Consider the following 72,089-nt stretch of genomic DNA (forward strand, 5'->3'; position numbering starts at 1 on the left):
AGTTATCCCCACACAGTGTGTTATAGACACTGTGGAAAATGTGGCTATGGCCTCAAATAGGATCGTGTCTATGGCATACCTCGTTGACATCAAAGATGCGACTACTTAGGACTATGGAGATGAGATCATCGGATGCTTTATCTCTTATTAAAGCGCATAGGATGGTCGGATAGTCTCCAAAGCATGTGACAGCATGGTGGGCCGACATGGACATGAATTTGAACAAGATCCTGGAACTGCCGGATCAGGTAAAGCCTCAACCAAGGATTATTGCGCTGACAGAAAAAAAAATGCTTTATCCCATTTATCTACTCTAGTTGTGACAGTCGTTGGCTGGAGTAGGGGTTACTAGTATTATCTATTTGTGAGAGTAGTTGATATCAGCCTTGAGTATACCATGTTTCTATTATTAGACATACTTTGAGGTAATATACCTAAACATAGCACCCTTTTAATTTCCCTTGATAATCGTTTAAACCGTCGGGCTCTGGACAGCGGAGTACTCTCGTTTATAGACGTTCAGGTAGATTCGTTAGTGTATACTGACACTTTTTATTCGGCTGTGCTGCTTCCAGCCAATTATCATTGATACTTTATATTGGTCGACAAAAAGTAGATACAACTCTCACAAAGAATCTTCTTCACTAATTATAGATTTGTTAGTCAAGGCAATTTAAACAACGCAGACTCAACTACCTATTCCCAAGCATCCAATAACGCTGCCTAAAAAGTTTCAGTTCGCGGAACATGCCTGTAGACATTTGCAGACACTCTCAAAGAGTTGACGTTCTTCCATTTGATTTATCGCTGCTTCAGCGCCTGATAGCGTGCATAGCGTGTGCTTCACGGCCGACCATTTGGTGGTTGGTGGAATTGCAAGGCAAAGTGTGTCTGGGATGTTCTTCCACGGTCGCCAATGTGACAGGCTGTGACATATACTTTCGATTCGCGTAAATGGTGTCTGTTGGCGACGGTCGGGTGGCACGCAATGAATGAAAGAGCTCAACGAGTTGCGCATCTCTGTTAACCGCTTCTGACACCATCTGTTATAATAAGCACTTTAACGTGGACTATCAGGCATCCGTCGCCCTGGTCACCTTAATTATGATCGGTTTCTGAAATTAGAACCGACAGCAACGCAACAAATGCATAGCTGCGAGGCCTGGCATTGCGAGGACGACGACAAATGGACCAGCATAGAAAAGCAATCTTCTATTACTCATATGGCATGAGTGGACACGCGCCTTCTCTAGCTCGGGGTAAGCGCGAACTGATTCCAGTTTAGGTGTGACAAGTCTAGAGACTTACCAATAAATGGGATAGGATCACCCTAATCATCTGAGGCTTAGCTGATGCAGTTGAAATAACATTTCGTTTCAGTACGAAACGGTAACGAATTCGGGTTAGCCCGTGAGTAAATGTTTTTACAACGACGAGGCAGACATTGTTAATGCGCCCTCGCTATCACTTTTTCCCTCGCTATCACTTTTTCCTTAGCTATACGATGAATAGCTTACGCTCACGCGCTCCAAAGGGCGTATGAACCTTTTCTTTTCACAAGATATATTTTGTGTCGCATCTCGCTCTTCAAAGAAAACCAGCTCAAATCCATGAAGTTCCTGATCGACGGAACAATTGCTTTCAGTCTCAGAGCCACATGGAGACTGTGACCTATTGACATTGCTCGATGCGTACGCAGCAGTAGATTCACCTCGAAGGCGAATGCCAAATTCAACACCATCCTAGACCACACTTTCTGAGCTCTTCACAACCGCTCCTTCTCATAGAAATTGTTTTGGCTCAGCCTTGAAGAACGAGGGAAGTACGATGTCACCGACAACAAGCTCCGGGAAAACGCGCAGCACACGCACTCATCAGAGTGCAAAAAGAAAGGTGCAAATGACGTTATTTGTGTAGAGATCCTATCAAAATTAGATACATTGTTTAAAGGTCAGTCATCAACAGCGTTTGCTGCCCAAAAGCCATATCGCCGAGCACACCTACTTCGCCGCTTTCCTGTGAGTTTAATTGATGTCCATCGTTTGTGGTAGCGCTTGGTATGTGCGCTGCCCAATGTGCCCTCTCTTATAAGCCGCCCGACTTGTATTGATTATCTTCGAACACATGTACATATTCCTTAAATTCTTCTCCCGATACGCTAAAAAGGGAGTTTATGCAAAATGTAAGTATATGGTAGAGCGGTGTTATGTCTCAGCATGAGGCAAGGACCGCAAGCTCAGTATTATCTGATTATATATGTTTCGCCTGGCGAGTCAAATAGATGTTTATGTCGACCGAAAGCAGATAATGGAATGACTGCTGGTTACGGACGTAATCATGAGTCTTGTCCTCAGACCAGTAGGTGATTTCGCACTCAAACATGATACCGTAAAATCGCTGTCAGGATTCGTTGCATTCGTCCATATCACTTATATACCCCCATCGATGCATGTTGCTTGCACTCATTGTCCATAATGGTATCTCATATACACATTTACACTTCCCTATACCCAATACCTACCTACGTCTGTAAAGTCTGGCTCACTACTCTAATATTACAGCCCTTCCTATACCGTACCAACCCAACAAAAGCTCCCAGAGTCTACGAAGAGCGATACTGCTCCGTGACGTTGTATTTGTGGTGCAAAGTAGGACCAAACCCGCAGTGGATTTGGGGTCAGACGTGATCTTCTGCAATCAATGCTGCAAAAGGTGATGGCGCTAGGAGCTGAATTACCCTTTTACATCTTTCTTTAAACTTTGATTGGAAATAAAATAGTTTTTATCGCCACATAAATTGTCCGTGAAAATATCGATAATACTTTAATAAATAGTGTCTAGCCAAATCTAAACAAAAATATCAAAATCATTTATAACTGCACAAATTGCTAGATATTCAGGATTTAAATACGTTATTGCTTCATTTAAATATTTCCTTAATATGTTACAATTAGCGGCTATAAAATCATTCCGGTTTCTAAATTTAAATGTAAATGATACTTACTATTTCCATGATATTTCATCTTGATCAGGAAAGGTAATATTTGCATCTAATCAATCTCACCTTCTTATCTAATGCCATTTGGATCACTTTGGAATATTCTGCATAAGCTTCAGCTCTCAAATGGTTGAACCAATCGATCGAAATGTTTTTAAATATCAAAGCCCACAGATAAGAACATCAGATGAGATAAATATATGTTACATATAATAGAGTCTCTACACTAAAGAGACTTGATTCTTCAAATGCTTCGATGATTCTTGCGATTGGCGGAATAATGCTACTGCCAAAGAACCTCAAAGCAATAATTACGTTTGTGGTGTAGAATGACGAGATCGGCAACGTTCTTTCACACGTTGAGTGGATCTTGTAATTCACAAGGTCCTAAACAAGTTCCAGTAGCTAGCATATTCTCTCAAACAAACCTTTGCCCTTGGTTGATTACAGATTCCACATTATCATATTAGCGACAAATGGTTGACTGTGAGTAGATTTATATCATTTCCCAATTATTCTGTGTTCTCTAGGACATGTTGAAAAGTGAATAATGGATATGGCCAAAAGCATAATTTAAACACTGGCAATTTTTCATCCAAGAATAATCCCAAACGCTAACTTCGCAATTCCCAAAACTGCTCAGAAATATATCTCTTTCAAAAATTAGTTAGTTACTGTGATTAACCGTACATTTAACGGTGGTCTTATTAATTTTCGCATAGACGAGGGACTTAAAATGATTTTGATGCCGGTAATATGATAAAGATAACAGGTTCAATTGGCAATGACCTTCATAGATTTCGTGGCGTCTTAAACATGCTTGAGTGTAAGAAAATCACCATCTAATGTTTAATTAAACATAATATCAGAATGTCACAATGTCAAAATACCCGTTTCAGGTATCAAATTTGACATGTTCTAAAAACTTGCACCTGTTTAACAAGTGTATAATTCTACCTAGTTTTAAGCGAGATATAACACTTTCTGTGATGTCGTTATTGCCTTTCTGGTTACATGATACTGCTTTATGTGTATTATATGCATATGCACTCCACGATGTGTTCTGTTAGAAACCACAACCACCACCTTCGTCTTCGCTACAAATTAAAATATGACGAAATTTTTTTAATACTGTTCATATCATTCTCAATAATAATACATACATACATACATACATACATACATACATACATACATACATACATACATACATACATACATGCATACATACATACATACATAACTGCTTGACTGCATACATACGTGCATACCGATAACGTGAAAAAGACGTGTGTATATCTGTATGTACAAGCGTAATTTTCAGCGCACTCGCTCACACTAAACCAGTCACGCAATGAGATATACAGCCTTGATGCGTATGTGCATACATACACCAACAGTTCACGTTTTTGAAAGAAATATTGTCTAAACATTTATTTTAAGAATCAATTAACAGCTAATTTATATGTGGTCTTCTCTAATACCTGTTTTAGAGGCGATACAACGACACAGATTAAATCTCTATAAATACAAAAGTATTGAAATTCAATCTTATCTTGCCACTAAGTAAGTCATCAAGTCGGGATGGTTTTAAATCGTATTTAATCAGAAATGATTGCCTTCTGCTTGTGTTCCAGTAGGAAAAAGGACTCGGGTTTACAGACTTAATTCATTATTGTAGTAGCTTTAATTCATCTAGACCTTTCGCTTTACAGTTTACAACATCGAGATGTAGGCTCGGCACAAGTACCTGTCTTTACTGATAATGTTCGAATAAAAAAAAATATTTAAAAACAAACTTTAGTGGTTATGTAATTTAATTCGTGTACAATATATGATTGACATAGATGCTGCCAATTTTATCTGAAATCTTAATGTTCATGTGTTTTTATTAAAATACAGTTAAATTTGTGATTTTGTTGCATCCATCTTATCTTTTAAAGTGACTCTATGTGTTAAATCTATCTGAAGAAAACGAGAGAGTAAGCATACGCTTGGTTTTATTACATTCCATCAATATATATGCTTGCATAAAATAAATTATATTTTTAAAACTCCTATTTACAAAAGGAAATTCAAAACCGGTTGATTTTGGAGGAGGGGACAGGCGAAGGTGGGAGTGGGGTAGACAGAAAATTAGTACTATTCATTTAATGCTAATTCGAATATGATAATGAATATCACACACACAATATATATGCATATTATATTAGTGTGTGATAGTGTGATATATAGTGATATATGTATATTATGTTGGTGTATGATACTGTGATATATAGTGATATATATGTAGATTATGTTAGTGTGTGATACTGTGATATATAGTGATATATGTATATTATGTTAGTGTGTGATAGTGTGGTATATAGTGATATATATGTATGTCATGTTAGTGTGTGATAGTGTGGTATATAGTGATATAAATGTATATTATGTTAGTGTATGATAGTGTGATATATAGTGATATATGTATATTATGTTAGTGTATGATAGTGTGATACATAGTGATATATGTATATTATGTTAGTGTGTGATAGTGTGATATATAGTGATATATATATATATATATATATATATATATATATATATATATATATATATATATATATATATATATATATATATATATATATATATATATATATATGTATATTATGTTAGTGTGTGATAGTGTGGTATATAGTGATATATATGTATATTATGTTAGTGTATGATAGTGTGATATATATGATATATGTATATTATGTTAGTGTATGATAGTGTGATACATAGTGATATATGTATATTATGTTAGTGTGTGATAGTGTGATATATAGTGATATAGATATATATGTATATTATGTTAGTGTGTGATAGTGTGGTATATAGTGATGTATATGTATATTATGTTAGTGTATGACAGTGTGATATATAGTGATATATGTATATTATGTTAGTGTGTGATAGTGTGATATATATATATATATATATATATATATATATATATATATATATATATATATATATATATATATATATATATGTATATGTATATTATGTTAGTGTGTATATTATGTCAGTGTGTGATAGTGTGGTATATAGTGATATATATGTGTATTAAGTTCGTGTATGATAGTGTGATATATAGTGATATATATGTATATTATGTTAGTGTATGATAGTGTGATATATAGTGATATATGTATATTATGTTAGTGTGTGATAGTGTGATATATAGTGATATATATATGTATATTATGTTAGTGTGTGATAGTGTGGTGTATAGTGATATATATGTATATTATGTTAGTGTGTGATAGTGTGGTATATAGTGATATATATGTATATTATGTTAGTGTATGATAGTGTGATATATAGTGATATATGTATATCATGTTAGCGTGTGATAGTATGGTGTATAGTGATATATATATATATATATATATATATATATATATATATATATATATATATATATATATATATATATATTATGTTAGTGTGTGATAGTGTGATATATAGTGATATATATGATATTATGTTAGTGTGTGATAGTGTGATATATAGTGATATATATGTATATTATGTTAGTGTGTGATAGTGTGATATATAGTGATATACATATATATTATGTTAGTGTGTGATACTGTGATATAGAGTGATATATATGTATATTATGTTAGTGTGTTATATATAGTGATATATATGTATATTGTGTTAGTGTGTGATACTGTGATATATAGTGATATATATGCAGACCAACATGTTTTGTAAAACTAAACAAACAATTTAAGTATCAATGATATGAACTGAATATTTAAGAGTGAACTTACAGTATTATGAAATGAGTCCAAATTAACGCTGACAAGGTTCTATTAAAGTCCAAAAGAATGAAATGTTCAGAGCTAAGAATAAACTTCTCCTCCAACAGTCATGACGTTTAAAAATGGCATTCTCGTGAATTGTTTTGAATAATTCACAACAGTTCCTAAATAAAACTATAGTAAATGAGCACTTTCTATTTCCACTAAACAATCCAAATACATGTTTGTTCCTCTCAAACAATATCTAAATACAACATAAACTAAGTCTGTAAACGTGATGTTACAAAAAGAACACAAGGTTTAAAGAATAAAAAAACTGCACGGGTGTAAAGTTACAATTGGCATAACGTAACTGCTGCTACGTGGCAAATCGCAAATTTTCAGCATCGTAAAAGAACCTTACCTGATTTAACCCATCTAATGGAAATTAACCTAATTCTTCTAACATACCACCTGACATGTCCAACGTGAATAAGCCCAGACCTTGTAGACAAATTTACGAATAATAATATTAGTATTAACTGTCAACACGCATGTAAGCAATCATTTACAGATCTGGACCTAATCAAATATCACGTTTACTGTGTACCTGTCCAGGGGTATATTTGTCCATGTTTCTGGATTATTCATACCATTATTAATATCAATTTATCCATCGTCTTGATTCTGATTCAAGATATTTCTAGGTTTGAGGTTTCCACTAAGTGACACAGATTTTCAAACAATGGTATTTGAGACCTAGGGCAAGTAGAGGGGTTCATCTAAAAATCACTCATTTTTGCATGAAAATCTTGAAGCATAATCAGTCTTATCGTTGTGTCCAGTTTTACATTGGGGATTACAAAGTGCTCATCAATAATATTCTTAGACAGAAACATTAATTTTTCATTATACCAAAGTCAGACAGGGGCATTTTTGGATTATATTAGTGTGATACATCAAAAGACTGTTGGAACATCATTACAATCCAGGTCACTGGCACGCTAATATATTCGAGAATTCAACTGAGACTTCATACATGTGGACTTATGTTACTACTTTTAGGACTATTTGGAATTAATTAACGAACAATGTAAGTTTTCTTTTCAATTTTCATTTTGTATAATAGGGAAAATATCATAATTACTGAATGTTACAAACCTGTTGATTTTCGCTCTTTTCTGTTACTTGGTTTAAGACTATAAACATATGATAGGGTGATCGCGTAGGGGAAACAAATGTCTCTAAAATATTTCAGAAACTTCCGTTCTCGAAATTTCAGTTCACTTTGATCAGGAATTGTTTAAGTCAAGGTACTTTACTTTTACTGATTTGAGAAAGCTATTGTGAAACCAATAGGTTTTTACTATATCATCTAAAGTGGAAATCTTTATTTTAATTCATATCCAGAGGTGGTTAGTGTCACTGAAAAAAGAACGTGTGTGTGTGTGTGTTCTTTTTTGTTGTTTCCGAACTAGGTTTGGAATATATTGTACGTATCACCTTAAAACTGAATCGAGAGAGCTCATGCTCGAAACAAAACAAATGATGCAAGTACATAGAAAAAAAAACCGAAGAGTTACGGTAAACTTTCCAAATGCTTCTGGTCAGACTGACGAATATTCCTTGACTCACACAGTTTCATTGTTCATTAAGTCTTTCACTCATCAGTTTACTTGCTAAACGCCAATTCAATCTCATACGAGTATTTCCAGAGCACGATCTGGCACAAATTTAGGAATCAAGTTCCTGATAGGACTGATCAGAAATCCTTATCTCTTCCTACGTGTACCTATTGCAAAATCAAAGGACATGCTATTTCTGATTATTAGAGATTGAAACATAAGTAAAACAATCAAGATAGAGCTATTACAAATAATTTTATATCTAAGAGGTTATGGTCACGGTTATGCATTCAAAAGAATACACTTGTTGGGTCAAAGAAACCTCGTTATCGTTGTATTTTGTAGAAATATGAATCATTATTGTCGGATTAGCGAATCTACCAATCATATCCCTATTAAAATTTAAAGGAACAATGAGCCTAAGGGTCTTTTATTATCAGGCGCTTTGAGTAAATTTCTTATTAGACGTAGTTTCAGGACCAGTGACGTTTGGAATAGTAATGTCTTTACCCATCGAGAGTATTCTTTTATTGCTAATAAATGACCTTGCTGAAGATAAGGTTGTGGTTAATCAATTTGTAAGTGACATGTCCTGTTTGGATCCAAACGTTTAACGCAGCAAAACTGAAATCCCTGATTTAAACCCCGCTTATGCAGTTATTTGAGCTATGGCAAAGAATACTCTTGAGAATGATCTTGACCTGGAAACTACTCCCTCAGCTGACGCATGTATTGATCAGGTTGTTCTTGAGGTAAACTGTGCTACTGGTATGACCATCATCATCATTGGCGACTCGGTCTCGAAAGACCATGCGAATAGCGCCCTTGGGGTGTTGCCTGTCTCTGTTGGCAACGTCTGCTGTGGCTGTGCAGGCCTATACGTGAGTGACAGTCCCTACTGCAGTTGGTGCAGACATACTGGGAAGTCTGCATTACTGTGGTTGCTGTTGCGTTCTTCTTTCTCTTACGTTTCTCTGCCACCAACTGGCCTCTCCTCGCATCAGCGACTGATATGCCATTGTTTACCATCAGTCTCCAGGTGCCTCGGTCCTCAGCCAGCTCTTCCCAGCCATCGGGTGAAATGTTGCATGCCTTCATGTCCCTCTTGCACACATCTTTGAAACGGAGTGAGGGGCGTCCGACTCTTCTCATGCCAGTGGCCAGCTGTCCATATAAGATGTCCTTTGGCAGCCTTCCATCCTCCATGCGTCGGACGTGACCCAGCCATCGAAGGCGGCGTTTAATTAGCAGGGAGTACATGCTGGGGGTACTTGCACGCTGCAGGATCTCGCTGTGTGGAACACGGTCTTGCCAGCTGATTTTCAGGATGCGTTTTAGGCACCGTATATGGAATAAGTTGAGCCGGCGTTCTTGCCTCATGTAGGTACTCCACGTCTCACTTCCATATAGAAGGGTGCTGAGAACGCAGGCCTGGTAGACTCGGACCTTGGTGTGCTCTGTCAGCGCGTTGTTTTCCCAAACCCTCTTTGTTAATCGAGCCATGATGGTGTTTGCCTTTCCAAGCCTTCTGTCCAGCTCCATATCAATCGAGAGAGTGTTGCTGATGGTTGACCCTAGGTAGGTAAAGTTGTTGACTGCTTCCAGGGTGACACCGTTGATTTTGATTGAAGGGGCAATGGTGGTATCTTGCACGCTGACATTTGTTTTTTCCAAGCTGATTGTGAGACCAAAGTGCGTGCAGGCAACAGCAAAACGGTCTCCCAGTCTCTGGAGGGCTTCCTCGGTGTGGGCCACAAGAGCTGCATCATCTGCAAAAAGCATCTCCCTGATGAGCACAGCTCTCACTTTGGTCTTTGAGCGCAGTCGTGCCAGGTTGAACAGGCTCCCATCAGACCTGGTGTGTAGATATATGCCATCCGTGGACGTGTCGAAGGCGTAGGACAGGAGCAGGGAGAAGAAGATCCCAAAAAGTGTTGGTGCCAGCACGCAGCCCTGCTTCACACCACTGTTAATTGGGAAGGACGTTGAGGATGATCCATCATACAGGACTGTTCCCTTCATATCTGCATGGAAAGAGATTATCATGCTGAGGAGTTTTGGGGGGCAACCGATCTTACTCAGAAGTTCAAAAAGGCCCTTCCTGCTGACCAAGTCAAAGGCCTTGGTGAGGTCGATGAACATCATGTAGAGTGGTTGACCTTGCTCTCTGCTCTTCTCTTGGAGTTGTCGTAGGGAGAAGATCATGTCTGTCGTCGACCTGCCTGTTCTGAAGCCGCACTGTGATTCCGGGTACACACGGTCTGCCAGCAACTGCAGCCTGTTGAGTATGATGCGGGCGTACACTTTACCAACAATACTCAAGAGCGAGATCCCTCTGTAATTGTTACAGTCACTGCGGTCGCCCTTGTTTTTGTAAAGGGTCACAATTGTGGCATCACGCATGTCTTGGGGGACTACTCCTTCCTCCCAGCAGCGGCAAAGTAGCTCGTGCAGTGGTTTAATCAATGCTGGTTTTCCACGTTTGATAGCTTCGGGCGGGATGCTGTCACTACCTGGTGCTTTGTCGTTTGGAAGGCAGTCGATTGCTTTGCTGAGCTCCACTAAGGTTGGCACTTTGTCGAGCTCTTCCATGGTGGGCAGATTCTTTATGCTGCTGAGGGCTGCATCAGTGACTTTCGTTTCTCTGGAGTATAGTTCTGAGTAGTGCTCCACCCATCTGGCCATCTGTTGCCCACGGTCTGTGATCTTCTCTCCCGTCAGGGATTTCAGGGGAGCGACCCCTTTCACTGTAGGGCCTAGAGCCTTCTTGATGCCACTGTACATGCCTTGGATGTGTCCGGACTCGGCACTGCGCTGGATCCCTTCACACAGTTGTTGCCAGTACTCATTCGCACACTGTCTAGCAATGCGTTGGGTGTTACTTCGGGCACTTCTGAGAGCAGCAAGCGTCCGTTCATTAGGGCATTTTTTGTAAGCTATGAAGGCTTTTCGTTTCTCCTCGATTTGTGGTTCCATCCTTGATAGGTGTGCATTGAACCAGTCCTGGCTGGGTCGTTCCTTCTTGCCAAACGTTGACATAGCTGTACTGTAGATGGCACCCTTCATGGCGTTCCACTTGGCTGTAGCGTCGTACTCAGGCAGGTCCTGGAGAGCCTTGTTCAGGGCAGACACATACTCCTCCACCTTGGCAGGGACTGACATCTGTGCAGTGTTTATGCGAGGACATCCTTTTGGTTTTGTGCGGTGTAGCACGTGTGGGTGTAGTCGCACTCTGCTGCTCACAAGGGCATGGTCGGAGTCACAGTCTGCACTGTGGTAGGTTCTGGTGGAGAGGACGCTGTTAAGGGCAGATCGCCTGGTGATGACCAAGTCGAGTTGGTGCCAGTGATGAGATCTGGGGTGTTTCCATGACACTTTGTGTTGTGGCTTACACTTGAAGAAGGTGTTTGTGATGCACAGGCCATGGTAGGTACATAGCTCCAGCAGTCTCTGGCCGTTTTCGTTGGTCTTTCCAGTGCCATGATATCCGAGGCAGGTAGGCCAGGACTCGTGGTCCGCACCTACTCTGGCATTAAAGTCGCCGAGGAGGAATAGTGGTTCATTTTTGGGGCATCCTTTGATCTGTTCGTCCAGCTGCCCATAGAACTGATCCTTCACGTCTTCTGATGACGTGAGAGTTGGGGCGTAGACACTGATGATGTTGACAGGACCTGAAGTAGTGGTGAGGCGGATGGACAAGAGACGCTCAGTGCCCCCTGTTGGAGGTTCAACCGAGGCCAGGAGATTGTTTTTGATGGCAAAGCCCACTCCGTGCTGACGGGGCTCCTCAGGTTCTCGACCCTTCCAGAAGAAGGTGTAGTTTTCCTCTCTGAGGGAGCCACTAGAGGCAAGCCTGGTTTCCTGGAGGGCAGCTATGCTGATATTTAGTCTGGTGAGTTCTCTATCGATGATGGCCGTCTTTCTGGTGTCGTCCACTTCTCTGAGGTCGTCGGAGATGCCTGTACACATGGTGCGCACATTCCAGCTTGCAAATCGAAGAGCTGGAGTCTTCTTTATTTGTTTTCTGGTATGGATCAATCGAAATGTACTGATTGCACTGGTTCTTTATTTACGAGTCATTCTCTTTATTCTAATCATGGTGACAAACGATAATCTCGAACAAAGCAAAGGTCACGAGATCTACTGTGTGTTTCAGAGGGCTGTTTGTTAAAATGGGGTCTTTGTGAAAAATTAGAGACCATCTGAGGTACCTACAGGTGACACATGGTCAGTGAGCTATGAAAGTGTTGTTCTATTTCGTGTAGAGAGTAAATTCATAGCCTAGAAATTGAAGCTCCTTAGGCTGGACAACTAGTGGAACTTATCACAAAATCTTGAATAATATTTATTGGCCGTAAATTAAATGTGATGTTTATAAATAATGTAGATCATGTCACACTTGTCAAATTGCAGAAGATTTCTAACGTTCGTCTGCAACCTACTCCTGAATTAGACGAACCATTTAGTAGAATAATGGTAGGTTGTGACGGTCGCTTACCTAAGACCAAGTCAAACAACTAATACTTATAGATCATAATGTGTGAGTAAATAAGATTCACAGCGGCAATTCCATCGATAAATATTAAAACTAAATGATAGTAAAAGCTTTGATAAATACTTGTTTTTAAACATAATTTGCCCTTCCCAAATCCATCCAATCTGATCAGGCGTCAAATTTTATTCAGCAATATAATTAATCTCTCTATCACTTTCAATGTCAAATGGCTTTAGAAACAATTCATCAAATTTTTAAAAATAAAGTTCGGTCATATTGCTTTGATACCGGAAAAGATTGGAAGGAAGGTGTTCATTGACTGTTGTTTGCTGTTGGGAATCAGTTCGGTAATCATTAAGAGTTAGTCCTTATAAACTAGGTTTTGGACATACCTTCCATGGACCATTGACGTTATTAACAGATGAACTTCTTTCAACTGATGATTCGAATACGTTTCTTATTTTAAATATAATTTGTCAAAGGACTGAAAATTCGCAAGAACTAATCATCACTCTGCTCAAACAAAACCGAAATTAAGGTATGACAGAACAACACGGGAAAGGAGTTTTCAACCTTGAGATAGAGTTCTTGCTCTCTTTCGAATATGCCAAGATCATTTTTGGTTTAATATTATGCTCCTTATACAGTTTAAAGGAAAGTAAGTGACTTAAATACTGTCATGGGAAGTGAAAACAAAAACAACTTTGCCATATAAATATGTTAAAGTAGAAAGGATTCTGGCTAATTCCACTGACGGAAATTCCATATTCTTAAACCAAAAGGAAGTAATGCCGTTTGGGATGAAAGGTTCTCTTGTACTTTTCAATGTTTAATGAACATGATTACATCTGCTCTAGAGAAATGTGGCTCATACGCAGATGGCATCATCAGCCACAAATACGCCTGCAAATATCATTTGGTGAGCATTCGGAAATTCGTAGTTAGAATATGTGATAAAGGAATGACAATTATTCCTGGCAAAATATTGAAAAGATAATATCAACTGGATTAAACTCCTAAGATACTTTTCAACAATTCTGGATTTGCTGATGTTTGTAAGTTTTTCAATTGTCTAAACTGCTCCATGTTTTTTCCACGTTTTGAACACAGGGTTACGTGTGCTTTTCTATCAGACAGTAGCAATAAATTAACGAATTCTGATAAACTCACGACTGAATATTTCATATTCTAGTGTAACCTCAAATTTCAGCTTTGACAACACTCCTTGGCGCCTTTTCATAATTTACAACTTGAAAGTGAGAGATAAACAAGTAATAAATATGTAAACGTGAATAATAGTATGTGCTTTTTAACATCCACTTTGTGTGATACTAATGGATTAACGTTAAAGATGCTGTGCACTTTGCCTCATTCATTACGTGTGTGAAATAAATGGATAGATGTAAAAGATAGTGTGTGCTTTGTGACATCCATGATGTGTAATATTAATGTATAGACGGAAAAGACAGTGCTTGCTTTGTGCAAGGTTGCAACTTTTTTAAAGATAATTTCGCTATATATTATATGGGGTCAGCGTGACACGTAAACATTGAGTTTGACATATGGGTTAGACTAGACGTAACTGGATGACTGCTAGGGATGGAATTTTTTCTGATTAGGGTATTGATTTTAATTTTAATTAGGACCCGCTCCATTTACGTGTTTAGAGCTAGACAGAGTGCGGTTTTAACGCAAGGTCTATAGCGGTAAACGATAAAAGTTTGAGACGAAACATGAAAAAGTGTTAGGAAGTTGGGGCCCTTTGAAATAAATGTAATTAAATAATATTTTCCAGAATAGGAATTAATAAAGTCGGACTAGATCATTCCAATTTCGATGGGAGTGATTAAAATTTTGGCGGTTACAATATTAATCTTGATTGGATAAGCTAAACGATGGGGTGGTGTTCTCACATTGAACTCAGTGTTTAAAAAAATATATTTTTGATATTAGCCATTACAAGATTTTCTGCCGAGGGGAAAGTCTGAGGGATTGAGGAAAATTAATAAGTAATTTATTTCGTTAAACAAATCGTTCAAGGGATATGGAGGCCTGGACATTTGTGAGACCCAAAGCCAGAGAAGAGATAGAGGGAATTCTCTCATAATAAGCGAACAAGGACTCGAAACTAAGTAAGGTTAGTTTCAATTACATACAATGTGTTCATCGATGTAAGCTTTTTATATCATTGTTGAATTTATCCATTTTAAATTCATAATTCAATTATTTCTTCAGCTCAGAAAAAATCGTGTATGTTATATGATTCATGTATTGTAAGACTGTCATACAATATTTCATTATATGAATGAGTTCGGATTAAGTTGTTTGTATGCAAAATAAATCATGAAGTGTAAGAATGTACGTATGTCTTATGACACAAATAGTTTGAGTTATGTAGGTTATCTGTCTTAAATTATTTGTATAATTTATGCCGAGGATTGATTTTCTATGTCTGAAATCTATCTGAATGACTCGGTAATTAGAAAAGTAACGTAGTTATGACATGGAGTGAAGTCCACTAATTCGCGAATAATTAAGTTGCGGATTTCTTTCAAGTGAGAATCGATTGTGTGATGTATATCGACTGATAGATCATCTGATTACTTTATAGCAACAGCGAGGCATTAATACTCTCTAAGAAATTTAAGTATGTCATGGTTTCAGCAATATTTCCAGAACAACTAGACAAGACATAACTTTACTTGATTATAGTAATGAGTGTGTTAGATGAGAAATGACCATAGTTAGTTCTGTTGAATTTCGATAGACGATATATGACACAGAATAGTTGAAATATTTGTTGATTCCAGAGGAAAACAAAAACCTGACGTTTATTGAGGTCGGGTACTTTCTTTTGTACGTAAAGGAAATCGCTCCATAGCTGTACTGCACAGTTGGAAAAGAGCACAATCTACAACCAGGAGGCTGAAGACCCAATGAGGCAAAAAGAGAAAGGTTGAAGGAAATAAATACGGAAACTGCGACGTATCACCAGCAGTGATGTGCAAAAGATCGGAAGGATCAAGTGAAGCTGTCATGAGTTCTTAAATTTGTTCTTTCAGTATAGCAGAACGGTTAATTGAATTTCGCATAAATTTTGTCGGCTAGCGTGGGTAAGTGGGAAAGCCTGCCAGTAGCTTCTCGTGGGTCGGTGGTTCTTCCCTGGGTTTTCCAGGGTTCTTCCTCCACCAGTTATACTGGCCGCCATGTATAGCCTATCTTGTGCTGAAAAATGGCGTTAAACCCTAGAACAACAACAACAACAACAACATAAATTTTGTAACTCTGTTTCTGAGAGAAAGCTAATCACTCAGAGCTTATCTTCGATTTCATTTGAATTATGTAATTGATTAAATTGTTGTAGTTTGCATACGGAGCCTCATGTTATTCTATTCTATATCTTTGCTCAGATCTGTATTATTCCATCCGTTAATTTCATTTTAAATTGTTATTGTTTACTCCTCCATCTGGACAATAACACTGTGGTTGATCATCTCCTTGATTACGATACCCAAAACCATAAGGTGTGGGAGAGATCACACATCACCACCACCTTCACACTCATTGTGACATCCATGATGTGTGTGATAGAAATGAATGGACGAGTACGGTAGTGTTTTTTTTTGTGAAATGATGTTGTATGTAATATAAATTGATAGACGTAAAATATGTTGTGTGCTTTGTGATTTTCAAGATGTGTGTGATATCAATGGATGAACGAGTACGGTACTGTGTGTGTGTGTGCCTAATGACATCCATGATGAGTACGGAAGTGTGTGTTTGTTTTTTGACATCCATGATGTGTGTAATATAAATTGATGGACTACTACGGTAGTGTGTGTTTTGGGACATCCATGATGTATGTTTGTGATATAAATGGATAGACGAAACATATAGTGTGAGAGTACTTTGTGACATCCATGACGTTTGTGATATAAATAGATAGACGTAAAATATAGTGTGCGTGTGCTTTGTGCCATTCGTGATGTGTGTGGTATAAACGGATAGACGTAAATTAGTGTGTGTGTATGTGTGTCCTTTGTGACATTCATGATGTGTGTGATCTAAATGAATAAACGTAAATTATAGTGTGTGTGTGCTTTATGACATCCATGGTGCGTGTGATATAAATGGTTGGGCGAGTACGGTAGTGTGTGTGTGCTGTTTGATATTGATGATGTGTGTGATATAAATGGATGGACGAGTGCGGTAGTTTGTCTGTGTGTACTTTGTGGCATTCAGGTTGAGTGTGATATAAATGGATAGACTTAAATATAGGGTGTGCTTTGTGACTTTCATGGTGTGTGTGATACGAAAGGACGGACAGTGTCTAGTATACGTTAATGTAAGGGAACAAAATTCAGAAGTACTTCTGGAACAATCCGCATATGTACAACTGCACTCAAATGTTAGCTTCTAGCAATAAGAAAACAATATATTAACTGAAATGGCAAATTAAACCCATTACAGTAAGCGCTTTTATTATTAATGTTAGTAGTGTAGTAGTATCAGTAGTATTATTAGTATAATTTTTTCTAATACAATCATATTCTCCTTTCTATGTAAAGTTGTATTTTAGTAGTGCACTACGATCGTGTACATGTTTATATTTATTGAATTGAATTATATGTCCTGTTGCATACAATGGTAAAAGCTTTTACACTGAACTTTATCGTAAATTCCCTTCTTTTCCTCAAAATCAAATTATTCAATATTCAATAAACGCTTAAATAAGATGTAAATATGACAAAATAGGTACATTTAATAAATTATGATAGATCAATTAGAGATGTCAATATGACAAAATATGTACATTTAATAAATTATGATAGATCAATTAGAGATGTCAATATGACAAAATAGGTACTTTTATGAATTATGATAGATCAATTAGAGATGTCAATATGACAAAATAGGTACCTTTAATAAATTATGATAGATCAATTAGAGATGTCAATATGACAAAATAGGTACATTTAATAAATTATGATAGATCAATTAGAGACGTCAATATGACGAAATAGGTACTTTTTATGAATTATGATAGATCAATTAGAGATGTAAATATGACAAAATAGGTACCTTTAATAAATTATGATAAATAAGTTAGAGATTACTCCTATCCTAACAAGTCGAGGCATAGGGTGGTAGCTCACACTACTTACAGATAATGTACAAATGCAATTCAATTAAAGTAGAGCAAATATGAGAACCATGCAAATGCCATCATGTAAGGACAGCGGACAGGTCAGGTTTGTGCAAATGAATGAATATTTAATACCTGTGCAGGGTTGAGAAAAATTAAGAAGACTTTTTATGTCATGAAAAATTTTATTTTATAAAATATAATACAATAGATCAGATATCAGAAATGTATGATCAACAACAAGAAAATTACGCACATATCTTTTTCAAATTTATGTCATCATTCTGTTACAATATATACCATTTCAAACCGTTTCATGATGTAACTTCCTTCCTAAAACCTTTCAGAATAATGCAAAGGACACATACATCGGGGCAAAATTCTATAACAATGTTTAAATACAAATTTTGTAAACATGCTCTTAAAATAGCAAACAAATGTCTAGTTTCATTTTGTATATAATGAATTACTATAACGGTCCTATTCTTACCAGTAATAAATCTAACCATTATTGAGATAATTTCCCTTCTAATGAATTATAAAATTAAAGATAATAGCAACTTTGAAAAAGTTTGTGACATTCTTTGCAAAAAATATCTTTCGTAAATGCAGTTAATATTAAAGGATTAGGTAATTTTTTGTCACTTTTCCATTTATCAAAATGTAAAGGTTTTTATTGTATCAACTAGGTTCTTCATTAATTGGTTTGTGGTGTGTCAGCACTTTTCTTAAAATCAGGGTATGTACAGTTTGGCTCCAGCTCTCCAAATACATATATACAATACTAATTGACCATTATTTTGAGTTTGTCATAATTAAATAAGCAGGATTTAAACCAACTCTATTTTATAAAAGAAAAACAGTCTTTCGGACAAGTGCATGTAATTACTGGTAAGGAGGATATATATAATTTGTCCCCTATAGCGGTTTAACTAGCTATAGACATAAGAATCGAGTAAGCGCGGAAAACCATCCTTTTTAACACATTGCATTCTATTTCATTTCTTGAAACCAATTATAGAAATTATCATGCTTAAGAAAGACATTCATCGTATATTTTTTTAAAGTTAATTCATCAAATGTTAATGTCATCGAATTTGCAGCAATTCAATATATTTGCAGTCTGAAATCGCATTTACAAATAAGGTTATTTCAGTTATGGCAAATCAAAAATTAAAGAGTCAAACGATTGAGCATCATGTTCTATACGTAACATAGAAACGATAAAAGACCGAGTTTGTATTATATCCACAAGAGAAAGAAGTAAATGAGTGTTTTAATGGCAAGTCTTGTTATTGAAATATTATTTTTAAGTTCTAATTATAAACTCTGCTGTATTTTATGTGAATTAGTGGCACGTGACTGAGTGGAGTTAACTTCGACGTTTTTCCTGCATATCTTATAATTTTCCTTTCTTTTTCCCGGTTCCCCGAGAGTATACTGAGAAATTTATCAACAATTTATCAACAGAAAAAAAAATAGAATAGTTCTAACACTGTCATTATTATTGCGAAGACATTTTGGGAAATACATGCGTGGATTAGCGGTGTTATTGCCATTCGCCAAGTTGTCCACTGGTTCTAATCATCATACTAAGTGTACAACATAGTGTAAAACCAAATTTAAAGACTTAGCATTCTCCAGAATGATTTTGACACTTGTACATGCTACCAGATTTTCTAATACTTTGCACAACTTTATTAATTAGGTATTTATATCCTACACAATATAAGCTACTTAAAAGAATTATATTATTATATTCTGGACACATTTTATAAACATCATGATTAAATTATTGAGTCCATTCTATGGAATAACTTTAAATTCATCTTTAAATAAATAAACATAAATTAGCACAATAAATTATTTCTCTATCTTAACGATTTTCAAAGAGGTTTAGTATGTACATTCTAATTCTAGTTATAAATAAATAAATATTTATACAAATGTTGACACCAAGGACAAACACGCAACAGTGGATCATTTACATAAGCAAACGATTCAATCCCTAACTTAAAAAGGGAATTTATTGTTTGAATTCAGTAGTATGCAATACTATTTTGCTGGATCTGTAAATATCCATCCGAGCTTAGAATTCGGGATAACTCTTGACAACATGTTATTTTATGAATAAATGCTTATGGCGTGTCATAAACTGGACTTCATGAAAAAATTATTTTTCTCAAATTATATTATTCCCCAAAAGTTGAATTTTCCTAGAATTTCTGGACCAGAAATGGCACAATAGAAAGGGAAACATCAAGAGAAGTTATGAACGAAACTTCGCGTGAACGGATGCTACTTTTATAAACATAGGTATTTCTGAAAATTAGACACTTTAAAAATGGACAGTCTCATGTCTGGTCAGTTAGAATTTCAATTTAAAATCTGTATTTGCAGATATGTCAAGCTACAGTAAAACGAATCAAATATAATTCACACAAAATAAATCAAAGAAATTGGTATTTACAAAGCTTTTCGAATAAATAACGTAAAATTAATTCAGGAATGTGTTATGCAAATTAAGCTAATTTGCTCTGAACGATGGGAATTAAATCTAGTATGACTTGAAAGCACATCAATCCACAGTGCAATTTAAACTGCATAATAACAACCATAAGTCAAAAATATCTTGCTATATTAAAACGTTATTTGATAAGAAAAGTTAATCATAAAAAATAATGACATCAGTTTACAGAGAAATAACGAAAACAATATGAAATACTTACAAATTCAAGGTTACGTATTCACACACTTACACACACACACACACACACACACACACACACCCACACACACACAAACACACACACACACACACACATACATATATATATATATATATATATATATATATATATATATATATATATATATATATATATAGAGAGAGAGAGAGAGAGAGAGAGAGAGAGAGAGAGAGAGAGAGAGAGATAGATAGATAGATAGATAGATAGATAGATAGAGCGATGAGGTAGAGAGAGATATCAAACTATCAGACACTTTGGAGAGTTTTAGTTTATTCAAATCGGTATTCGACCCAGCGCCGTGAATAACGTCACTGATCATGTGTACCTGCGCTCCAAGTCTCTTTGTCATGCGCTAGTCCCCAAAAAAGGATAGAAGAAAATTGAAAGAATGAGCTGGAAGTACACGGAAACCAACTCGCCTGGTAAGCGGCAATTCACACACACACACACATGTACACACAGATAGATAGATAGATAGATAGATAGATAGATACATACATACATACATACATACATACATACATACATACATACATACATACATACATACATGCATACATACATGTCTTCTAAAATGGAATCGTGAATGTTTAACAAAGTAAGCATTTCATTCAAGGTTTACACAACAAACTTGTCACTGTTTAATAAACACATACTCGAGCAGTTTCCAAAATCATCATTAATATAATATTTTTCATTAAATGTGAATAAAATAAAAAAGTTCTCAACTGTATATAGAATATAAACTTGAAAAAAATGTAAAACTCACCTGTATATTGAAAATAAACTTAAAGAAACAAAATGTAAATTTGGACACACTCCAACATTATACGCAGAAACATGATATCAATAATAAACACAATGCATTCCATTTGCGGTACTGAACAACTTATACAAGTATATAAAAAAACAAATGCGGTAAAAATTTGAACACATCGGTAATTTCTTATGCAAATTATAAAAAGCATCTCTTAGCATTTGTGGACTTCAGAAATCGTCCCTTTATAAAGCCTGCCTTGGAGATTTGAAATGTTCATTTTGTTGCTGGTTTATTTTATTTTTTTAAATAAACGTAAGCTTTAAAAATATTTGAGGTATAATCAAATGCAAAACCATAGCCAAAAATGAAATAATATTAATGAAATGTTATTGATTATTATTTTTCTCAAGACCAATTCTTAATTTCAACTGCTAGGTGTTACAAAATAAAATATACTGCCTATGTAAATGAAATACTATAAATCATTAATTCGTACAAAATATAATTTGAAAACAATATTTATTTCATTTTGCATTGGCTATATACCACATACCTATGTTTTAACCTCGCTGACCAAATATTTTATACTGTTTTATGCACTTCATGTATTAATATTAACTTTCTGAATACCAGAAATAAGAAATATATGTATGACAATAAGATCCTAAAAGTTTCTTTATTTACACTTTTCCAGTATAGAAAATGTTCAAAAGTGACTACCATCTTTCAACATAACATATCTGGCTTTACCCCTAAACCATCTTTCAACATAACATATCTGGCTTTACCCCATAACGCTTACTAAATGATGTTAAAGTCAAATTTGTAGCTATGCGTCACAAGATCCTAGGGACTCATATCGTTGTTTCGTAATTTGTGCGGCTAATGCGAGATTTTTTTTTTGGGGGGGGGACAGAGGGGTAAATCTATGAATTCTTCTTTTGCAGAGCACTAGTAATTATGCCAAAGTTGCTAAACTTCTTCAATTATCCTCCTGTAGACAGTTACGTCATCGTTTAAGTTATGAAAGACGCAAAAGGTCAAACCCATTCCCACGGTCCTTTCGTTATCTACAGTTTAAAGTATTTTGCCATTAACAATTTTTCTAACAACATTTACTAACGCACCAAACAATAAATACCCTATTCATATTTGTAACCCAGTATACTTTAATTAGCGTAATGTGGATCAGAACTGAATAACACTAGCTATTACGTCTTTTACTGGGATTTATTGACTTAAATCTCTCGTATGTAGAGCTATGGTGGCCTTATCTAGTGCTATTCAAGCTTTCTCTATTTTCTATATGGCATCCTGAAGAGCATTTGATTTTACCTTCCAATACTTGGTGTTCCAATGTAGAATGTACTAATTCAACACTTATTTCGCTGTGCAGTGTCCAGCTATCTGACCTATAATTCGCACTCAGTTAATGACACGTTTATTTATTTTGAAAGTGAAGATTGTATAGTATATTTTTCAACTTTAAACCAAACCTGGGCAAAATATCCTAAAGGAAAACCGACTTTATATATTGCACCTGACTAAACGATGAAGACCGTCTGGTCCCAGAAATCTCTTTCATGAGGCTGCGATGAGCAACAACTTTCTTGATAATTATGTCAAGTTTTCCGTGCTGGTCACAAAAGTATTTGTTTTAATGAGATTGACGACAACAAATAAATTATAATGAAATAACATATTTCGTTCAATCAAAATACATTGTTTCGTACCTAGGCAAGCACGGAGTGTTGTTATATGGAATTTGTTATTACAATGATGATTGTGTAACGAGAACTAGCAATTATAGAACACCGGGAATGATAATACATTTAAAGATTAAAATGGACGGAGATACAGTCTAGTTATACATAGAAAAATAATATAATCTCCTCGATTTTGTATTTTGTTTCAGTTGATGCCTAATCATATGATGTAAATGACAAACATTCCTAAAGGTATTTCAAAGAAATACAATACTGAACAGTCATTTATGGAACCTCTGTTTCCAAGCCTAGGAAAAAATCAATTTTATTACTGAATATATTAATAAATGGTACAAGTGCTGAATACATACTTAAATCGTAAATCTAATGAAATATACGTGTTTGATCTAATTAATTGTGATTGACGAGCTTTTGCTATTTTGTAGTATTGGGACGGAAAAATCGATGTAAAGCTCGTTGATATAAAAAAAAGAAAAATACTGACTATACGCTCCATATAACTACTGTCATGCATGTACTCTGCTGTCATACAATTATCTTCTACTGCTGTCATACAATTATCTTCTACTGTTGTCATACAGTTATCTTCTACTGCTGTTATACAATTATCTTCTACTGTTGTCATACAGTTATCTTCTACTCTTGTCATACAATTATCTTCTACTGCTGTCATACAATTATCTTCTACTGTTGTCATACAGTTATCTTCTACTGCTGTTATACAATTATCTTCTACTGTTGTCATACAGTTATCTTCTACTCTTGTCATACAATTATCTTCTACTGCTGTCATACAATTATCTTCTACTGTTGTCATAGAGTTATCTTCTACTGTTGTCATACAATTATCTTCTACTGCTGTCATACAATTATCTTCTACTGCTGTCATACAATTATCTTCTACTGCTGTCATACAATTATCTTCTAATGTTGTCATACAAAAGTCGTCGATTACTGAAACGTAGATTTAAAAACAAAGCGTTGTATAAAGAAGACGAGAGACATCATAATTAGTTTTCAAATAGTTGTAGGTTTTATGCTAATGCAAGTTAATGATCGATACAATTAAAGTAAGCGTTGCTGTGTAAGGGCAGATAAGCCTTACAAAATTTTTTTTTTGTGGAAAGGCTGAAATGGTCTACGCATGCCAATATTCACTTTTTCTTCTTTGTTGTTATTCAAAGGAATCTGGGCTCAAATATACAACTGTTTCGATTTTAATTGTAGCTTTATAAATCCAGTGGCATCCTTCATTTTCTAAGTGGAAATAAAGACCATATTCGTAACTACACTTGGTCTTTTAACCCAAAGCTCTTGATAACCGCCATAAAAGTCAAGTATTTGATCTTTTTCTCAATATAATGGACAGCACGGCTTTCATTTTTTCCTACATTTCCCCCTTCATCTGTATAATTACCACCTGGGCGACTTAATAGGGCTTTCTAATTCGGGATGAAAGTTCTCGTGCTCCCATGGTGGTTTGAATCCAAACGTTTTTCTTTTTGGAGAGGCTTTTGGGGACTTCGACTTCTCATCTGTCCAGAACACGTTATCCAGGAAAGACTTCTTGGTCGGAGAGCATGGAAAATCTTTTCCGACGTTACTAATAAAGGTAAGAAACAGCAATATTTTTAGGATATAAATGTTAGTATTAACTAGAACAAAATAATACAAAAAAAAAAAACAAGAAATGTTGTACGTTTCCACAAATGTCACGATTACGTATAAACAAAGCTGGAGTGACTTGAGTATACATCAATGCATAGAGATGTTTGACAAAGTGCAAAATATTTACGTTATACATGAAAATATACAGTACGTGTATGATATATCTGAAAGTATACAAATATATGTACAGCAGACATGAAAATGTACAAAACGTGCGCAGAAAACATGACAAGGATATGATGCACAATTTGAGATAAAGCACTGAAAGCAACAAAAATACCTGTTTATGAAAAGAGTTTAACGCACCGCGTGTAACATATGCATGACGTTTGAATGAAATTCAGGAAAATAATAAGTTTGTGCACAAGACAATTTATTTTATATTAATTTGCATTTGTATAAATACATTGTTTGAAGATATATCATACAATTTTCCCAGCTTTGCATCATGCTGATTTATAAACGATGAGCGATATCCCTATAATTCTATGACTTCAGGAATATGTTGTGGGTTTTTCCTAGAGGCCAACCTAATATGTATGTAGGTTTCGTTCTACTTTTTCAAAATAAATCAACTTAACATTTCATTTGGCTACGTTAAAATAATATTTAAAAAAACATATTCTATTACGCGCGATCTCATAAAGCATACTTGATATGGTTTCAGGAAAAGACTTATCAATGTTTATTCATATTTATCAAATAAAGTCTTCGTCAACTTACATCTCTTGGAACGCCCTTCTGGGAGATTGCTCTATGGAAGAGTCAGAAAATTTTCTCTCTCTCGAAAGAGGAGATAGAAGATCTAATGGCGTCGACGGTCGTGAGCCTGTAACTGGAGCAGAACGACTCCTGACGTGAACTACATTCAAATGGGGTGATTGTGTTTCTGCCAAGGGCTTCTTTGGAGTAGACAATTCCAGCTAGGAGAAGAGAATGGCATATAATTTAGAAAAATATTTTTAAAACATGCAATAACAGCAAATATTTGTTTTCAATGTATTGTTGACATAGGCAGATCTTTAGTAAACATTTGAACTACAGTGTTTGGAAAGAAGTAATATATATTGCTAAAAGGTATGGATAAATACACCCTTCTTATATTCTAAAAGTGACAATATCTCATAGTATTTCTACAAGTTTTATGATACTATTTACGTAAAATGAACCGTTCTCCCATAACTTACACATGTACAGGCATGTGTTGTTTACAGTTTAGAAAACAAGTACAGTTTGTAAAATGTACTTGTTAATTTTTACCTCTTGTACGTCCGTGTCACCTTCTTTACTTCTCATTGCTTCTCTGTGTCCTGGAAGATGAAAATATTGTAATAAACACTATGTAATAAGCAAAGACTTTATCAAATCTTGAACCATCATCAGTAACACTGCATACTAAAAGTCCTTTCAATAGCGGGGTAAATTAGAATGAAATCTTACTGAGATATCAGCCTATGTTTCATTCTTGACAGCAAGTTTAAAATCACCTCCATAGATGTTACAAATGTTTTTGTAACTTATTTTTAGTTCATTTTTATTTATAGTTAATATTTCATCCTGAATCTTCTATTACGTTATTAACACAATAATAATCAGCTCTTACTTTGCATTTACTGTTTATGGTGCTACTACTACTATTCCTGTTGCAGATGAATATACAATAACTGAGTTAGTATTTCCAGCTGAGTAATAGCAGGTCGGACCTTTTCCACAAGCTACATACCTAACTCATATTTGCATTTAGTGTAATCGTCTTCGGATATGGAGATCGTAAGTTTAATTGAGTCCGCACTGAATTTATGTTTGAGTTCATCTGTGACAAATGCTTCCTCGAAATCTTTCAACAAAGTACCGGAACGGTATGTTGTCCAAAGGTCTTCCAAAGCTTCCAGATTTGGGCAGTTCAATCTGAATATGACACTCCCTGGCAGGATGTCCTCCAGAGATCGCCCGTATTTGCACAATGACTTCATACCAGCCAAAATTTTGAGAGACTGATACACAGTATCGTTGGTTTCCTGTAGTTCTTTACTGAATTGCTGGAAGGACGGTTTGCTGTCATCTTGACGCCTGATTTTCGCGAAGGCATCCCTAGCCATAGTAAGAATTTCTTCCTCTACTTTGGAGCAATCACACTTCTTGTCATCGTGTTGTAATTCCTTTAGAATTTCCTTGATTTGTCTGGTTTTCTCTGTTATGCTTTCGCACGTCAGACGCACATCAATATCACCTAAAAGAAACCCGCAAAATGTATTACTTCTGATTTAATCAAGAAAGGTGCGTGCCCATACCCGTTCGTGCAGCAGCGTATTTTGTTATGCAAACAACACACACACACACACACACACACACACACGCACGCACACACACACACACACACACATGTATTATATAGGACCTCGAAAAAGAGCATTACATTTGTATTTTGTAAATCGGGTCCTATTCAAAGATCATAATATTTATATGGTATGTTAGTCTCAAGTAATACATTAAAATAAACAGTAGTGTATCATTTATCAAAGCATTGTGAAACTTCAAATGACAATAAGGTTAGATTTTGAAACTACCTTTTATGATCGAATTCTGGTCACATTTCCTCTCAGTCAATTGATGTCATCGGATAATCGTTTACTCATATATGCAGTTTCCGAAACGATGAGTTCATTGGACGATCAAATTAAATAACTCATTAAACATATATACTACTTCATCTGCCTTATCAAGATCTTAAAACTGTATCACACAAAAGCACAAAGACCATCAGCTGATAAGCATGAAATGGGATAATACATAAATCTAACCTCTGCGTCGCAAGCGGTGTCTCGACGAGCCCCAAGGACATGATGATGTGGGATATTTGACTGAAGGATGAAATCCTCTGTCTACCCTGTAACGCCTTATCCCCGCATGAGAGGTAGAGAACGGCCTAGCATCATCTTCTTCGTGGATTTCCTGACAGCAGTAGGGAGACGTAGCTCTATAGCTATCAAAACGTTTACCAGATGGATGGTATCCATCGTCTTCGTTCAGGAAGACACTTCTGTTGAAGGGATCATTCGGAATGGGTTTGCTTCTTTGAAAAATCTCCCTCAAGTTTTGAAGGTCTTCTGGATGAAAGTTTCGAGAGTGGAAGAATCTCGCAACATCCTCAGGTATTCCAAAGCTCCCCGAAAGTGGATCTTTATCGTCATAGCTGGTGCCTGCTAATACAGAGCATGTCTTGAACTCAAATATGATTTTGGAATCACTAATCTTTATCAAATGTCTTTATAAATAAAACCGAGAATCATTATTAGTTTTAGGGATATGATTTTTCTTAAGCAGTAACGTGTGTGTGTAAAAACCACCAGAAAGCATCCGACATATTATCTGACGGTATAGGTGGTAGATGTATGCCAAAACATATTGCTTAAAAGTGTAAAGAAATGTTTGAGACCAAATGCCATGTAAGATCTGATACTTTTAATACATAACAATCCACGCAAATAATATAAAGGTGTCATCCGTCATAACTTAAATTATCATATAAACAATACAAGCATAGCAATAACTTAAAAAAAGAAAACCTCAACAAATGTATTAAATATACAAGTATTATATTCCATCTTCCATCACAAATTGTGAAATTACTAAATTTAGTAAGTAAATATCCAGTTTGTTAAAGGAATAACTCTTACTGCTTATAGAATACAAGTCCTCAGGAACAGTACCGAAAAGCTTCCTTCTAACGTCAGATGCCCATGGATCGCGTCGCTTCTCGTGAATAGACCTCATCAGTACCTGCAATTTATGTAGTACAGAATCCTTAAAGAAGTCATATTATCAATGTCAGACTTCATCCAATAATATATCTATTCATTACGTTTTAACTTTAACAGATATACATGATCTGCGCATAAGGCAATTTTGAAATGATTAAACACAGAGATAATCATTTAACATCTATTTATAGCTACGGCCAATAAAATGTTAAAAATAATATTTTCTATATTTAACAACTGAATCAATACTTTTGTACGTAAAAAAAATAGTTCACGTTATTGTACGTACTGCACAAAGCGCCAATAAAACTGTAGCTCTAAGCTTCAGCTTTGTCACTAATTAACAACAACTTACGTCTCTAAAAAGCAGTCCAACACGGCATTTTCACCATGAAGAACTACATCCTGAGCTGTACAAACTCTAGCCTTTCTTTTCCTAAATGGAATATTATTATCAATCAGTTTCTTTTTCCTCCTCCAAAGACTGTCGATTGAATTAATCTCAAGATTTTTAAACTCTCCATGACTAATGGAAGCCAAATTACTTACATTTCCAATTCGTTTCGGAGCATAGTCATCTTCAACCATATCGCAAAAAATGTCATCATTAGGATCCATGTTGAATGGGTTTCTGTTCTGAGCAATGCCACCAACACGCTGTTGTCGAGGGTCAAAAGTTGGATCCGACCAGGATCTGTCATACTTTCTGTCTGTTTCCCTTCTCATATCTCTGATTTCTTTTTCTGATGGCGACCTTTCTATGTCACTGATACTTCTTTTCGTCCAGCTTCTTCTGAGAATTTCATTGATTTCCCTGGATGAAGGCGACAGTTGAGGATTATCATTTCCCATTGTTGATCTTGCATATAGGTCATTGGTTTTAAGTATAAATTCATCTTCATCGTGATCGCGTCTTATCATGGCTGGATAGTCTCCTGTCTTGGATAAATTTGAAGCGGTAGATGTAGCCAGTTTTAGAAGAGAGTTGCTGTTGCATGTTTCAGATTTTGATGTCATAGGATACTTCGGCTGTGCATGGCCAGATACGATTCTTGGACTGAACAAAATTGGTTGGGTATTATTTGCATTTTCTGGCCAGAAAAAACCTGTTTTGGAGACATGCTGACGTGCGGGATCAGAATCTTCCGCGTACATAATATCTCTATTCGAAAAATCATTTGCTAACCCCTTGATGTCTTTCCTGCGATTTCCATTCTCCTTTATTTTACATGATTCCTCTGAAAATTTCTGATCATTATTTGAATCTAAATGCTTTGTTGTGGTAACATCCGGAAAGATGAATACATTGCCATTGCCGTCTTGTCGTCCACTGTTAGAAAGAAAAGGGGACGTCAAGGCAATATCCTTCAAGTTGAAGTGCTGAGTGTCTGGGCTTTCAGGGACAGGATGTTCGTAGAGGTATTTAGCATTCCCGACATTTTCAGCACTGACTCGCCAGGCAGAAAAACGTTCTTCTGGTACAAGGTCAATTTCTCGCACCTTTATTCCTTTCTCGTGATTCGTAGACATAGAGGCGGGTATATTTGCTACATTGTCACTAGGCTTTTTAGAGTCGACAGTATTTATCCCTATTATATTACATGAAGGCAAGTCGTCATCAGCGGACTCTTCCTCGTTTTCCCTCGTTGATACACGCTTATGACCTCTGAAATTCCCTCTCTCTTCATAAGAGTCTCTCGAAAGTTGCCGTTTTAAATTTGGTCTCGGTGAATCTTGTAACGAAGTATCACCGGTCGTCGACATCGTCGAAATGTCTCTTGCTGGCCCTGCTGATAGAATATGATTTTACAAAATTTTCCAATTAACCATTTTTTATTATATGATGATAATTAAAGATTATAATTGTATCGCCACTTAACTTTTCCAGCATTGCAATGTCGATACAAAGCGCTATGTTTTGATATGTCATGCATTGGTATGCTACAGAAAGAAAATATATATTGTTATTTATATTTAATTTGTATTGTGTGATTGACCTTTGTCCATAATTTGAAGGAGTGTCAGTCTACCTGAAAAGTGTCTTTTCTTGGTAAACAACATAATACATAACTAATTTTATATATATAATTGTGAGTTTTATTTTAAGACTATTTTTTCAGGTAAATATGTTTACTTGCTTTTAAGTTCAGGACAATGGCTTTCCCCCACAGACATTCATGGTGTACCTGATATTTGCCATATTCTTTATTTAACCATTAGTAAAAGACCTGATTTTGTTGACAACTTAGAATGTTCTAGAAACCAATTTTTTCCTAGTAAAATATGATTATTCGATAATACTTACCCACTCATAATACTTGAGGTGAACTGCTACTATCTAGGTTAACATAATTTAGCTAAAAAGCTGGAAGTTACATGCCTACCTACGTGGCAGTTAGATAGAGTAATCTCCCCTTGATACAGGAATTCGACCAAATACCGTGAATTTGTCACTTAATACTGGAAGGTACGCTCGTTGTATAGATGCAATTGCGGGGAGTCTGGGTGGGTGTGTGTATATAATGACTGGGTAAGTATTGTCGAAGAAACACATTTTATTAGAAAAAATTGTTTCTTCTTCAAATGTTTTCCCCAATCTTAATACATCAGGAGAATTAATAAGAGGTTAATACATATCCATATATCAGAGAGACCATCCTCGGTCTCCTACAGTATGTGAGATAACCAGACTGGAAAATAGACTATAGGTCGGGAAGCAGTTTGGAAGGGTAAAACGTTTCCATTCCTCAATTCAGCCGAAGTCGTGAAGCCGCATATATATGAAGCCGTCGAACGACCTGGAAAGTATCCATTTTGCGCCATTGCTAAAGGTTCCTCCATATCGAATTGTGCCTTTTAGGACGGAAGGTTTCTGATACAAACTGGAGACGTGAACTTGGATCTGTATCACAAGCATGGATAAATACAGTTATAGAACAGTTTTGCTTATGTGCAATGTCTGTGGCGACTGTCCAAATTTCGTCAGCCGATATGCAAAGCAAATTCATTGATGTGGGTTTATTCCGATATGCAAAACAGACAGCCCACTTTATTTATGACGAAAATGTCCTTCCGTTCTTTGAAGGCAAGTGAGTCGTGATCTTCCTCAATAAGACGGCTCGGTCTTCTTGAAATATCACTCGCACTGGATCCTGTAGATGACCTTGAGATTAAGTGTCAAGGGTAAATAGTAGTTATTACCATTAACTGATTACCCACGAACGGTAGCCTGTTGCTGGCAATGAAAGGTGGAGTCTTCGTGAGCGATACTGATGTACCTTGTATGATCTACATGTAGATGGACTCACCAAAACGAAATGACGTTGCCTGTCGATCTCCAAAGCACTGAGGAGGCAAGGTTTGCATGGAAGGTGAACTAATTATGCTCTTGAGAGCAGTTCAAAAATGGTGTTTTGTTCATCAAGGTTAAGATGATAAATTCCACCCGGGTAAGATTCCAGTGTCATCGAACAGGTGAAATCGCAAATGAACACAAGATGGAAGAGATCTTTGGTTTTTCCGATATCTTCCATGATAAAACAGTGTCCTGGTGATCGTAGAACGGTATATTTAATTGCGATTAGTTCTTATTGTGTCTCATTGAGGAGTTATAAAACGTTAGCTATTGTGGCAATAATAATAATAATAATAATAATAATAATAATAATAATAATAATAATAATAATGATGACTTTGTATAGCGCCTAATCGTTAGAAGCTCTAAGCGCTTTACAACGTTATACAACACCTACAAGATAAACAACTTTTATAATGATATGATTACAAACATAAACACCATGACATTAGAAAACATAGAAAAAAACATGCTGAGAATATTTAATGTAGGAAACATTATTAGGTCTTTAAGTTTGGTCTTGCAGTCGAAATAAGCGAATTTTGAGAGCACTCTTGAATGTGATCACTGTGTCTTTCTGTCTACGTTCAGTGGGCAATTCATTCCACGCTGCTGGGCACTAGTATGCTAAAGAACGCTGTCCATATGACTTTGTTTTCATAGTGGGAATAATGAGTCTACGATTGTCAGAAGAGAAGCGTAAATATCTTGCTGTTGTGTACACATGGGTGAGGTAGGATAGGTATGTTGGACTAGAGTCCGACAGTGAAATGTAGCACAGAGAACAAACTTTGTGTTTGATTCTGGATCGAATGGATAGCCAGTGTAGGGTGCAGAGCAGTGGGGAGGTGTGCTCTGATCGTGGTACTCTAAGATCCGAGCGGCTGTGTTTTGAACCTTATGAAGTTTCTGGAGCAGATATTGAGATGACCCAGACAGAACTGAGTTACGATAGTCCAGTCTTGAAAGTACTAATGACAACATAAGTGTTTTAGTGGCATCAACTGAAAGATATTTGCGAACTGAGCTGATGCGTCTCAGCTCAATATATGCAGCTTTGCATATGTTCATGACATGTTGGTGCAATCTGAGAGTACTGTCCAGAGTAACACCTAGGTTTCGTACTGATTGGGTGAATTTAATTTTGGTGTTGCTAATATTTATTGTTTGAGGTAAAGGATGTGAATGAGAAAGTCTTTGTGTTGTGATCAGAATGGCCTCAGTTTTATCATCATTCATCTGCAGCTTGTTACATGTCATCCATGATTTCACATCCGAAATGCACCTCTCTACCCCTTGGATGATAGCATCAACTTCGGTTGCGTGGCTAGATTTATATATTTGGGTGTCATCAGCATACAGTTGGTGAGACCCTGTATGATGATCTGTGACACTTGAGAGCGGCTGAGTGTACAGAATGAAGATAACAGGTCCAAGAACAGACCCCTGTGGAACACCACAACATAGATCAACTGGGCTCGAGTGTATTCCATTTGCAGACACAATTTGTGTCCTGTTGACCAAGTAAGACTTGAACCACAGTAAGGCTGTATCATGAATGCCACATACATGCTGGAAACGGTGAAGTAATATATCATGGTCTATTGTGTCAAATGCTGCAGACAAATCAATGAGGATGGGGACTGTAATCTTTCCGCTATCCAAAGCAGAGAGAATGCCATTAAATACTTTCAGAAGAGTAGTTTCAGTACTGTGGCAAGGGCGATACTCAGACTGTACATTGCTAAAAAGAATGTTTGAATTCAGATGAGATACAAGCTGGGATATAACAACCTGTTCTAAGATCTTTTTATATGAATGGGAGATTATAAACTGGGCGGTAGTTCTTTAAATCGTTCTGGTCTAGTGTTGGTTTCTTCAGCACAGGCCTTATAATAGCAGTTTTGAAAAATGATGGGAATTCCCCTGATGAGACAAAGGTATTAATAACATCAGTTAGTGAAGGCAATACTGGATCTAAGCACTCAAGCAGCAGTGATGTTGGATTGGATCAAGTTCACATGACTTTTGTGCATCTTCATCAGGATTGATACAACGTGCTCTTGTACGCTATATTGCCTTTGTACGCCACTAATGCGGATGGCCATATCAATTGAGGAATTTTCCATCACTTGTGGGAACTGTTGTTCTTAAGGGTGTATTTTAATAAGATCCAGACTTGAAGGTGCATTAACTCACGGTTGGCATGTAATATCTGTCATAGTGGTTTGCTGGCTATTCTGTTGAGAGACTGATACAAATAATCCAAGATTCCCATTCAAGTGGAGCAATACGATATGAAAAAGTGCGATTCTTTTCATTCCTTCATCACCTTCATAACCCGACGAGAACTTTATACGTTTGGCTATGCCAGTCCGCAGAAAAAGCATCGATTATCCATGCCTTTGTTATCCTGGTCTGGTAAGAAAAAGGTCAGAATTTTGCCATTCCACATTGTCTCTAATAGGTCCATCATATGTCGGTCCCATATCGAGCTTCTTTTGAGTGAAAATAAAGGAATGAAGAGACCATTCCGTTTATATTAGTTCCTTCTTGCAGTTCACTGAGCCCGCCAGTACATTAGCCAGCCTTGTATATATGAGCTTGTACATGAATTTGTCGTTGAGGACGCCACTTCAGAAAACCCCAAACAAAAATAAAAAAGTCTGGCGACTTGATTTCGCTTTGCTGTTCAGATTATTCATCAAAGTGGAGTTGTCGGCCAAAATTCAGAACTCCGTTCTCGTGAAGATTTTACAGCCACCAACGAAATGATTTCAAAATGATTTTTGTCTCGAGAGTGTTATTATGTATAATGTTCCTGGGTGAGCAAAACTCATATGACATCCTCAAAAAGTAAGAGACTTGCTTTCCCAGTCCTCTTTATTAGCATCCGTACCGATCGTGACTGCCGGATGTTTTACTTGCAGAGGTATCCCCGACGAGAGTCCAAAGTAGTTTCCATGCCTTCCAGCTGAATCCTCATATTGTACAGATTGTGACAGTTGATCCAATGATCCGAGTCCATCTTCCAATTGGATCAAAGGATCATCGGTATGGGAGCCCAAGAAAGCGACCTAGGATTAAGAGGTATTTTGTCTCATTGCGCAAAATTCGACAGGCCATAGGATTCTCGGGATTGCTCCGTATATACAAAGAATCTATCATTACATTAATTTTATTTTCTTTCCTGTGGGAAACATATTCTTAACTGAATATTGATTTCAGACCCAGTCAACCAAAACCTTGGAAGGTTCAAGGTCAGATGTGTCCTTCTTGACAAGCAGACTGAGAAGGAAACGTAGGGTACAAAATTAAATTATGTCATTTTCCAGAGTATAACTATCCTGATGTTTCTTTGCATGTTGTTGGCAAATCACAAGACCTATGAACCCTGTGTGAGTGGGGGCTTACAGCCACGCCTCTTGCAAGTCCACACTGATTGCCTAGTCTCTTCAATAGACGGTATTAGAACCCTTTGGTGCATCCAGTCATAAACCCATGAGCGTAAAAGAGTTGATTGAAGGAGATTAGGATGACGACCAAGTCATGAGTGCTGCGTTTTAGCTGGAAGAACTCTTGGAAAAGACTTAAGAGGTGTGGTCATACCGAGTCTACACGAAACCATTTGTCAGTTCCACGTTTCATGGTAAATTTTCTCCAGTTGGCAACAAAAGATTGAAACCTTCTTTCTACAGGAATATGTGATATGGTGGGATGGGGCACTAATATATGTCATTTGACATAGGGAGGGTCTGGCGGAACACTGGCGAAAACGTTCGACCTACGACTTATTTCTGGAGAACTGTGGTTTTCAATGGTTGCCAATTCAGTAGGATTGCTTTTGTTGGCTACCTTTGTAAATCCCTTCGCTAGCTCAGAGAGTAAGGGATGGAAGGAATGTATCATTAGTTACTGGTTGAGAATTATGTCAACCTGATCATTAAAGAGGAGATTATATGAAGGTTGCGAGTGTAGCTTGGTCTATGATGGTCTTTAATAAAGATGGAGATAGAGAGCGTTGCATCTCGTTCCACCTGTTATAAGTTTATAGCTTCTTTTACGGTCATGGCCATGGTATGTTGGGCTTCTGTGTTACAAATTAGGTCACGTATTTCCGTTGAGATTCGGGGTTGGAGAATGGAATCTGTTTTCTGCATATTGAAGATCGCCATAAATACTAGATGCAACTGTCACGACGTTACGAATCGACTTATAGTGAATCTCAATTCTGACATCCTACACAGGCAAAATCAGAGACGCGTCACTTACAGTAGCTACATGTGCGAAGTGGGAGCCGAATACTCAATTCTAGTAACAACTTACCCATAGAAGCCAAATTTTTCAATGTCTATACAAGTAAAATCACTGTTTAGTTGCTTATATTAATTATACACATAAGCTGGACGCTGTTGAGAAAACAATGTATAGAAAAGGTACCTGTATTCATCCGATTATGGCGGAAGTTATACAGTAAAATAAACGAGTTTTCTGTATTACACACAAAACCTGCACATAAACGGGAACTGAAGCGTCATTATTGATACTTACGAAGTAGAAACTACAATATCCTTTATGAGACAATGTTACCTGAAGGAAAGACCCAATGAGTTTTTTTTTTTTTTTTTTTTTTACAGATAAAAGCTGTAAACCGTGACATGCACAACAATTAAAGACGCTAAGACAAGATAATATATACAGTTTAACTGTACCTATCCTGGCTAAGATGAAATTAAACAGAATAATACATTAGCTTCCTATATCACGCACCAGGCATGCATTTATTAATACAGTTATAGCAATCTGAGGGGACGCAATCACGACCCATGCAGGTACCAAAAGCACCTAAGTGACTGTGAAGACTACAAAGTGATAATATCTTAAAAATTGGGAAATTTTGTCCTCGGCGACCGAAAGTACAAGAAAGCCTGAAATCTATACAGGGTGTATACTCCCGATCGAAGGTGAAACTCCTCTAACTTGTTTTGAGGTAGAAAACCCCAATACAGCTTTAGTGGATTTGGCGAGACTCTGTCTGTAGAGAGTGTGCCACTCGACACAAATGTAAATAATAACTGACGAATTCACGCGACAATCGGAAATTATTCTATCGAACTGCTACCTAGGTGGGCAGAACATTTTCGCTATTGAGCTAAAACGCCATAACCTGGGAGGTCTACACTTGGGAGGTAGCAGTAGTTTTCCTATGGTGATTTAGTAATGTATTTGAAGAAGAAATAAACTTTTTACCCTCATCCTGATCCTCGTATTGTGTCGTCGGTTCTTTTTTTTTTATAAATTTTATATGATAATTACTCGTTACTTCTTTAACATCTAACAGCTGAATCGGTTTTTAGCAGTGTTCAGTTTTACTGAGAGGATTTATTTACTGAAAATTATTCAGTGGAATAACGGAGTGCTCCTCGACGTTATGACTAAATCACTATTTTGTGAATATTGTGAAGTCATTTAGAAATATTATAAATTATATGATTGTGATATATCAAGACCATTACATATCAACACTATTCCAGGCTATTGGTACATAAGCACATTCAGTATAGAAAGACATTTGTAGCACCACTGGAATTAATTGGGAATACTCTATTCTTTTGGACCTGTGATATAATGTTAGGACTATTTTGGATTTTATGCACAATACTGTAAGTTACTTTTAAATTTTCACTTTGTATTCTGGTAAAATAAATTATTTGCTGAATTTTACTTAACTTAAGACCATAGCGTTGTAGCAAGATGACAAATGGACAAAATTGTTACTTGGTGATTCAAATATTTACATCATGTTTATTAAACAAAGTGAAATTCTACCTATTATTCAAATGTACTTTGACTCTGAGTTTCAGATTTTATGTACACGCCTAACTTCCACTGACAGGAGATTTAAAATAATGCCCTTTTATCTCTGAAATGATGTCACCATGTAGTCAGTATTTTGACAGAATACCTCTATTTTTCATGGCACTCTCCAGCACTCTGAGACAGTATTCCCTATGCTCTTCATTCATCTCCTTCAGAGACTGTATAATATCATGTTTCTGCAAGTCTGACAAGCTTCTGTCAAACTTGGTTGGACTTTGAGTTTCATTTTCTACACTGTCGTCGACGACGATGGATATAGGGGATGGAAATGACGCTTTATTTCGTGCTGACTGTCTCGCCAGGTAGCCTCCTTCTGCTTTGCCACCACTGTCGCAACCACTCTGTTCAAAGAAGGCAGAAAAAAAAAAAAGATTCATGAGGAGTAGCTTACTTAAAAATGAAAAATCTCCAATAAAGTACATCGTCTGAATCTTTTGGGAAACTATTTACCGACTATAGTAAATTAGTATACATTAGTATAAGAGTTCAAAGCCACAAGGCTAAATAAATTATAATAAGAAGAATCATAAGAAGAAGAAAGTTTCCTAATAAAAACAAAAAGAAGAGAAATTCTTGGTAGTTTCATCCAGTGATTCCGGTTTTTACTATATAGGCACTACAAAACAAATAAATATAGAATAAATGTAAAATTATGTTTCTTTCCTGTAAATTCTTATTTCACCGACTTTTCTCGCTCGTCAACATAACAAACAGGCCAAAATTGCATTAAGATAATTTTAACTTACCCTCATAACATAATCTGCCTGAATTGTCTTAATTTTGTCTTTACCTTTCTGATTTACTCTCACATTTACAGGACTCCGCAAGAAGCCGGCATGCAGATGTCAATATGAATTAAAAAGACTGGCTAATGCTATCAAAGCAGTTTCATACCAACCATTCTTATTATACCAACCATTCTTATTATACTAACCTTAATACTGTCAAGAACGGATGAGGTCATCGTCTGGTTTTTCTGAGGTGTGGGCGGAGGGGTGGGAATAATATATGACGCTTCCTGAGGGGCTCTCTTATCTTGTTGATGCAAGTCAAATGACAGCCTTTCCGGACACTGTATCAAAATAAATACGCTATTACAAAAACAATTAAGTTTGCCATATCACAAAATTAATTCCCAGTATTTTAATTTTTTTAAAAATTGCATACTTAAACAATTAGGAAAAAATAACTGCATATATATCTTCTATGTTATTAAATAAATGACATGCTTTATTTAGGGGAAAATGGCAATTTTGTCCGCTAGCATAGGAAAACTATGTGGGAGATATAAAAATTAATAATGCAGATAGGAAATAAAATGAACAACTATGTGTATGCCTGATTTATACAGATGGTTAATTACGACAGTGGAATAAGACACCGAGAAGCAAATTTTGTACTGTAACACAGTAGATCTTTCTGTTCATTTACCTCTTTTGATGGATCGAGTTCACAATAGTGCCTGAAACTGAAACTACTACACCTAAGTGTCTTAATGTCGTGTGTGTGTGTGTGTGTGTGTGTGTGTTTGATTTTGAAAGCTATACATCAATAGTCAAATTAAAACTCTGTCCACCTTGTTCACCGACTCCAAATTTTATTGAAACATTACAAGAATGCAATTTTGAAAAAAAATGTTCAAGTTTCAAAATCTGTCTGTACATAAAGAATAACAGAAGATCTCGTTTTCCCGCCCATAATTTGTAGCTTAAAAGAAGACGATAGCATTTATCATTTTATACTTTTCTCTTGTAACGTCACAATTTTAAATTCAAAAGAATTTGCCTTAGAAATCCAATAAACCACTTCATACTCAGATAAAGAACTGACCTGAGAGTTACTGGGTTCAACCATTTCCGGCAGGGTTTGCGGTGTCTTCTGTTCCCCAACACCTGTCGCGTGCCTGTTGTCTTGGCGACTAGATTTAAGTTTGTCCTGCCATTGTTCAGGAGTGTCGTTACTAAAGTCAAGTGATTTGTTCATATTTCCTCTTCTAGATAAGATCCCAGTATTATGTGAGTCTGTCATTGTGTGAAGCTCTTCTACATTGTTTGGATCTGTGTTCTCAGTATAGTTTTGCATATTCCTTGGATAACTAAAGTCAGTTCTGGGCCTAACGAGAGTGTGTTTGTGTTAAAATATCCTCACTCTTCAGCAAGCGAAATATACAAAAGGAGCGCAAAGTCTATGTCAATGAATCAACGAAATCACTCTCTTTAAAATACAGGTTTGTTTTTAATAAAAAAAACCAAATTCAGTGTGGATCTATACAACTGTATTATGGAAATATTTTTGTAGTTATTAATCTGCATATAAACCACTGTATGGGAAATAGTTTACCACTACAAATCAAGAGTACTCAATAATTTATGACGGAGATATATGATTTATGACGGAGATATAGTATTCGGCCAATATACGCTTTGTGTTTTCAAATTGGAGAATTCCTGGAATTACAGAATTCAAACCTGGAAAGGAAAGAATATATATATATATATATATATATATATATATATATATATATATATATATATATATATATATATATATATCAGGATGTACACTATTTTTATTGTGTTCAACAGTTAAAATTAATGAAAGTATGTATAAATCACACTGCAAAATTTACAGAAGTGCGTTAATGATATTTACTACATTACCGTAGCCTCATGGCGTCAACTTATGAAACTTTTACGTCGCACTTTAGTATAAAAGTCAGCTATGTTATAGGGAGACGGTTATTTAACAATGTCGTTTACATTATTGGGGTAAATACAACCTCAAAATAGAGCTCAATTGACATGAAATTCACGAATTTAAATTTCGCGTAAAATCCAGTGTTTAGTCTTTTGTATACAGTGGTATGAGTGACACATCCCGTCCACATACCAGCGTATACAGCGGTGAGAGTGACACGTCTATAGCACGTCAGTGTATACAGCAGTATGAGTGAAACATCCCGAGTATATTCCAGTCTATTCAGTGGCAATAGTAAAACATCCCGAGTACATTCCAGTCTATTCAGTGGCAATAGTAAAACATCCCGAGTACATTCCAGTCTATTCAGTGCAATAGTAAAACATTACGAGTACATTCCAGTCTATTCAGTGGCAATAGTAAAACATATCTAGCATACTTTTGTATGAATGACACATTCCTAGCACATTTCAGTTACATAAATGGTTCAGAACAGGATCGTAAGTGAACATTTACCGAGGGGAAATTAGTCTGGTTCCCTCCTTCGTATGATCCCTCCGTTACACTCCGCTATAAGTGCAATGCATGGAGTATCTGAAGCAGGGAACCAGACTAAGGGGAAATTTGTATAAATGCCAAGGTTTTTTTTTCTTTTTTTTATTTTTTATTATAGCATTATGTATTTTCTGATAACGAACTGCGAGACAACACAAGTGACAATTTCCGTCTTGATGAAGTAAAAGTTGGAAACCAATTTCTCTCTTCCCAAAATGGATATTGAATTTTAAAGTCTCTGAGATTATTTGAAACCTCTCTGGGATAAATAACACTTTGGCTCACGAGGTTTCCTCTAAAGGTTTTGCTTCACCTCTTTAGATATCCATGGATGTGATGGTTGTAGTGTTCAACCTGAGTATCATAATCAATGCACGTGACACGGATTTGCAAGCATGTTGTTGTTCGATTTTTGTTGTTGTTGTTTTGGTTGGGGGTTGAGGGCTCGATTTTTGTTGGGTGTTTTATTTATTTTTTGGTTCTGTATTTGTTCTTTGCTTGTTTGTTTGTTAGTCTTGTTTGGTTTTTTGTTTCTTTTCTTTGTTATTTTTAGGGGGTGTAACACCTTTTCTCAAGATAGACTATGGGGATGTAAAGGGGAGCGCTTTAGACCACCGGACAAACGGGGCCCCGATTTTAAGATTAAAACATTTACATCTGAGTGAATGCGATGTGTCAGATAAAATTTCTTCATAAGACCTTTTCTCTTTACCGGCGGTGCTCATTACAGTCAATCATTAAATTACATTCGGGAAACCGTCTCAAAACTAAATTTAGTTCAAGGTACAGTACAATTATGAAACTTAAATCAAAACGTTAACAACAGTGAATAAAGTATTTTAATGTTGGGCAATTATTACGAAGTTCAACAGAGAAAAATTATCGGTCCGGTCAGTGCAAGCTACTCCCACACTGCAACAGGGACATCATTTCAACTTTCCTCGGGGGTGGGGGTGGGGGGCAAACTTGATTGGTGGGAGGGCTTAACTTGACGGGCTTGTTAATTTTCGTATATAGGCTTCAGCAATTTTACAGCACATGCAAATTCAGGTGGAGGGGCAATTGCCCCCAGCCCCCCCCCCCCCCCAATGACGTCCCTGTAATGCAATACAGGATGAAGAATGAAAAAAAATGCCGCGGCTCATGTGGTTTTCTGTATAAAGAAGTTTGCATAAAGGATGGGATTATACGGATATATGTATACTTTTTATAATGAGTATTTAAAAATTTTGAGTTATCGAATTTTTAATATCACGGTGCTTCCAACGGTTTACCATGGTAGTTGAACTAGTACCGTGAGTCTTCGAACGCATTTGGCTACTTCCTGAATAGAATTTAAAAGGAGTTAAGTGATTGAAAAAACTATTTAAAAAGCTGCGTGTTATATGTACTCGGTATGAAGGGGATTTTTTAGTACGAGCGTTGAAATGACAGAATCGCTTTATTTACACGCCCTTTTAAGACGACAAACATAACGTATCACTTATGAGGAAAACTTTTTATGTGAAATGAAAAATTCAGACAAAACATTTGTTGAAATACGAAATCTTCACTTTCCACGACTCTTTTTTTTTTCTATACGCTTGGGCGGCCTGACATGAATTCACAGTGAAGTAATAATCATACGGTTTTAATAGGATAAAAACGGGACAAAACACGGAGTAGACATAAAGATCTTGATAACGACCTTTTATTACCGAGCTTTGTGTGCGTTGTCGCTTCGGAAAAGCCGCTTAAGTGTCGTGGTGATTCACTACATTTTAAATTTCACCTATGCAATTCATTTTGAATTTAGAATTCAAATTTTCATTCATTTAAGATCTGTTTTGTAATCTTTGCAGATTATTCTGGAAACATTTGCGTACTAACGGGGTGTGTGGGTCAAGGGGTGTGTGCCCAACGCGTCAGATGTCTTGGGACATCAAGAATGCACGGGCGCCATAGGTCTTGTGGTGTCACAGCCCCTTTAGGCCATCATCGTCTTCACGTGCGCCATTTTCCCTTAGTACGCCACGCACTGGAAAAACATATCTTCAAAAGATGCCCTAATATTGTCTGCAATGAAAACTTATGTGTTTGTGATTTTAGATATTTATACCTTTCTCATTTTTTCAAGCTGGTTTTAAAACGGTCGACATCAAGACGCATCCGTAGCATAACTCTTAATAATAATAATAATAATAATAATAACTGCGCTAAGGGGAATTAGTCACAGGCGAGAGGGTTTTTCTTTTCTACAATTAATGGAACTCTGACAACACTAGTTCTTTATGCTGATTATTCTGCACTGTGATTTGACTCTTGAATAAGGTCGCTTGAGGGTTGCTTAATTAATCGCGGGGGAAGGAAAGAGTGCCTCTTCCCTCAGTGCATTTATGCACTCTAACAGTGCTATTGAATTCAGCCAACAGGTCGTGGGACGGCAAAGTCCAAAACGACCTGTATGGAGGGCTATCATGAGTGGGAATAGACCATCACACAATCATTTTTAAAACTTAGGCTGTATCTACATGTAAGACGCTTATTGGGAAACACCGATTCATAGCGCCACCCCGGTTCCGTGCTTACACGCTCAGCGAATCATCTGATAATTTAGACGAGTGGGAATAGTTCCACATTTCGTCATATTGGTGTAAATGTCCGAGCGAGGTAAAGGAGGAGAGGGACCCGGCAAGAGGCGACAAGCGCCAAATGAAGTACTGAAACGCCGGTTCGTACTATAATTAATCTAATTCAGTCCAGTCATTCGAATGGACATTTTAAAACAATACCAATAATGTTTAAGCCACCTGTGCAAGTAGCCAAATCTACTTAGCCAAACAAATTTCATTAATGATTCACTTATTCAATATTTTTATTCAGTGTACATAGTATGCTTGTATTATTCGAAATAATCCCAATCTAGTTTGCATACCAACATGCTCAAATTATAAATGATACAATCTAAAGTAAAGCAATACATCCACTCTCTACGCACAACCTTTTGCTACTGATAATATGCATCAGAATTTCCCAAAATATTATATTAAGTAGAAAATTACTTGTAAACTTCCACCTTGTGAGCAAATTAATTCCAAAATAAAATGTAACTATCCAACTCAATTTTATACCTACTAAAAGTGATTCAAATTTCCCAACAACTGGTCACTAATTCTAATGTCTGAGTATTAAAACAAACTTGCAGTCATTGATTTTAATTAGCCTTAAAAACACACATAATCCCACTGCTATACTGATTTCTTTATTTCAGTTTCTCAGCCTGGAATGTAACCTAACATCATTGCCCCTGACTGCTGCTGATAGCATATTTACCCATAATCTCAGCCTCTAAATTTAACAGTAACTAAAGATGTACTCCTCTATAATCGACATACAAGTATTACATTTATGGAGAGAATTTAGAAAAATGTGTATTGCCTCTTCTAAAACTAATATAAATACCATTGCAATTGAAATAACTATATTTAGTCATGTAATAGCAGTCATCGGTTCTGAATCTCATTCCTCATAGTAAGAGTAAATATGGAGATTAATGTAAACGAGAGAGAGAGAGAGAGAGAGAGAGATTATGACACAACATTGGACAGATCCAGGTATCGAAATCTTATGTGACTAGGGTTGAACGAGTCCATTTCCCAGTGTCTTGTCAAGATTATTCTGTTGGGGGTCAATCTGTCTACAATAGCAGATCATCATATATATGGATAGTCACGTCAGAAACTTTGCTGAGTCAAGGGCCTCGGATAAAAATTTCCGCCATATTTCTTTCTTTTATGGGATTCAAATAACACAGAACTGGCCTAGTTAGCTAGTGATCTACAATTATGAAATGAGTGTGTTCACAAGTTTTCATTCCGATTTGAATGCTTTCATTCTACTAACGCGGTGCTGAGGGGAGGCGGGGGGGGGGGGGGGGCTATGTGGAACTCCAATTCGCCATTAAATATAGCACGCTTTTCACTTGAAAACCGAAAACGATGGCCTATTGAAGCAGCACAAACCTCAACTAACTCTACTCGAATATGCACCTAAGTGGTAAAAGAATTCCAGGATCAGCTGATCTAATAGAACTACAGCATCGATAAACAGAATGGAAGTATCTTATCTTCTTCCCCTAAATGCAGCGAGTAGTAGTAGTTGTTGTTGTTGTTGTATGGTTTAACGCCATTTTTGAACACACGATAGGCTATACATGGCAGCCACTATTAATGGTGGAGGAAGAACCCGGGAAAACCCCTAAAAGAACCAACGACCCACGAGAAGCTACTGGCAAGCTTTCTCACATAACCAAATTAGCCGAATCCGATACTCGAAACCACGCAGACATAGGTGAGAAGGCAGTGATCCGTAACGGAAACGCCTTAGACCACTCGGCCACTCGGGGCCTCCAGCTAGTAGTTACAAAAAATATCCAAGAAACGGAGAATATTTGGAAGTAATTCTATGTTTTGATTTCAAGAGAAAATAATGTAAAAGATGAAAAGAAATGACAAAAATCATATTATAGTGACTATTCTTATTTCTTATAACTGAGACCCAAATGAATAATAATTTTGTTTTTCCATTTTGCTTGGCATAATTCAATACCGGATTCGTCTAACGTTGTCCATTTGTTTTATAGTTTTTAGACATATAAGATTATGATAAAGTACTTGACATAAAAATCATCTGGAAAGCCTGTTTTTCCACACCTGTACTGCGAGAAACTTAACTGCACGCGACATTACATTTTGCTTAACAAAATGATATGTACAACTCGATACCCATGTCGATTCAGGTAATAATCGTCTTGTTAGCAGACCGTGTCTCGCCAACTAGTGACAAATTTACTATCTGGAGAAAATCCAGCACATAAAAGTTTACAACTGCTATCCAAATTTGAAACCTTATCATATAAGAATTCCCCATTGTTGAGTGATCGGCTAAATGCATCGGTGTGCGTCACATCCGTAATAAGCACAGCAAATTTAGATTGGTATTTTTACCTAACACGTTTCAAGCTGTTTTCATATAAAGTAATTCCTTAAAAACTTAAGTGTTTTTCAAGTTATAACAGTATAACAAGAACGATATGTGTGTGTGTGTGATTTCTTTTTTAATTTTTAAAGTAGCTTTAACAAGTTTTCAGTCATATCGCTACGATATCTGCATTGTGACAATTTATAGTGATGTCTAACACTGGGGCATCATGCCACAGACATGTACCATCGTAGTCCCACCCAGTCATATTATCTTGACACTTGGCCGACCAGTCTCAACACTCAACTCTTAATGCTGAGCGCTTAGCCGGGCAGCTTAAGTACCATTTTATGTCTTTGGCAACCTGTGACATGACGCATCCCATGCGGACCTCTAGCCTGTAAGGCCACAGGAGCGGTTAGAAATATCTGTAATCAAATAAAGATTGTTTTTCACCAATCAACAGGATGTTGTTGTTGTTGTAGGGTGTAACGCCATTTTTCAGCACAGGATAGGCTATACATGGCGGCCAGTATAAATGATGGAGGAAGAACCCGGGAAAACCCCGGCAAGAACTACCGACCCACGAGAAGCTACTGGCAAGCTTTCTCACGTACCCACGTGACCGGATCAGTATAATACCATTTTTGTTGAGCATGCCTAAATTTTACTAATGCTGTTAGCTTCGCTTCCGTAGACTAGTAATACGTTAATGCCTTTCTTCCCCTGTATATCACTCAAATACAAATCCATGTAAGGTCATCTTTTCATATTCTACATATATTCAGTGCAGAAATTCATACCCTTTTTTTTGGGGGGGGGGGGTCATATTTCAATCGTTTGTATTCATTTTTTTTTGTTGCTGTCTTTTCTTGGTAATAATTACGATCTCGCTCTTTGCTGTCTGCATCCAAATTCGTACTAGATCTTTTCATTCCCCACCTCGCAATGCAGTGAATATTTATCAACAACAATCGAAATCAAATCTGCTATTCAGGATAATTATTCAATATTCAGTGAGTCAGACAACACGGCCTTTCCAGATTGCCCAAGTTTCGGCATTATTATACTGTCTAGTTTGGCGTATCAGGTGATGTTTTGTACATACGGCCATTTAAGCGTTGGGATTTCATTGTACATCTACCTTGTAAAGTGCGATGTCTTGTCTGATACTCAATTAACACAACGCGCATATCAATTATTCATAAAGAGAATGAAATCCCAGCTTTATTAACTACATTTGACACCAAATTTAATATCATTTGATATAGCGATCAGCGGATCTTTTATTCCTCCAACTGGTTTATTAGGGTTGGAGTTATAGTAATTCGTCGGAAAATGTGCATGTCTTCTATTAGCCAAGTAACTGATTTATTTCCGATTGTCTACGTAATGGGGACAAAAGCAAAATCGTATATCAAGATAACGCAGTCAACGACATTAGAACCATATTTCATATGTTATCATCATCATGGTTTAATCCAGTGACTATGAAACGGACGATTTTATAATTCAACTCTCTCTCTCTCTCTCTCTCTCTCGTCCAAAAACCGCTGGTTCGTGAAAAACATGCATGTATTTCTTGACGTTAACAGCATTGGAGTCATTTGCATTGTTTTATTCCAAGGTTTGCGTCGATATTCTTTGATACCCTCCATCTCAGTCAGTACTCTGCGTTCTCCGTCAGCCAGACCGCAAATCCATCTCCAGCAAAACTGCGAGGTTGAGATTCACATTTGGTACTGGCATTGGCCCTAAGATGAGCACTGGTAATACGGGTTTTACTAATGTAACTGGCCTATGGGGTCTCTTAGACTGTATCTGTTTTTCTGCGAGTTGGGGGGTGGAGGGTGGGGCTCAAAGATCAAAAATGCATACATTTCTATTACATCGCAAGATATTTACTACTTTTAAAGGACATACCCAGCTTCGGGTTTATTGTGTATCTATTGTGAAATGAACAAACTATTCCCACCTGTTATGTTCCTATTTCCACTGAAATTACATTTTTCGTGCATTGATTCCTCAAAGCTACATATATTGTGATAAGGAAACATTGTTATATCTAAGTGAAGCTGATCACAGTATAATTATAGCAAATGGTAAACTGTATCTGTATGTCACTGTCAGGTAAAAATTTGACGATAGGGCGCACAGAGCATTATACCAAATTCCATTGAAATAATTAAACTAAATAATAAAATAACAGTGTCCAAATTTACGCTGATGGCAGTTAACTCGAAAACACAGAATTCTGGTTATAGTCGTTATCAAATAGAGGGGCAACGATCAAATATCAAGCGTTTTGTGCTTAATCCTAGTACCAATGTTCTATTTTGCTTAAAACTGACCAATTCCAAACAGCTTTATAATGTGTAAAATCACAAAAATAATTACAAATTTCTGTGTTCACTTGAAAAATAACCAGGTCATCCACGTATGAGCACAAAAATGCCAGCAAAAAATCTTTTGCGTACGTTGAAGGATTCTTGCATACTGTTGATAAAAGTCTTCATGAGACAGACAGACAGACAGACTTACAGAAGTGGACGCACATATGGTCTGGACCAAATCAAAATACCCTGACTGACGATGGCAAGTGCAATTCGGCTGACTATTTTAAATACATATGGTACATGTCGATCAGACTTCATTGTTATTTACTTATTTTGATATGTTTCACCAGTAGAGACCATACGTGTTTTGCCAAGCAAAAAAAAAAGTAATATAATTTCTACAGTTTAAGTCATGTAGTCAACTTTTCAGAACTTGTATAGCACAGTGGATGCAATAGATAGGAAGACACAACAACTCATTGTTTATGTGGATATGAATCGAATTATTGGACTCATTAACCTAATGGTCTGTCGACTTTTATTTCTTTGTAATATTGTATTATTAAAGTAAATAAAGTTTTAAAAACTAAATTTTTGCCATAAAGTTAATAAAAGATAAATCAGATATAATAATTAACTAAATTTACTCCAGTGTTGAGAGAATTTATGAAGTGTGAGAGAGAGAGAGAGAGAGAGAGAGAGAGAGAGAGCTCATTTTGATACGATCCCCAATCTAAATAAATAGATCTACATCACGTCCCACTGTATACAATCTGATTTTATTCTAAAGTTTGACAAGTATATAAACAGGGAGAGGGTGTTCATGCATGAATGATTGGTGTAATTTTGTTCTTCAAATTGCAATGCACATAATTAAAGCAAACGTGAAATGAAATGCCAATTTAAAAACTATTGTTACTATTGCAATGAATATGAAATACGTTCGGAAGGTTCTACATGATGAATGGTGGCCTCTACTGGCATGTAAACGACGGCAAGATGACCTTCAAGAACGTTCATGTATTTGAATTAAATACAAATCAGTAAATGCAGTGATGAGATAATCATTTTATATTGATAAATAAGGAAGCATGGGGTAGCAGTTTCCTTCAGCAAGTTAAATTATGTACATTCATTGACTCGTGACTCGACAGTCACAATCTCTCTCTCTCTCTCTCTCTCTCTCTCTCTCTCTCTCTCTCTCACACACACACACACACACACACATCTTTCTTTAATCAGAAATAGTACTTATATTTAATTCAATAGGACCAAGAGGGCAGGGTATTTTCTATAAGATACCATTTTGGTCATTGTGTTGTCATTGTCGATCTTGTCGTCGCCAGGGTTACATCCTACTGAATAACAACATACCTCCCATATAACAGAGCAGCTGACGCCAAAGTTTTTCTTAGACGTATATTCTTGTAAGAAATGTTCCAATATCTGTGAAACACGCGAAACAGCATACGAATTTTATTACATTTAAAATGTACGAACATTCAGTGCTTAAAATTTCGTTACTTCGTGTAATGGCCCAGTACTCCAATGAAATCGGATATTTTTTTTCTAGTGGAAATATCTAGGAGCAGTACTAAAGAGATCTATAATTTTATCAATTAAACATATCCATGTCCATTCCACTCATAAAATCAATCATTGTATCCAGTTGATGATTCCAGGTCCAGTACCCTAATGAAATCAGTCATTTTATCCAGTGGACGTATCCAGGTCCAGTACTCTAACGAAATCAGTCATTTTATCCATTTGATGATTCCAGGTCCAGTACCCTAATGAAATCAGTCATTATATCCAGTGGACGTATCCAGGTCCAGTACTCTAACGAAATCAGTCATTTTATCCATTTGATGATTCCAGGTCCAGTACCCTAATGAAATCAGTCATTGTATCCAGTGGACGTATCCAGGTCCAGTACTCTAATGAAATCAGTGGTTTCATATTATGACTCAGTGGATACGTCCAAGTCAAGTACCCTAATGAAATCAGTAATTTTATATTACGACTCAATGGACATACCCAGGTCCATTACTCTAACCGGGGGGGGGGGGGGAGGGGGGGACAAATCCAAATCCAGTACTGTAACGAAATCATTCATTTTATCCCATATTTCATCTTCTGAATGAGGATTTGCGCTGTGGAAAATATTGCCGATTTGAGACTATAACCTATACTTGTGGTTGCCGGTTTATGTTGTACAAGACCCTTCGTGAAACAAATTAAGGAAAATATAAATATTAATTATTAAATAACAATATTATAAAAGTTTTGGCATTATTTCACCAGTATTTTAAAAACTGATATGAAATATTCAAATTAGAAGTTTAAACTGACTAGTTTCATTAACATAAAAGTTTGCACTTTCTACATTAACGTCTCTCTATTTTCACAAACATACCTTTATTCTGACTGGACAGGGAAGACATTTGCCCAAATATTAGTCTAATATGAACCCTGATTATTTCAAGCCCACGTAGCATGGGGTCTTCAAGTCACTGCTAATTCCCTATACTAATTCAGTCTCAAAGTCATTATAGCACAGGACATTGATTTTTGGAATTTCTTCCACCGAATTTGGACAAAGGAAATATTTCCTATCTCTCTCATATATAAGACCTGATTGAAAGTTACTTTCTGGCTACATACTCTATTATATACTATTATATTAGACAGTCTTCAAGCTTGAATTTCAATAGTCTTAGGATCTTTGGACAGGATATTCTGTTGAGTTCAATAAAAAGCAGACCGCAGTGATGTAATAGTAAACGATTTTTCTCCCCACTTTCAGTAAACTCCTCTATGCACGCTTTTCTTTATGGTTTCCAGCTGTGGGACAATTATTTATTGCCAAGATTTATGTCACATCGTCTTCTTTACGGTAACCTGGGACATAATAAAGCTCTATGTGATAAGTTCAGTCGTATCTGCCTGGGCAATAGTTTAATTCCTTTAGCCGGCCATTTTAACTGCGCCGAATCAAAATATAGCAGTATTATTTGTTTGCACAATATAATTTTGAGGACATAGTAATGACAAAGCTCTCGTGTTGCCCTCATTGTCAGGCTTTATAGCTCTAGTCTTCAAACTCTCTCTCTCGAATGATGAAACATTCTACAAAATGCATATTTGATTTGGAACTTGATATATTTAGTAGTCGTTTTCCACTAAAAGATCATATATACTAGAATACGTGCCCTTCATATGCATATACTGACTAGGCTACTTGCCATTTATATGCATAGTACTCACTAAGCTACTTGCCGTTTATATGTATATACATAAAGGCTACTTGCCATTTATATGTATATACTGAATAGGCTACTTGCCATTTATATGCATATACTGACTAGGCTACTTGCCATTTATATGCATATTCTGACCAGGCTAATTCTTCCTTTATATGCACATACAGACTAGGCTACTTGCCCTTAATATGCATATACTGACTAGCAACGTTCCCTCTAACCGCATGGTAGATGTGCGCGCTATGCGCACTGCATTGTGCAAGCATTATGGTGACTTGAGCAAAAATATTTATCATCATAAAACATCCGTCCAAATTGCAAAAAAAATAATGTTGGATTGAATATTAGGTAATTTTGATCTGCTGCGCGGAGAACAATTTAGCTGCGCGGGGATGTCTGAGCAGCTGCGCCGACGCGCGCGCGCAGCTTAGAGGGAACGTTGCTGTTGATATGCACATACTGACTAAGCTACTTGCCATTTATATGCATAGTACTCAATATGCTACTTGCCATTTATATGCATAGTACTCACTAAGCTACTTGCCATTTATATGCAAAGTACTCACTAAGCTACTTGCCATTTATATGCATAGTATTCACTAAGCTACTTGCCATTTATATGCATAATACTGACTAAGCTACTTGCCATTTCTATGCATATAATGACTAAGCTACTTGCCAGTTATATGCATAGTACTCACTAAGCTACTTGCCAGTTATATGTATATACATATAGGTTACTTGTCATTTATATGTATATACTGAATAGGCTACTTGATATTTATATGCATATACTGACAACAATACTTCCACTTTATGTGCACATACTGACTAAGCTACTTGCCATTCATATGCATAATACTGATTACAATTCTTCCCCTTTAGGTGCATATACTGACTAGGTTACTTACCATTTATATGCATAATTCTGACCTAAGCTACTTGCCTATTAGATACATACATTAACTAGGCTACTTGCCTTTTATATGTATATACTGACTAGGCTACTTGCCTTTTATATGTATATACTGACTAGGCTACTTGCCATTCATATGCATATACTTTCATTAACTTTCTGTGAAGTACTCCAATTTGTCTCGCAATAAGGAATATATGAAAGGTATAACCTACTTTATCCCGACTCATAAACGCTAGTGCGTGCCTTGTTACATAGGGCACTGTCGGAAAGAAAAAAACAAGAACAGGACGTGCATCCTTGAAGACAAAAGGCATTAACGTTTAGCTATAACCACAAGTATAATAATGGGTAGTATTACCTTAGAAAAAAACCTAATTTTGATGGAGACTGACTCGTGAGATTACTGATCATAACCATTCCCTACCTTTTAGCGAAGATAAAGAAAAAGGATGCACTAAACAAGTTAATTCTGAACGCAGTTGTTTTCATGTCCCGAACATGCTGCGTTTCGGTTTGCTTCATGTATTCATGTCCCAAACATGCTGCGTTTCGGTTTGCTTCATGTATTCATGTCCCGAACATGCTGCGTTTCGGTTTGCTTCATGTATTCATGTCCCGAACATGCTGTGTTTCGGTTTGCTTCATGTTTTCATGTCCCGAACATGCAGCGTTTCGGTTTGCTTCATTTCTTATCAAGTGACCCCAGGGCTAATATGCATCAATCAAGATCGACATTCGTCGAATGTCCAGACAAATATATGCTACTTTTTCGGACTCAAAGAGTAGATTTTGTTATGTCCTCAATGCTAAATATGTTATGAGAGTTTACAAACAGTATACTTAACTAAAAGTTCATAATTCTATCAGATCTACGACAAAGAGGTCTTTCTCATATATATAATGCAACAGAAGATCAGAGGAATATCCATGCTTTATTCCTTCATCTTTATGGACGCTCTTCAGGTGAATACATCATTCCTTTACAATATCTTTGTAAATAAACAATTTGATATCATTATCATATTAATAACGTCATTGTTTATACGGTGAGAAAGTTGTTTGTTACGCATATGTATTTTTACTGTGTATGTATGTTTAACGGCATATCATCATTATTCTGACTGTACTGTGTCCAATAAAAATTTGGTAGCAAAGACTATGAAGTTAAAAGAGTGCTAAGATATCTCGAAAGATAAAAGTCCATAATCAGCTGTTTAAAATACTCGAATAAATACCCTTCCGCGTGTCTCTTATGTTTTAAAACCTTTAAATGGTTGTGCAATAACTTCACGCTATACGGTTTTAACTGCGGATATGACATGAACACTTTCGGTATCAATCTAATCCCAAATTACCCAATCACAGATAGTTAACCCATTTTTTTGCCATGTCTTAATTATAACCATGGTTACCAATGAAGAGATGTTTGTTTTTGTACAAATGCAGGAACGTTTTTAACAAGGTTCAGGAGGAAAACTTTGAGTTTATTCGTGCAGTTAATATACATATTATGCAACAATTATAAAACTTAACTAATTAATAAATAATTATGACTATCAACAGAAAGATGATTAATAAGTACATGACACTCAGTTGGTGAAATGGATTGCTCAATCACGTGTTAGCTATAATCTCCTCCCATTATTGATCAGTTCGTCGTGCTTTAAAAAGAATTCAAAAGCGTAACTGTAAACTGTTTACAATTTCATCATTTAGGGATAAATTGGGAATTAGCACTATTAATTTGTTCAGGAATTTAAATATCAAGCGGCAAAGTAACATGAATATTGAGAAGGTTTAATTATGATTTGACATAAGTTTAGATGTGAGAGACACTGTCTGGGGTAACAGTGGCAGTCAGGCGGCTTAATAAACGGAATTTTTAACTATCTTCCAACCACTCAGATAAGATAACTGTTTTGCCGGGAAGTTTGATTTTGGACTTTAAAAATGGCGTATAAATATTTCATTACGATGAATGAAAGAGCGAACGAAGAATCAAACTCAAATTGTACAACTGCCGCTGTCATACACAACAATACATTCGACATCTTGTTATTTCATAAATAGAATTAGAGTAACTTCCATTAAACTTTGCTGCATATTAAACTGGTTACTTTTCAAATTAGTTAAACGGTTTTTTTTAAACATGGAATCAATATGATTTTATTTCAAACAGCTTTGGTGGCGTTTATATACTGGACAGTGTACGTTAATCTCAGTCTACCAATGACTTCCACATTTTTAAAAGTCTAGAAAAATTAACTCTCATAAGTTGTGTGTACTTGTGTTTCAGAGAGAGAGAGAGAGAGAGAGAGAGTATATACTAGGTGCAGGTTACTTGCATAAGATAGAAAGATTTACCTTGGGTGCCTGATCGTTCGTTAGGGGTATGGTATATTCATGTGATGTACCCGACGAAGCACTCAATCGTGAACAGGTTTTTTTGTTAGTAGTCTATATAACTGTATATGTACTCTTCTCCCGTTATGTTGGCGTCACTCAATGCATTATATTTTAACGGCTTCTTTAGTCCACACTTCAAAAGCTTGAATTGATTTTCGCAAATACCAAACTATTTCTCCCTTTGAATCGTCTCGGTCAGAATTCCACATGTTTGAAGACCTAAGTTTTATCAATGAATTATCGATCCGCATGCATATTACCCCTTTAGTGCACACCTCTATAACAACAGTGTGGCATGGAAATACAACTTACCTGTTGCTAAATATAGACCACTGTTCAGACGACCGGTGTACCTGTTTTTATATTATGATTAGAGGTCATCGTTCGAGGTCAAACAAATCATTACATCTACTTTTCTCAGCACTCAACAGGTTTTAAAATTCTGTGCTATGATCTTAAATCGTTTAGAAAATTTAGACCTTATTTCATTTAGAATTTAACGAAAAACACACCGGTTTTTAAATTTTTTTTTTTTACCAATCTAACGGTTTGTTGCAGAAGAAACACCCAGTTATACTTACATGCCTTGATTCAAGGGAAGTAAATCTCACAGTAAGTTATGTGGAAAAAAATTAACTGATTTTTTTCTACGGATACATATGAAGGAGTAAAATCAAAACATTTTTAATAGAATGTTCGTTTTAATGACGTTCATTTTAACGACGAACAAGAAAATGAGAGTAAGATTTTAATTTGATCTCCTTTTAACAATGAAATTAAAAACTAATGGGTGGTGTAAAAACAAACCGTTTAGATCAATAAATGGTGTTTTATATTTTTTCCGCGCTCTCTTGAGCAAATTAAAACATTGCCTTTAAAGAGCCTTAAAGCTTATGTTACGATGCAATTATCTGAGGAATTATTGGAAAGTGCAAGTCTTGGAATTGTAATTTAAATTCGTTAAAACAATAGATGATGATTGTAAGAAGCTTTTATATTGTGTGATTCTACAATGTATGCCTTGAGTGAAGTTATGATTGTTAGTTCTGTATTATTGTAAAAGAAATCTTTAGTAGAAATAGTTCTTAGGTAATACAGCAAGTCAAGCAGCAAATACACTACATACAAAAGGCAACGATTTACACCATAATTCACAGCCACTGACGTCAGATAGTATAATGACTGAAATTAGTTCAGCCAGAATCGAAGTTGTGCACTGTCAGCAGTTTTTGACGACGCAAATTATTCTTGGAAGCGGAATGCAAAACGAGGGGCTCTTCGTGGCTTTTCCGAAGCACGAGCAACCATCCGTGCTCCAAGAACAAGTACGTTGAGGCTGAGTGTTATAAGCCATGACATATTAAGGACAAAACAAACGTCTGTCGGAATAGGAACCACTATATATACACTCCGCTGTCAACATCCTGGTCAGAATTACTGTGTTGCAGACTCGACATTCTGACTTCTTTTTTCCAGGTAAGTAAAATATAGTGTTAGTTTTTAGATTTCTCCTAGGTGTCTAATACATTGAGAAGAAACATATTTAGAATTTATTCCACTTACTTTTAAAGAGCAAGTAATATGTTATTATTATATACAATATGATTTTGTAAATATAGTGAGTCTTGGATTATTTAGACTTATTCAGAATTTGCGTTAATTTATAATAGTAAGATCGTATTTTTGTAAAAATGGTTTGCTAATATCTTTATGCCAAAAACAATTTATTTAGAAACAAAATATCTTTTAAATTACGAAATATTCGATAAATGCTTTGATTGAAAATAACTTTGTATTAGTATGTAACATTGTATTCCCTAAGTATTTTTTGATTATTGGTAATTTATTTGGCACTTGATTCCAAAATACAGAAGAATTATCCGAAGTTGGTTAGCTTTAATTAAATATAACTTTTTTTAAAAAAATCATATATCTTAAATGTATAAGTTGACTTGTGTGTAATTTTTCTATATCGAGTGATGTTTAATTTTAAGAAAGACTTGCTGTGTTACAGACTCTGACGTCCTTTCATCATTTAGAACTCAGTACCTTTTCGCTAATGCTACCGATAACACCTACATCTTAAGTGACACCGCCGGCAAAATGAGGACATAATGATGTCTCTATCTGTCTGTCTGTCTCTTTCTGAGAATTGTCCCATCAATAAAATGGGAATGACGCAAAGAATTCCTAAAACTTACGTTGAATTTGCTTGCTGACCATGTAATAGCTCTGACCCGATATAATTTCACATAATTTAATAATCTCCCAATTTTACCTAGGCTGAATTTCAGCAGCATAAATTAAGCTTGGTTTAAAACTGACCAATAAAAGTCTTATATCTCTACTTAACTTAAGACTTGTATTTATGAAGTCGAGGCTAGCATCAGCGTTTAGAATGTTCTCCACTCAGTAGTTTCTGGACTCAGATTCAAGCCCAGTCCAAATTTATGTTGGTGAAATCCAGGCCATATATCTCATGCAAATCTTCCTGCTTAATCTAATCTTCCCAAGACAAGTTTCGTCGATCCACATCGTTGCACATCAAGCAAGGGTTGATGTAAGTGGCATACGGAGCCAAAATGCTGCCCGGGGCTGAGGTCCGAGACGCTGCCCTCTGTCACTTTTTTTATTTAGCTATACCCTTGTTAATTATTTGAGAAAAAAAACCATAATCATTAACAATGAAAAATGAAAGAACAACATTGTAGTCATATATGTCATAGTGCCACTGTAAGTTTTTAATTTATAGTATATAATTATAAATTTTCAAATTTATAATTTAAATGTAAATATAATGATCAAAACTATATTACGTTGTATGACGTTGTGTCGTTCAGATCACAATGTCACACTGTAATTTTGCGCGCTTCTACGCTGCAAAGTCAGGAATGACATCATCAAAATTAATTGTTTCAGTCGTCTCCCTTTAAATGACAGTATTGCCAAGCTGGTCAGCCGTATCTCGCTCATTGTGGATCTATAATATGTCTGAAATAGTTGCAGTTTTAAAATTCTCCTCTCGTAGCTAGCTATGCTGACATACATTGTTTAACATATGCGTAGTGCAATGGTGAGATTTGGATGATATTTTGCATATCACCATTTGTCAGTCCGTTGTAAAAGTTCCAATGTCTCCCAGATTTTAGATTTCTTGCCTGTAATTTTCTCACAACTCTGAATGTGACTCATATTTCACACAACTCAAGCAAGGGATGATGTCAGTGGCATACGGAGCCAAAATGCCGCCCGGGACTGTGGTCCGAGACACCGCCCTCTGTCGCTGATTTTATTAACTTTATGAGAAGACTTCGGATTTCTTAATACAGACGATTAGCATCAACTTCGTCGTAATGCCGAGCAAGATTCGCACTCACAATATGAACTTTCGTCCTTATTCGCAGGTTTCATAAAAAAAACTCAAATCGTGTGAGAAATCGGAACTTTCAGTTAATTTCGCACAGCTGCTGCGATCTACGCTCAGTTTTCGCACGCAGACTACTGACATTCTATATGAGCTAGCGACTGATTTCTTGCGGCCAAATTAATCCAACGTCATCCGCCTTTTTTTTCCAGGCATTCGATGTTTCTTCTGAATACGACCCTCTGTACTTATATCATTGTCTTTGCAAACTTTGGCAGCAGTCGTCTGGGCCTTCGCAATTAGATTATTTATTTAGATCATTCATCTTAGATGCGCAACCATCCATCCAGAGACCTTTTGTTTCTAGATGATTCTGCGTTTTGTCTATCTTCTCCAGTATGGCGTTCCAAATATACAAAGATGATATGAAGGTGTATGACAATATTACAGTGAGTATTCTTCCTGCGTCACTTCTGGTTTCAACTTTCATTTGCTATCTCTTAGCTCTTCCAATAACTTCATCAAGGTGTGAAGCCACATCATCATGTTTTGCACTCCAGCGAGTTCCACATATTCGCTTGACATTTTTATTGAATATGTTTCTGAAGATGCTTGATCGATGTGTGGAAGAAGAAAAACATACATACGATTTTTCGACAGGGCCAAAAAATGTTACTGCATTTGCACAGATAGCGGCCGCGTGAGGTCAATCTAAATTCAAGCTGTGGTTTGTGCATGGAATAAAAATAGCTTTTTGGTTTGACTGCAAAATTAGCTGCTTAACTCCATTGTGTATCGCTGCCATAGTTATGGCATTGTCATAACGATGGCCTCTGCAGTCTGACAAATTCAGTCTTTCCATCAATACAACATAAATAAAAGACTCTCTGATCTATACTTCTCCTTCATTTACGTCTACATAACGAAGTATCTCACTAATTTGTTCGACAATTGAAAGATCGGGAGTACTATCAAACATGATACCCGTACCGCCAGAGGACGACGGCTTCATCAAGAGCGGAATCATCACATTTTCAAACTAGAATCCTCCTTTACCCCCCCCCCCCTTCGTTTTCATTTTCTTTTCGTTTCCTTTTTCCTCTTTCCTTGTTTTTCTTTTTCGTCAGTTTTCCAGAAGTGCGATTCGTCCCCATTGCCCCATTGGTTGAAGTTCAACGAAGTGGATCGACGGCCCTCACTTTGTAAATATGACCTAACTTCTGTACAGTAGCAGGTACGCATGTATCTGCCAGGTTAGCGTACAGAATTTGCTCTTGATATAATAATCAGAAACGTTATATCCATATTAATCAACACTCAAAGCAGACAATAAAATGCACGACAAAATAAATCGTTATGCACGAATTATTTGAGTCTCAAACTTATTTGCGAAGGAATTTGAATGTTATTTCCAAGTATCAGAAAGGAAAGTACAGTATAGTCCGTCAGAAGCGAACAAAATGCAATATCACGTACATCCTTGATATACGTTTTTAGGTTAACATGTCTTCTTGATTTAAAACTGACGCAATAGGTCCTAGTTAATCACGCAGATTTAAGAATCGCGTGACTGAATACCACTCTGTCAACACTGTTAGTAGTAATGGGGGCTGTTTAAGGTCTATGGAAATCCCAGTCAAAAAGGTTGTGGGGCTGTTTAGGGTCTATGGGAAATTTAACATGGGGCAAAACCTTGGGGTTGCATAGGGTCAATGGAAGTCCCCGTCAAAAAGGTGTCCCGGCACTATGGGGTCTTTTGGGAATTTAAGATGGGTGGGCATGTAGCGGGACAACGGGAATTGAACATGGGAATGGCACCTGGGGAATTGAACATGGATGACGTCATGGTGTTTATGGGGTCAAAACTATTTATAGGGTGAAATGAATTTATAGGGACAAAGGTTGATGGGGACAAATATAGACATACAGAAACAAACAAATACACAAACAAAGAAGATGGAAACACACAGAAAAGAGGACAGAAATGTTCTAAAGAAAGACTCACGGATAGAATAGAGACTGAAAAAAGAAAAATCTATTGTATTGGTACAAAACATTTATTCAAGTATATACATGGGCTCTCTGGTCTGTGCTTTGGTCTAAGCACTATCCTTTTAATATATTAACATGTCGACATGAAACAAACCTATTTACTAGTTATTTAGTTCTTGGTTATATTAAACTACATTTTAAAATTGATGTTCACGTCTTTCTAAAAATCACTTCATATAAAACTTATTTACATTAAATATTTTTTCATAAGAAAAAACAAAAACAAAACAAGTAACAAACAATCAAAGAGGACAAGGTTCATTTTTCTCTCTATATTCGTCACACACGTTGTTTAAAATCTGTTCAGCTTCCACTTGTGTCCCAGCATAGATGTTTCCCATCACGTACTCTCTTTCATTCCTAAATCTGTTGTTACGTCCATCTTGTTAGGTACTCTTATCGGTAAGCAGATCAAGTGCAGCCATCGTCTTCTTCCCATGATGGAGGTACAACGTATCCCACATGAATGGTCACTTTTCCATCGGTGATGTCAAATTTTTCTCTCATCGTCTGCACGTCTTCAATAGCCCTCAAAAGTCCAGAAGAAGTTAATTCTGCGGGTGTGCTAAACCCGAGACACACAGGCGAGTTCAAACTGTCGTGATACATAGATAGGCTCAAGCGACCTCGATCTTTGACTTGGCACTGACGGTTAAGTACCTCTAACAGTGAGTCAAGTAGGTCCGTAATGAAACCTGCAGTTTCTTCGGGTGGAACTTCAGACGCGAAGTCTTTAAATTTCACCGTGTAGGTGTATGTTGTCGTCCTGTATTTTCTCGAAGTCTCTGTCTGAGTCATTTGGATGCTAAAATACTCATTTAGGTCTACTGAATCCTTTCCCTTCTTGGAAGCACTTCGATGTGACGGTATGGTGGTGAAAGAGGTCAATGATTATTGTTCCTTCTTTTTTTCCATTTGTATAGAGTGATCCAGTACTTATGCTATATGACAACTATAAGCCGCAAAGTATTAAGCTATGACGCTGTCCGTCGATTTATACCAATTTTATTATGGGTAATTACTCAATTTTTGGGGTGGCTTGCGCTTCGGGTAAGGAATAAGCCTATTCTTAATATGGAGAGAGAGAGAGAGAGAGAGAGAGAGAGAGAGAGAGAGAGAGAGAGATGATCTGGGTGTGATGGTAAGAATCAATCGTGGCAGGGGATGTAAGCATATGTGCTCATCAGGGCATAATGATTAAGGGGAAAGTTGAGTAATTTATTCTTGACGAATAACTTCACAATAAATCAAACATCAATATATTTATTTATTCATGATGCTGAATGTAAGCAATATTTTTATTCCATACAAGGTATATCATAATGGAAGAGGGGAGATAACTTGAGGATATTTCTTGAGAGAGAGAGAGAGCGAGAGAGAGCGAGCATTCAGTGCATTGTGATGAGAGAGAGAGAGAGAGAGAGAGAGAGAGAGAGAGAGAGAGAGATGATGATGATGATGATGATATTCTTTTATTTATTCCTCCATTTTCTGAAGATTTTAAGACAAAAAAGAAATGCATTTAAATACATAGAATCACAAAAATAGTGGATTCGTTACTTATTAAATTATTTCCAATAGCAAACGAATAAATAAATTAAAATCATTACTAAACTAGATAGATATATATATACGATAGAACATTTGAAAATGTATCCTCACAACAAAAATAGTTAGTTTCCTAATCGCTTTGCAATCCAGTACAAGTATTTCTTTCCTTATATTCTGAGTGAGTTCTCTATTGAATCGAATATATAATATCCTTTATCTTAATGAAATACTTGGTAGATAGTCTGATCATATTTATCCATGCCTCAAATTCTAAACGTTCTGATATATCATTTAAACTACCAAGTAGTATAATCAGTATAACATCATCGATCTGATCACAGAACTCACGGTAAATCACTGGAGGCATATACGAAAATAGACTTTCCATCAAGTGGTTTCTGTCGTCTGAGGTTAAGGCACAATTCATCGAAATGTGCAAAATACGGTGATCTCATTTTGCCTCATAGGGGACACAGTCCAGGTCTTGCTTGCATTCCTCCAATACGAATTAATGTCCCATATTCCATTTTTCTGCTTGAGTCAGTGTAAGCTATTTTCCATAGATGATGCATTTTTAGTCCTGGATTAATTTTTAAAAATCTACCGAATCCCTCTGATGGATTTCTGATACTCATTTCATGTTTTCTCTCCTCAAATATCTGTATTCTTGTCCCAATTAAGTTTTTCCATGTTATTTTGTTTGGAAATTTTCCAGTGAAAATAAAGTCGTTGAGATAGTCTTCTAAATCATACTTTTTGAGTACAGTATTTATATCATATACAAAAGAGTTATAGCTATGTTGGAGGTCAAAAATCAAATTTCCAACAGCCCAGAGGAAAATCTTTTTAGCAGTTAAGTTTGCTGATGTTCTACACATGCGACCAAGGAATACGAGTTTTTGCTTATCTATGCGAGCTTCCATTTATATCATCCCCAAGCATGATGTCGTAGATCCAATAGGCGATCTTTGAGGGAAACCTTGTACTCTCCGGGCGAAATATCGTTGTATTTTCTCCACTGATTCAATGCCCTGATATGACATATTAAACCAGAGTTCTGAGCCATACAAAGCAGACGGCAATATAACTCTTTCCCAGACTTTCACAGAAACTATAGGATTCATCCCATTTGCATTTAATCCAATTGAGTATAGTGAGTTTGTTACACGTTTAGCTTTATCGTAGGAATGGTCTATACGATCATTAGTTTTCACTGATTGTGAAAAGGTAACTCCTGCATATTTCACTTTTTTTGCTCTAGGAATATTCTGTGATCCCAGAGTAATTCCATTTGATGAGTACACTTCATTTTTTTAACTAAATATCATCCAATTACTCTTGTTAGAGTTATATTTCAATTTCCACTTCTGTGCATACTGATAAGCTGTATTGAGATGAGAGAGAGGGAGAGAGCATTCATTGCATTGTGGCACATAAGAATCCCATGATCAGGGTGGGACGGAAAGAGTAAATCGTGACAGGGAATGTCAGCATTTGTGCTCATGAGGGTGTGATGATTAAGGGGAAAGTTGGGTAATTTATTCTTGACGAATAACTTCGCAATTAATCAAACATCAATCTATTTATTTATTCATGATGCTGAATGTAAGCAATATTTTTATTCCATACAAGGTATATCATAATGGAAGAGGGGAGATAACTTGAGGATATTTCTTGAGAGAGAGAGAGAGAGAGAGAGAGAGAGAGAGCATTCAGTGCATTGTGATGAGAGAGAGAGAGAGAGAGAGAGAGAGAGAGAGAGCATTCAGTGCATTGTGGCACATAAGGATCCCATGATCAGGGTGGGACGGAAAGAGTAAATCGTGACAGGGAATGTCAGCATTTGTGCTCATGAGGGTGTGATGATTAAGGGGAAAGTTGGGTAATTTATTCTTGACGAATAACTTCACAATAAATCAAATATCAATCCATTTATTTATTCATGATGCTGAATGTAAGAAACATTTTCTTTTTCATACATGGTATAGCATAATGTAAAAGGGGAGATAACTTGATGATTTTTGAACACTCGGCAAGATTTGAAATGTGATGTTGTCTACAATTTCTCTTTTTCAGGAAATGAGAAATTCATATGAATGCTCCAATTGTATGTATACAAAAATAAAGTTCTCTATCAGCTCATTTTGGTGGTGTTCTGGACTGATTCGGTTTTGGTTACAATTTTATATGCCATCCATCTATCCTTAAACATGTTTACACTACCATGACATTTTGAGTAAATTTAATACAATGTTCGCACCAGTAGACATATGTTTAATAGAAACTTCATATAAATTTAGTACAAGTATAATATATGTTAGCTGTCGAAGACTTCTGACTGACATCATTGTCTTGAAAATTCGTGGACTTCAGTCTTTTTTTATTTTAATTTGTAAATTTAATTTTGTGAAGCAGCAAGAGGAGTCGCAGACCCCCAAAAGCGTAATTTTTATAATTCTGTGCTTAAAAAAAATCGAAGACATTCAAGGACAAAACTGAAACAAATTACCGCCAGCAAAAATGCCTTTATTTTGCGACTGAGGCCTAAATAAATGTTGATTTTATTTTTGTTGTTACCAAAGGCCATTCCCAGCCTTGTTGGCAAGATTTTGTCAGCAGCGCATTACACTGAGTTCCTGCTGTTGTAGTGTAGGTGTAAAAATAAATACCGTACATCATATATGATCAATATTGGTTTCTATTCGTGGATTTCTTCGGTAGAAAATCTGCTGAGATAATCATTGGCATCTTTTATTGTGACACCAACCAACATTTCGTTAATCATAATATCGCTTTAGTGCACTGTATTTTCTGCCACCATAAGAAATACAAAGTTCGGTTTTTCCCTCACCCCCATCCCACATTTGCTTACATGGTTTTGGTCCAGAACTTCCTCCCCGGACACTCACTAAATGATATGAACAATACCCATGAAAACAAAGTTTGTTTTACAACGGGTTGTTGACCCCATCATACGCCACTTAGAACTATTTTTTGCTCGTGACATTATTATATACTATTCTGGGACAAAGTTTCAATTAGAGAAAAACTTGTCATAATTATATAATGGGTTGATGGACCGTAAAAAAACAACTGCGAGAAAGGTATTATAATCTTACTGGAGTTATACCAGAGTTTCCAAGGTGTGTGTGTGTGTGTGTGATTTGGATTTTTAACGTAGCATGAACAATTTTTAGTCATATTGCTAAGATGTCTGCAGTGTGGCAGATTATAGTGATGTCCAGTACTGGGGCATCATGCCGCAGACATGTAGCATTATGTCACACCCAGTCACATTATCCTGACACCAGGCCGACCAGTCCTAACACTAGCCTCTTAGTGCTGAGCGCCAAGCGTTGTAGCTGATGGTACCATTTTTATAAGTCTTTGGTATGACTCGGCAGGGGATCGAACCCACGACCTCCCGCATCCAAGGCGAACGCTCTCACCACTAGGCGGTCGAGTCACCAAAGTTGAAAATTGCCTAAGAAAATATACGAAATCAGATTAAAACGTTAGAAACCTAAAAGGAACGTGAGAGATTGGCCGCGATTGAACCGGAGATATAACTAGATATGATTTTTTGAACGAGAACGAAAAAGATTGGCCGAGATTGAACCAGAATATTTTACCAGATTTGATTTCGATAGATTAACGGATAACATAAAACGTCGGCCATTTGAATTACAATAACACGATCATATCAAAATGGTCAAAAGATGAGTTTATTCTCGATGACGCGGCTCATGTTTGGTCAATATTCCGGATAGATCACCACGGTATTTTTATTGCCTCCACAATGAAGGACGAACGCTCAGGATAATTAATAATAGTCTTGTGAATGATAACAAATATTTATTCAGAATAAAGTTTATTGTAAAACACGACGGCGACCAGGATGGCCCAACTTGAATAATCCGGAATAAACTAAACATTGTTTAAGAATCACGACGACATAACAGTGTCGTCACAGTGGATAAAAAATCCAAACCAGGTACGCTGATTGGTAGTGACCGGCCATATTATATTGGTTCATATCCAGTGTCCGCAGTAGCTTATGGACGATCCTGGAATTAATGATCTTGCCCCGATGAGAAAATGTATATGAAGTTGTGTGGCTTAACTGGTCAGATAACATTTTATGAACTCGAGAAATGGACTTAGAGAGTCACGAATAATAATAAAAAATGAATGGGCTAAGTATCTAAAATAAACGGAGCTAAAATAAATGACAGCCGTATTATAAAAGCGATTCAAATTTTCAACAGGGGTAAAATCAATAACCGATGATGGTTTGTATAATTCAGGTAATTATCGTAGTAAAGGTGTTCCAGTAGCGATCATAGATCTTAATAGTCCCGTGTGGACTGAAACATTAACAAACTTTCTACGAGAAAAAAAAAAAAAAAGCAACACCAGATTTTATAATTGTGATATTTTTTGAGGAGATTTACAATGTTAGTAAAAGTGACACTGTATCAGTCTGGCTATTTCAAATTGGCATTATTAGACGGTGAATCATCATTTGATCAGTTTGTGCTAGTGTCGGGTAAACTTTATCAGAAAGAATTTCTCCAACGCGCGATGAATGCTGTGGCGTTAAAATACACCAACGACAGATCCATCGGATCAGACACCAACGACAGATGAATTAATGAATAACTGTTTTACAATATCGTCTGTCGTGACTGTCATGTTTACCCCGACCCAGAGTAGCCCAGTTGAAACATGTATAATCAAAGTAATTCTGACAAGCCATTGTTTGATGTTAAACATTGCCGCAGGCTAGCACTAATCCATTAGTAAGATTGCCGTAGCTAGAAGTGGAGAGCCGGACCTCGGAGTTGCGAAGTCACAGATAGCCAATTATCACCTAGGTGTGGAAATGTTTGTCCAAGATCAAAAGGAGTTGCCTGAAGAAGTGAGATAGGGGAGAGACCTTGATTTGGGTAGAATGATATCTCCGCGTCTTCCGGCAAGAATTAGTTCGCTAAGAGAAATTACCCAGAGTGGAGGTTAGCGTAACTCCGAATAGCCATTCGTTATTGGCGGGAAAATCTTAGAGCAGGAAATTCTAAGTACAGAGAGCTTCATATAAGGAAGCTTTGAGGGACAGACCAGTTACAGTTTGGTCCCGTTATCTCAGATAGAGAGACGGAGGAAAGGAGAAGAAAGGAGAAGTTGAAGTATGGGAGCGAAATTGGAGGAGGAGATAGTAGAGAGGGAAACGGAGACAAAGGAGGAGTTAGCAGAACGGAAAGAAGGAAGGAATTAGCGGGAAAGAAAAAGATGAGTAGATGTAAGGACAGGGGGAAAATCGAACTCACACTGTAAATCACGGGATGAATTAGGCTGTCACTTGGTAGAGGGAAAGACGAGTGATTGGAAGTTATCGTTTTAATTAATCGAATTTATTAAATTGTTATTGATTGAATTTTCATCTTCGTGTTCTCTATAATTTAACCGTCGGCATTGCTGACTGGGGGCTCAGAGCTGTAAATCTACCTCGTCACTAATTTAACTTTCTAACCTCACGAGCCAGGGTGGAACTTTCACCATAATTTAATTAAATTATATTGGAAGAACCCCACCCCAATGCGTGCAAACGTCACAGTGACTCATATAGATCAACAGCAAAAAAGTATGGAGTCCAACTCCAAAAGAAATTATCGACTATATATCACGCTCTTGTGTCGAGTTTGGACACGACAGTCTCTGGAACACAAAATATGATAGCGCAGACATGATCTATGTTGATAATCTGGATTTTTACGCTGCTACCGTTCTTGGATACGGCGAAAGTAAACAATATTTTTCACGATTCGGTCATCCAACACATGAAATGACCACTTTAGCAATAAACGGTCCACTGTATGTCGACTATGATCTGACTGGATTTGCCGAGATCGAATCATTTGAGTTTTCAACAAATACACATCCGGTTATATCTATCTGATTTGGTCCTCATCTTAATAAACCAGATACCAATGTTAATCTCAACGATTGCTGTGCAAAAGATCAACGTGGTTCGGGTACAATTGTGCTATTACAATATATTTGTAATGCTAAGATTCTTAAACAGCTGACTGTCACTTTGGCGATAATATCATACAAACCACAGAAAACAGTTTGGCTAACGCGCGATGATAAAGATATGTGCAGAAAAATATCGGTAAATTTATATTTGGTACGCCATATAATAGTAAATGCATCTGTGCAATATTAATTATGGACTTGGCAGAACTTGATTTTGTGATCGCAAATACAGTTTCAAAAGGAATATTGATGTCATGGCTAAATGTAAATTTACATGACGGTACAAATATTGGCAAAATCGCTAGCTACTACGAAGCTGATTCGCCACAGTCTACTCATCTGAGATCTTCGATGCTTGCATATTCGTCAATAAACATGTTATCGATGATTAACCGATTTTCAAACGAGGCTGTTAGAGTAGTCATGGAATCTATTTTTGTCTCTTTTTTTAAAATTGTCCCCCGTAATAGGCTGAGCATTGGGTCGCGAAACCATCCCAGGGTCACCTTACAACCAATATAGCATAGGGACAATAAATATAGTGTAGGAGAACATAAAGACATACACGCACACACATGCAAGTACACATGCACACATTCATGTATTCCACAATCTCTTATTTGACAATTATAAATATACAGCATCTAGGTGGCACACTGTACACTATTAAACATGTATTTTAGTTAAACATGCCCTTCTAGTTACTGTCGAATAATGGTTCCCACTGTTCCCAGATCAACATAAATGCTTCTTTCCTTTCACATTTTATTGCAATATATTTTTTCCAGGTTATAGTGATCTGTAATAACAACTTTCAAACCATCCAATCTAGGTATATTCCCTTTCATTTTACGTATATAGATGTAGTATATGGCTAAAAGAAAGTAAAATTTTATTTAATACTAAAAATACATCATTGGTAAAATTCTATGAGCAATACGAAATTGAAACAATTGTAATTTTGAGTTTATTGTAATTGTAAAAGTTTTAGTATATGTCTCAGGCCTTTTATCCATATTCAGATTAAAAATTTCCTTCCATTTATTTTCTCTAGTTGGTTTAACAGCCTTTTCTAAAGTACACTGTAATAGTCTTTACATCTGTTATTGTTATAAAATACAATTTCTCGATGGAAAGGTATAAATGGTCTGACCAGTATTGACTTACCTAACTGTAACTTTTTACACAAGGACTTTACACACTAAATGATCTCTTGAAAGGCAAGGAAATTGGTATTGACACCATATCAAGCTTTAAAGCTTTCAAAGTTCCCTGATCTGTAAGAATATCATCAATATAGATTACATTATCTTCAAACCATTTCCTATAGAAAATGGGTACCTTGTTCACCCGTATAAGGGAATTAATCCATAAACTTGTATTCATAACATCTTCCCCTGTTTGGGGTATATTTTCATCTAGCAACAGCTTCCAAGCCAGTAAAACATCACGCCAAAAAGCATTTTTTTAAAAGTAATCACATTTTCATCTCCTAGCAGGAACAGGTTTCTAATCTCGCATATTTCATATTCAAATCAATTGACCAATTTTCTGTGAGGTCGAAGAATTCTACGAATTCATGTTATTTTCATAACTAATATAAATTTATCGATATATGTCACCGCCAAGCCACCTTTGAAAAAGGTTTGAATCATAACCTCTCTTTTAACTTTGTTCCCTTTTGATTTCTATATAAAAGTGAAAAAAAAAATAATTTCATTCTCTCATAAAATTTTGCGGAGGATTTGGTAATGAGATGAAAAGATGATTAAAATTTGAAATAATTACGGTTATTTTACCCATTGGTATTAAGGATCGTTTCTATCAATGTTTTAAACAAGTCTTAATCATTTCTGCTTTATAAAATTCCCTTTTACCATTTTATCCAAATCCATTGAAAACTTTATGCCTAGTGATGTAAATTCAGTCACCTTCAATAACTTTAGCCTGTGATGAAATGTTTCTGCTCTGTACTTCTTGTTTCCTATCCAAACTGATTTTGTACTGCCAATGTTCAGGTTCAGCCCTGAAATCCTTGCAAAGAAATTCAATACTTCAAAAGAGGATTCCAAGGATTCAAAAGAGCAATCAAGAATTAAAGTAGTGTCATCTGCAAAATGTGACAGTGAAAATTATATTAACTTTCCTTTGATTCCTTTTATATTTGTATTATTCTTTAATAGTATAGACAATAGTTCTGCACATAATAATAATAATAACAATAATAATAATGAGGACTTTGTATAGCGCCTAATCTTTAAAAGCTCTAAGCGCTTTACAACATTAGACAACACCTATAAGATCAAAAACATATAACGATATGATTACAAAAACAAACACATTAAATTAGAACAAATAAAAAACACGCTGAGAATATTTAAGGTAGGAAACATTATTAGGTCTTTAAGTTTGGTCTTGCAGTCGAAATAAGTGAGTTTTGAGAGCACTCTTGAATGTAATCACTGTGTATTTGTGTCTAAGTTCAGTGGGCAATTCATTCCACGTTTCTGGGCCATGGTATGCAAAAGAACGCTGTCCATATATCTTTGTTTTCATAGTGGGAACAATGAGTATACGATTGTCAAAAGAGGAGCGTAAGTACTTTGCTGGTGTGTACACAAGGGTGAGGTCGGATAGGTATGTTGGACTAGAGTCCAACAGTGAAACGTTGCACTGAGAACAAATTTTGTGCTTGATTCTGGATCGAATGGATAGCCAGTGTAGGGTACAGAGCAGCGGGGCGGTGTGCTCTGATCGTGGTACTCTAAATATGATTCGAGCAGCTGTGTTTTAAACTTTTTGAAGTTTCTGGAGCAGATATAGAGATGAACCAGACAGAATGTAGTTACAATAGTCCAGTCTTGAAAGTACTAATGAACACACAAGTGTTTTAGTGGCATCAACTGAAAGATATTTTCGAACTGAGAAGATGCGTCTCATTTCAAGATATGCAGCCTTGCATATGTTCATGACATGTTGGTGCAATGTGAGAGTACTGTCCAGAGCAACACCTAGGTTTTGTACTGATTGTGTGAATTTAATGTTGGTGTTGCTGATATTTATTATTTGAGGCAAAGAATGTGAATGAGAAAGTCCTTGTGTTGTGTTCAGAACGTCCTCAGTTTTATCATCATTCTTTTGCAGCTTGTTACCTGTAATCCATGATTTCACATCAGAAATGCATCTCTATACACTTTGGATGGTAGCATCAACTTCAGTTGGGTGGCTAGATTTGTATATTTGGGTGTCATCAGCGTACATTTGGTGAGACACTGAATGATGATCTATGACACTTGAGAGCGACTGAGTGTACAAAATGAAGAGAACAGGCCCGAGAACAGACCATTGTGGAATACAACATAGATCAACTGGGCTGGAGTGTATTCCATTTGCAGATACAAATTTGTGTCCTGTTGACCAAGTAAGACTTGAACCACAGTAAGGCTGTATCATGAATGCCAAATACATGCTGAAGACGGTGAAGTAATATATCTTGGTCTATTGTGTCAAATGATGCAGACAAATCCAGGAGGGTGAGGACTGTAATCTTTCCGTTATCCAACGCAGAGAGAATGTCATTAACTACTTTTAAAAGAGTAGTTTCAGTACTGTGGCAAGGGCGATTTGCAGATTGTACATTGCTAAAAAGACTGATTGAATTCAGATGAGATACTAGCAGAGATAGAACAACCTTTTCCAAGATTTTTGATATGAGTGGGAGATTAGAAACTGGGCGATAGTTCTTTAAATCGTTATGATCTAGTGTTGGTTTCTTCAGCAGAGGTTATACAATGGCACATTTGAAAAATGATGGGAATTCCCCGGATGAGAGAGAGGTATTAATAACATCAGTTAGTGATGGCAGTAATGGATCTAAGCACTTAAGCAGCAGTATTTTTTGAATTTGATCAAGTTCACATCACGTTGGTGCACTCTTCATCAGGATTGTACGTACGAAATCCATAGAGACAGGTTCAAATGCTGCTAATGGTTGCCGCTCAAAT

The 72,089-nt window shown here is 36.3% G+C and overlaps 1 protein-coding gene across 3 annotated transcripts; it reads right to left on the minus strand.

Annotated features, from left to right (window-relative positions):
• Positions 1 to 18,211: 18,211 nt before the first annotated feature.
• Positions 18,212 to 55,396, minus strand: LOC149794144 (uncharacterized). Of its 3 annotated transcripts, none has more exons than XM_089968218.1 (11): positions 55,041 to 55,396; positions 39,778 to 40,415; positions 38,882 to 39,019; positions 38,033 to 38,288; positions 29,262 to 30,502; positions 28,629 to 28,731; positions 27,753 to 28,151; positions 26,675 to 27,181; positions 26,212 to 26,261; positions 25,675 to 25,874; positions 18,212 to 24,886 (listed from the first exon to the last, which is right to left on the minus strand). In XM_089968218.1, the coding sequence occupies exons 2-11, from the start codon at positions 40,027 to 40,029 to the stop codon at positions 24,697 to 24,699; spliced, it is 3,336 nt and encodes a 1,111-aa protein (XP_089824344.1). In that variant the 5' UTR covers positions 40,030 to 40,415; positions 55,041 to 55,396; the 3' UTR covers positions 18,212 to 24,696. The 3 variants fall into 3 exon arrangements, with proteins under 3 accessions (XP_089824344.1, XP_089824343.1, XP_089824345.1); XM_089968217.1 differs by having other exon boundaries at positions 27,753 to 28,154; XM_089968219.1 differs by lacking the exon at positions 18,212 to 24,886 and having other exon boundaries at positions 25,671 to 25,874; positions 27,753 to 28,154.
• Between the last annotated feature and the right edge of the window lie 16,693 nt (positions 55,397 to 72,089).

This window comes from Sinohyriopsis cumingii, chromosome 8, assembly GCF_028554795.1.
Source record: "Sinohyriopsis cumingii isolate HCF-2022 chromosome 8, ASM2855479v2, whole genome shotgun sequence".
NCBI classification, from domain to species: domain Eukaryota; kingdom Metazoa; phylum Mollusca; class Bivalvia; order Unionida; family Unionidae; genus Sinohyriopsis; species Sinohyriopsis cumingii.

Bases quoted from the DNA above. Each gene is read 5' to 3' on its own strand.
- LOC149794144 (XM_089968217.1), bottom strand. From the start codon at position 40,029: ATGCAAAACTATACTGAGAACACAGATCCAAACAATGTAGAAGAGCTT. The intron at 30,503-38,032 runs GTATTCTGTCAA...ATATTCTATCAG, and splicing joins GAGTGCCATGAAAAATAGAG to CAGGGCCAGCAAGAGACATT. The intron at 24,887-25,674 runs GTAAGTTGACGA...TACCTTTATTAG, and splicing joins AGAAGGGCGTTCCAAGAGAT to TAACGTCGGAAAAGATTTTC.